Here is a 58,378-nt window from a genome sequence, read left to right as displayed (position 1 = left end):
ATGAAGCAAGAAGGGATGGGACCCTTTGTATCAGAGGGAGATAAATTGGTTGATGAGAGAAGGGAAAAAATGGAGATGCTGAATAGCTAATGATGGCTTCCTTTTTAATAGGCCCAGTTCTAATAATAGAACTACTGATGAATGGGTGACTAAGGAGGAAATTATTTTTGGATTCCTTGAGCAGTTGTGTTACTACTAGGGGAGCAGTGGGTGTAACAGCCCCCCCATAGAGCCCTCTGGATAACACTGCTGACAACAATCTGAAGGTAAGATCATGCATAGTGACAACAGATTGGCAAATTGTTAATATGATGACAATAACCCTTGCAGTTTACACCCCTACCATACTGAAGGGTGTACATATACATAATGAATCAATATTTGATACAGTAATCATAACTTTATAAATATTACATTCAAACATGGACTAAAAATGGAGGAATCTTGAACCATCATATTTCCCAACCATAGAAAATTAATTAACAATTAGACTAGTTAGAAAAATTCAAAAACAAAAAATTATTAATTAATTAGAAAAATAAATCAAAAATTGATGAATCAAAAAATGACAATTAATTGGAGAAAAAGGAGGAGATAAAAAGTCTAAAATTCATTGACAAGGAATTAATTACCTAGAAAAAACATGTAAATTCCCATTTCTGATTTAAACCCCCATGTGTTTCTATAGTTTTAGGGTTGGTATATCCAATATGCTTCCCTCTTAGATAGTATCTTATCCTTGTCACCCCATCTATTATATTTGGGGCTATCGATAATCTGGAAAATAATATTGAAGCAGTTGTTAAAACAAATAGCACAAGAAAAGTGGATTAAGTTGCAAAAATCGTACATTTGAGTTAATAAGGGAAACCTGCTCATGTAGTACGTGGGAGAGAATGGCACATGGAAAGAATGAGAAGTAAATAGCATAAAAAAGGATGGCAGAATAATCAAAAAGGATCAAGTGAAGAAGAACATTTAGAAGCAAGAAAGAATAGCAGAAACGAAAAACATTAAAGGAGAACTAAACCCTAAAAATGACATATTTTATATACTGAACTTGTTGCACCAGCCTATCTTAATAGCAGCAATGATCCAGGACTTCAAACTTGTCACAGGGGGGTCACCATCTTGGAAAGTGTCTGTGACACTCACATGCTCAGTGGGCTCTGAGCAGCTATTGAGACGCTAAGATTAGGGGTTTTCACAAATTATCACACAGAAAATGAGGTTGACCTGTAATATAAGATGATGCTACAGGGCTGATTATTAAATTCTGATGCTAGTTGCACTGGTTTCTGTGCTGCCATGCAGTAATTATCTGTGTTAATTACTAATCATCCTTAAAGAGCGACATTTATATTCTAGGAGTACTGTATATTTTCAGTTGGTATTGAGTCAAATACAAGGTACTGTTTTATTATTAAAGGGGTTGTTCGCCATGGCTTAACTTGATATCGAGAATGAAATTCAGAGCCTTTTTGTAATTGGTTTTCGTTTTTTATTACTAGTGTATTATGAGAGACTGGCATATGTATAGGAGAGGGTCTGACTAGAAATATGAGGAATAAAAAGTAACAATATCAATAAATGTGTAGCTTTACATAGCCTTTGTTTTTGTAGATGGGGTTAGTGAACCCTTTTTGAAAGCTGTAAAGAGTCAGAAGAAGAAGGCAAATAATTCAAGAACGATACAAAATAAATAATGAAGACCAATTGAAAAGTTTCTTAGAATTGGTCGCTATAACATACTAAAATTTAATTCAAAGGAAAAACTATACTCCCAAAATGAATACTTAAGCAGCATATAGTTTATATCAAATCAAGTGGCATATTAAATAAACTTACCAAACTGGTGTAGGGATCTGGTAAATCAGCCACCCCTAATAATATGGACAGGCAAGTCTTATAGATGCCTAAATGGGTCCTAACAGGGACCTATTTCATTATTCTGCCATAAGCTATGCCCTTGGTGTTTACAACAGTGTCCAGTAGATGCAACTGCGCTAAAGTTTAAAGGATGCAGTGATTCCCCTGGGTTCCGCTTAGGGAAAAGGCTGAAAGCTGGGTGTACCTTCATTGCTGCTGTGTATGTTCTCTTCCCTGTGGAGATTAATACTGACCAAAGGTGCTGTGAGTATATGCCTATCCACTGCTGATGCATGATCCTATTTGCTCTTATGTACACTCCATTGAGGATTGTATTGTTCAATAAATGTGTTCTTTGGTTAAGTTATAAGAACTACTGGCGCCCAATTATTGCACCCTGGATCAAGTTACAGTTAAACTACTCCCTGCCTCCACACTGTTTCCGAGGGCTTACTCCCTAAGAATTAAGGTCTCATCCAGAGCACAGTATTGGGAGTGGAACTCATGGTTAGAGAACAGTGCACTCAATTTACTATACCACTACATTTTGGTGCCCAACATGGGGCTCTGTACAGGGTAGAACTGTAATACCGCATCGCAGCCTAGTGTGACAGATGCTGCGGGGGGGGACTCTATAGGAAAAAGGCCAGAAGAAACCGGCGGGAGACTTCTGTGGTTCTTCTCTCCCGTGCAAAACATGCTGGCGTAGAAAGTATTATAGTACTGAGCATACAGGAAAAATGGCTCCATTGAAGCCCTGTGTGGTATGTGCCTGGGTTGCTGCTGTGGACTTCGGTAATGAGAAGTTAAAATGTTACTCCAGTCTGAAGGGTTCCCAGTTGTTTGCTAGGAGACCCTCTAGAGTTTACCTCGTTGGAGTGCCTGACGGCTGCCCAATTATTTATGTAAGCCTGTCCAGTCAGCCTCCCCTGGAGGGTATAGGATTAACTGAATCCACTGATACTGTGGACTGTTCGAAGAATCCGAGGTCCCCGCTGCTGAGCTACCGGCTGAGCCTGAGCGCCCGGTAATGCTATTAAAAGAAGAAAGCACTCCTACGAGTGTGATTCCCCTCTCCCTAGCTCATAATGGAGAAGAGGGTTATGTAGTGAACCTGCCCCAGGAAGCGCCTGAGGCAAGTGTTAATGTGCCCCCGTGTGTAGAAGTGGATTTGAGTGTTTTTCTGATGGAGGCTGAGATGTGTGCAGTGACTGTGTTAAACCCTCCTGCCATATAAGCTCCCAGTGTCAACACAATGCATGAACATTCCCCTGCTGAAAGTGTTCCACCAGGGGGAGCCCAAGGAGGAGTTGCTGCCGGCACGAGACTCCAGAGGATACCGCCAGACTCGCGATGGAAAGCCCTGACCTGGGTGAGATCACGCCCACCATTTTGAGGGTAGTGGCGACCACGTTGAAGGTGGACGTGTGCGATGAAAAGATGGTGGAGTTGGCTGCGGAGCCCGCCATTAGAGAGGCTATGGAGAAAGTGCTTTGTCTCCCTGCAGCTGCAGAGTCAGAGAGACATTATGTCTGGTAAGGGACTTTTACTTCCAGTGAGAGGGGCCCAATGATCCCGTTTTGTGGCCGGTGTTAGATGGAGATGCCTGAGATTTCCTTGGAGATAGACTGTTGAAGGTGTGGTGGAACGCGAGCCCTAGTGTACCAGGAGATCTATAACATGCTATGTGATGAAGGTAAACTTCCCCTTTAATTATATGCAGTGGTTCATATTGTTAAACAAACAGCCCATGAGACTGAATGGATGTGAGAAAGAGTTGCACAGATAGGAGGTGTCAGTATTGCCTATACCAGTGATCCCCAACCAGTAGCTCATGTTGCTCTCCAACCCCTTGGATGTTGCTCTCCGTGTCCTCAAAGCAGGTGATTATTTTTGAATTCCAGCCTTGGAGGCAAGTTTTAATTGCATAAAAACCAAGAATAGTGCCAAGTAGAGCCTCCTGTAGGCTATTTACACCATTTATTTAAATAATTTTTATAATTCATTCATTTATTCCAAACAAAAGAAACATGTTCATCTTTACCTATTTTTTAATCAGGATATATTTATATATAGAAAAAAACGAGTAATGGATGGTTTTTTATTTGATATTTAATAAATATGGTATTTTAAAATAATTTATATACAGTAAAAAAGTCCAATCCATTCAAGACCAATAGGTTAAAAATAATCGGTTCATTTCAAGAAGATAAGTTCCCCAGATGCCTTAAGAATACTGGCTGTGTTATCAGTGATTCATTATATATATACCAAATTGTAACAGTATCTGTATGATTCTTTGTTTCAAACGCTACACGAACGTTACATGGTATCCATGACAACCCATGGAAGCTAATCCTCGCGATAGATACACGGACCAGTACGAGTGGGGTTTAAGTCTCGCGATAGTTCCTCCAGTGACGCACCTTCAGGAAGTGATTTAAACCCGACGCTGGGGGTACGCTCTTACTACGCCTTGACAAAGCTATTAATGCGAAACGCGCGTCGGCGTTTGGATTCCTCTTTTAAACTTAATTTTAGAAGGATTTGAGTCTATTGGGTTAACGGAATAGAAGGGGTGGGGAAGATATTCACTTCAACCAGTGCTCGGTAATCTCTCTTTTCCTGTCCTTACACATGGCAGTGGGCAATAAGGGTTATATTCCCCTGACGTAGGAAGGCACAGGAAATAGAATAAAAGCACTTCCGGGTCCCCACCCGCGCCCATCTCAATTCTCCTGTCGAAGACTACCCCCATACCAGAGGAGCTACTCTCTCTCCTTCTGAAGCGCCTGGGGCCGAGGTTCTCACCTTGTGAGTGTCCCAGGGGAAGCCGGCGGGCTTCAGGCCTTTTGTTGCCTACGGCGCAATAAGTCGCAATGCTGCCGCGGGAGGTAGCGCATGCGCGATAAGACGCTGATCGCCCATCTTTACTATGGCGCTACTAAACATGGCGAAAACTCGCACACGCGAAAACACGCCGAGCGCCCATCTCCAATATGGCGCCTACGGAACGCGGCGAAAACACGCATGCGCATTAGCGCACAACTTAAAGGCGCGCGCCGGACGCAGGTAAGCACAGATTGGCGTTTTTTCAGTAAGGCTGCAAACCATACCAGAGGAGGAAATCTTTTCAGAAACACCAAAACCTCTGCTGTGCCCCTGTACTCACCGTCCAGCCCAGGTGTAAGTCAAGCTGGCTAACTAAAACGCAGGAGCCTTCCTACTATATATATATATACATTATATATCTTACAAGATTACCTTAACTATCTTGCAGACTGTCTACTATGAGCAGACACTCAGGCTCCAGGGGGTAAGTGCACCAAAGAGAGTCTTTTGTACAAAGGGATAGCAAAAGAAGGTGAGTAATTCTTGTAATATTTTTTCCAGAAGTCCCTCTCCAAGAGAAGAATCTCAAAGGAGAAAGACTCCCAGGAATGACTGTATGGCCTGCGGAGATGCAGCTCTACATGATAAAAGATTATGTGAAAGATGCCTACAGGAAGCAGCAGGCCCTTCTCCTGACTTACACAACCTTAAAGATTGGATGCAGAGACCCTGGAGGGCCAGAGGCATGGTCAATCAAGTCACTGAGAGGGTCTTGAATAACATAGGAGACAAATACAAACCAGCCTCCTCTACAGCGGGTAGCAGTAGCAGACCCCACAAAAGAAGGGAGCCCCCAAGCTACTCCAGCGTCTCCGAAGGGGAACTATCGCAGTCTGAAGAAGAAGAACATAGGTTCCTTCAACCTAGATTACCTGGATCCCCTGATCAAAGCCATGAGATCAGCCCTAGATCTTAATACTACCGAGGACACCCCTAAACATGACAGAATGTTTAAGTCGATAGCCAAAAAAGGTGCAAAATTCCCTTTACACAGAGTAATCAAAGATACCATCATGGAAGAATGGAAAACACCAGACAAAAAAATAGGCACCTCCAGAAGAATCAAAAAACTGTACCCCTTCGAGGAAAACGACTTCAAATTCTGGTATACTGCCCCAAAAGTCGACGCAGCTATAACCAGAGTAGCAAGACGCACTACTCTTCCTGTGGACGAAGGGGTATCACTGAAGGATGCTATGGAGAGGAGACAAGACATGACCCTTAAAAAGTCCTACTTAATAAATGGGACATCCAATCAAGCCTCAGTAGTGATTACCACACTAGCAAGAGCCATCCAAATCTGGATAGAAGACCTGGAACAATCCATCAAGAATGGAACTGAAAGAAAAAAACTGATAGAGATAGTCCAAGACATCAAAACTGTGAATGAATACATTACAGAGGCTTCCATGGACCTGGTCAAATTTTCTGCCAAAGCCATGGGGCTTAGCGTGGCGGCCCGCAGAGCTCTCTGGTTGCGCCACTGGCATGCCGACCCCCAGAGCAAGCACAATCTCTGCTCACTTCCCTTCGAAGGGTCCCTACTATTCGGGGAAAAACTTGATAATATTATATCTAAGGCATCAGCAGGGAAATCTGCTTTCCTCCCACAGGACAAAAGGGAAAAGAAACCCTTTCGGAAGCCTTTCCAGGATGCCAAACAATATAGACCAGGCAAACCCTCCTTCAAACAACCCTGGAGGGCCAGAGGCCAGGGTCAACCCTGGGCCAGAAGAAAGGATTTCAAATCCGATAAGAAGTCCGCATGAAGGTGCGCGAGCCCCCCTGTCTTGCCTTGGAGGAAAATTAAAACTATTCAAGACAGTGTGGGCTCAAAACATATCAGATTCTTGGGTACTGAAGATTCTCAGCGAACAGGGGCGTAACTATAGAGGAAGCAGACCCTGCGGCTGCAGGGGGGCCCAGGAGGTATAGAGGCCCCACGAGGCCCTAATTCATATACAATTTCAATAAATATTGGAGAAACAAGTCCACCTCTAAACATTTTGGGGGCCTGAAAAATAATTTGCTGTGGGGCCCAGTAATATCTAGTTACGCCACTGTCAGCGAAGGTTACAAGTTAGACCTCCACACCTATCCAACAAGTACCTTCGTATCCTCAGAGAAACCCAGATCCCTGGCATGATACTGGGCAAACACTACGAATATCAAGCCCTTCCATTCGGTCTTGCATCTGCCCCAAGGGTCTTCACAAAGATTCTAGCACCTATGATAGCCTTCCTGAGACTGAAAGGTATCCAAATCTTCGCATATCTCGACGACATGCTTATAAAGGCACCATCAAGGATTATCCTCCAACAACATATAAAGATTGTCCTGAATACCCTGGGGAAATGGGGATGGATTGTCAACAAAGGAAAATCCAACCTACAGCCTACACAAGAAATCTTATTCCTAGGAGTCCTCATCAACTCCAAAAAACTTCAAGTGAGACTCCCAGAGGAAAGAGTCTCAGACATAATCCACCAAGTACAACAGCTATCTCTCCACCCCATCACTACGGCAAGGATATGCCAACAAGTCTTGGGAAAACTCACGTCTACTATAGACTCTGTAAAATGGGCCAGAATCCATACGAGACCTCTCCAAGAAGAGTTCCTCAACCAATGGGACAGGAACCACGAGAGAGACTCCCAGCTGATACACATATCTCCCACCACAATATCCCAAATATCCTGGTGGCTCAAGAAAAGGAACCTGGAAACTCCAGTATCTTTAGCCTCCCAGAAATGGGAAATCGTCACGACGGACGCAAGCCACAAGGGCTGGGGAGCCCACTACAAACTAATCCAGATTCAGGGGAAATGGACTCTGTCAGAGAGCAAAAGATCCTCCAACTGGAGAGAACTGAGGGCAGTCCTTTCAGCCATACATCATCTCCAAAAGCACTTAAAGAACAAATCCATCCTGATCAAATCAGACAATCTTACAACAGTAAGTTACATAAACAATCAGGGAGGAACCAGGTCCAGGCAGCTGTCCTCCTTGACCACAGCTATTTTCGAATGGGCACAAAAGAACGTGACAACCATCAAAGCTTCCTACATCCCAGGTCCCTCAAACTCCTTAGCGGACCACCTCAGCAGGAAGTTTCCAGCAATTGGAGAATGGGAACTGAACCAGGATGTGTACAACTCAATCCGCAAGAAATGGGGCCACATGACCATCGACCTAATGGCGACCTTAGAACAAAAAGAACAAAGTGTTCTGCTCCTGGCAGAAGGACCCCAGAGCAACATACTGGGATGCGTTCTCCTTCCACCTAGCATACATCTTTCCTCCAATATCAATGATAGCAAGAACTATCAAGAAAATTCAGGAGGACAAAGCACATATAATCCTCATCACACCATGGTGGCCAAGGAGACCTTGGTTCCCTCTCCTCTTCCACCTATCTCACAAGAAGCCGTTCCGACTACCAGTAACTCCAAGCCTGCTCCACCAGGGAGCCACACTACACCCAGATCCCGGAAATTGGGCCCTGACTGCTTGGAACCTGAAAGGATAAAGCTGAGGGGAATGGGTCTCTCCGACGAAGCCATCAAGACCCTTACAGCATCTAGAAAAATATCCACATCCACCAAATACTACAAGATCTGGGAAAAATTCTCAAGCTGGGGCTCGGAAAAGTATGGAGCCTCCTTCTCCATATCCGAAATTTCCATCATAGAATTCCTACAATCAGGGGTAGAGGCTAACCTTAGCTCCTCCACTTTGAAAGGCCAGATATCTGCCATTTCTGCTTATACAGATAACCAATGGGCCGCCCTACCTCTGATTAAAAAATTCTTCAAGGCCCTTGCCAGAATCCGACCCCAAGTCAGAGATGTTGTCCCCCCATGGGACCTTTCTCTAGTTCTGGACGCCTTGACCAAGGCACCATTAGAACCTATAGAGGATATCCCTCTAAAGACCCTCACCCTAAAAACTGTGTTCCTACTGGCCATCTCCTCAGCCAAAAGAGTTGGTGAACTCCATGCTCTCTCCGCTCAGGAGAATAAGATAATCTTCCTCCACGATAAAGTCATCCTGAAAACCCAGGACAACTTCATCCCTAAGGTAGTATCCAAATTTCACATGTCCCAGGACATAGTACTTCCAATCTTCTTCGACAATCCAAAAAACGAAGAAGAAAACAGACTCCACCACTTAGACGTCACTAGATGTCTCAAAGTCTATATTCAAAGAGTATCAAGCTTCAGGAAGTCAGACAACCTCCTTCTTATTCATGGAGGCCCCAGAAAAGGCCATGAAGCCTCCAAAAAAGCTATCTCCCTATGGATCAGAGAATGCATCCAAACGGCATATTCCTCTCAGACAGTACCTGGGCCACCCTCCTTAAGAGCACACTCGACCAGAGGGATAGCGGCTTCCTGGGCCCTCCATGCCCAAGTATCTGCAGATGACATATGCAGAGCAGCCACCTGGAAAAACCTCCACACCTTTTCCAAACACTACTGCTTTGACATTTTCTCCAACAATATAGCTGAATTTGGGCGCAGTGTCCTTTCAGCAGCTACAATAAAAGCTCCTAATTAAGTCCTCCCTATGTGTTTTGCTTTTGTACATCCCTTATTGCCCACTGCCATGTGTAAGGACAGGAAAGCAGAAAATCTATACATACTTACCGTGATTTTCTTTTCCTGGACTGGAACATGGCAGTGGGCAGGGGTTCCCTCCCTAATTGGGGGTATTATCTCCAGTCATTGAGATGGGCGCGGGTGGGGACCCGGAAGTGCTTTTATTCTATTTCCTGTGCCTTCCTACATCAGGGGGATTTAACCCTTATTGCCCACTGCCATGTTCCAGTCCAGGAAAAGAAAATCACGGTAAGTATGTATAGATGTTCTGCTTTCTCTGCTACTAAAGTTCACAAGAGCCCGTGGATTTGTGGTTTTTTAGGGTTATTCAGCTCTTCTCAGAATAGGATTTAGATTAATATACGAGACCACAGTCCCGGATACTCTGCCTCCTTTGTCTTTGTGGTGTCCCAGGGATAGCAAACAATTAGGTAGTAGTTTTTGGGACAACTCCACCTCTTCTAATTTCCTTTTCTTGCTAAAAATTTTTAACCTGAGCATCATGTGTATTTTTTAAAAGCAATTTATCCCATTAATTGTGGTCCTCACTATATCAACTATTGTATTTTTACCTATTTATCAATATCAATTACTTAGCACTGTTAAGCACTTTACAATAAATTAACCTTGAAGCAATTATGAATTTATGGTAATTGCCATCTAACAGCAATCATATTAGCACTTGAAGCACTTTATTAACTTTAATTAATTCTTTGATCAGATTGATTGTGGATGCAAATCTAACGTACCAGATAACACCACCCTGCAGTCCTCTAGTTAACCAGTTCAGGTGCTTTCAGAAATACACAAGTAATTAAAATTCCATTTTTATTTCACTCATTTTAAAAAAGCAGACCACGCTGCCAACTACACACCACACAACACTGAAAATCCATTTCAGGGAAGCTGGACCATGTCCATAAAATACACACACTTAAAAACATAGAATGGACGTATGGGGATACTCCAGCAAAAGTAATGCATCAACCTCAGACTTCCAAAGTGAAGTACCAATAGGTCCAAATGACTGCCAGCCAAATTTAAATAAAAGAGTTCAAAGTCGCCTATTTTCAGCCATTCTTGTGGCTCTGAGATTGCTATAAACCCCTCACCTCCCTTCCGTAATTTTCCCAAGAACACTACCTGGCTACGTAGGGAGCGTGTAGGGGCTGGTCCCCTAACGTCCACCTATGCCTCCCGACGCGTTTCACCGGTTACCCGGCTTCTTCAGGGGCATAAGTGAGTTGCGCGTGTCCAAGTCTGGTTTAAATAGGGTTCCGGTTTCTTTACTCGGCTGGATGCGTCTCCGTTTCCGCGTACGTCACCAAGTGACGTTGAATCTCCGCCCACCGCATGAGTCAGCGCGGCTCCACATGAAATACGCATGCGCGGCGCTACATACAGATTAGCGTCGCTTCTATGCCAACTGCGCATGCGTTCAGACTTCTCTTTATGTGAAATCAAGTGAAATCAAGCTGGGATGCTACAGATGCGGACATTGTCTAGCATGCCCTTTTATATGCAAAAGCACCAAGGTCATTGGCAGACTTGATAATAATGAATATACCTTGAAACAATTTATGAACTGTAAGACCATGGGGGTCATATACATAATGGAATGTGTATGTGGTAAAAAATACGTTGGAAAGACAAAAAGAGAATTTAGGAGACGCATATTAGAACATGTGGGCGATGTACGTAACAAAAGAAACACATCGGTTGCTAACCACGTTAACTTATACCACAATGGAGATCAGGCAGCAATGAAATTCACTGCTGTAGAACATATTAAGTCCACCACCAGAGTTGGAGACTTGGATAACAAACTTCTTCAACGCGAAGCGGAATGGATCTATTGGTTGAATACCAAGGCACCGTCAGGCCTAAATGAGGGCTTCACATTTAGCCCCTTTCTATGACACTTCCTAATTCTTATTTTCAAAAAAATACCTTTTTCCCCAAAAAATGTTTCTTAAAAATTTGAAGAGTATTTTTAGATAAAAGTAATGCTGCTCTGACAAAAGAAAAATGGCATTTCTTTCCTTCTATTGTGTACACATAGACTTTGTTCCAAATAATAGCAGTGTTCAAAATAATAATAACTTGTTCCAAATAATAGCAGTGTGGAGTTCAATTAGTGAGATAATTAATTCTATGAAAAAACAGGTGTCAATTACGGCCCTTATTTAAAGAAGGAAGGAGCAAATGTTGTGCATGCTGGTTATAGTGCATTTCTCTCTGAAAATCAGTAAAATGGGTCATTCTAGACATTGTTCAGACAGATAGTATTTTGAATATTTTGATTAAAAAGTTGATTGGAGAGGTGAAAACATATAAAGAAGTGCATAAAATGATAGGCTGCTCAGCTAAAATGATCTCAAATGCTTTAAAATGGCAACCAAAACCTGAAAGACATGGAAGAAAACAGAAAACTACCATTGGAATGGATAGAAGACTAGCCAAAATGGCAAAGACTCAGCCAATGATCAGCTCCAGGAAGATCAGAGATGGTCTAAAGTTACCTGTGAGTATTGTTACAATTAGAAGACGACTATGTGAAGCCAAACTATCGGCAAGAAGTCCCATTGTTGAAAAAATTATGTGCTGAATTACAATTTGCCAAATAACATATTGACTGGCCTAAACAGAAATGGTGAAACATTTTGTGGACTGATGAATGTAAAATCCAGGATTATCACATACCAAGGATCATGGATTAGTTTCAATAAACAAAATACATGAAGAAGTCATGTTGCTCTTTTCCTTGAAATTGATCTTGCAACAAGACAACGACCCCAAACACACCAGTAAATGAGTAACATCTAGGTTCCAGACCAACAAGATTGACGTTATGGAGTGGCCAGCACAATCCCTGGACATTAATCCAATAGAAAACTTGTGGGGTGACATCAAAAATGCTGTTTCTGAGGAAAAAACAAGAAATACAGAAGAATTGTGGAATGTAACTGGTGCCAGAAGTTGGTGGACTCCATGTAACACAGATCTGCAGCAGTTCTCAGAAACACTGGTTATACAACTAAATGTTAGTTCAGTGATTCAAAGGAAAGCAAAATCTTGAAACATGTTTCAGTTTATACAGTGAATGTTTCAGTTTGCAGAGAAGAATGGAGACTGTAACAGCCTAATATACCATGTTCTTCACTTTCTGTAAAGGAATAACACAAATTTGATACATTTCTTTGTTTTGATTTGGAATAAAATGTGCAGTGTTCCAAATACATTAGTGTGTATGGAAATAAAAGCTGTTATAAGGATTTAGAGCTTTATTCACTGGTTTAAACACACTGCTATTATTCTGAACACAACTGTATCTCAGGCAGCTTAAATTCATTTAGGTCATTATCAATTAGAACACTTTTCAGTTCATCAGGTCAGGATATAACTATAGAGGTATTTGCACAATAGTTCATGGGAGATTTTAAAGTCTTAAATCATTCCAATAGAGGAAAATAAAATTCTTCATATGCGTGAACTACAGTGGGTCATACAAACCTCAAACTCGCTATTTTAACCCCATTTCACTGATTTGTTTAATTATGTCCCATATATAAACAGCACAGGATTATTGGGCATTTCAAGGGATGACCATTGTCCCTTCACCTTCCCTATCTTAAGCGCTTGTTCTCCCCAGTATGTGATAGCTTTCACCAGTCTGCACTGGGACTTAGTATCTCACTGTGCTGCTCTCCAACTGTGTCTGTCTCCTGTTTGATGAGTCCATACAGTAAGCAATGGAGAGCTAAAATGTCCATTACCATGTAAAAATAATGTTAGATACACTATGTATTAGCATCAGAAGTCTAATCAGTCTCAGTGTGTAACCCCACATGTTTATTATGTGCTGTTCCCTTACTAGAACACTGCGCCTGGTATACTAAGGCTATGGCACATCAGGAGATTGGTGCATGAGAAATACACAATCACTGGCTTTAAAACGTTTATTAGAAGTAGAAAAAAATACAAAATGTGGACAAATATCAAACAGATAAAATAAGCAGAGCTGGAAGGCTGCAGTATGGAAGTTGCTAAAGATACAGAGAGGATCCAATACCAGGACAGGCTGTTAGACCACTGGATCCAACCTTTGCTCAAATTAGCCATGAGGCATTGTGCAACATTGTGTCCCAGTAGGACATAAACAAACTGTAGGAAGTCTGTGCAGACACAATACATTCATAACTAGAAATGCAGCATCCCCTCAAGCAAAATATACTGCAATGCAAAACCAGTGCTCTTCCCTTCCTTCGGCATGTACATTACAAGCACTTACCAAAAAAGTGGAATATGTGGTGGTACTTTTTTTGTGTATTTCTAGGAGCAGAGTCATTAGTGAATGGTAATGGCAGTAGAGTCCTGTGGATCTGATCAGGTCTAGTGACCAGTTTGTATTGCTGGAAAAATGCAAGACTGACAGATATGCACTTGTCAGGAGCCGGCACATAGCAGCCATTCCTATCCACTTGTAAAATAGCAAATAGCTGCAGGTGTCTGAGCTATGAAGTGGACTGTACTTTGAGTCAAGTGCAATCTGCATTAGGCCGTGTTGTATAGAAATATCTTTAGTCAGTGTCTTCATTCTCACGCCATAGAAGAATCAGCATAGCTGTAAACTACACTGGCGCCATTCCTAGCATCATGTAATTCATTAACTGTCTCTCTTGCCTTTCCTACATCTCCTGCAAAAAGTCCGACTGTTTCTCACACCTCTATCAGTCTAAACGAACTCCCAGTCCTCCATTATTCATTGCTTGCCAATCACTTCCCAAGTTACACTGACTTGTCTCATCTTAGTATCAGCTTCCTGACTGTCGTTTGAAACAAAATCTTCTCCTCTGGGATTCTGTCAGCGACCATACCTGCGCTTCTGTCTGCCTGTAGAGCCAGCCCTGGGCAAAACTGCTGCAGAAAATAAAGGCCCTTGTGGGTTATATTCCGGCAGAAATTGACATGGAGAGTCTCCAAGTGACAAGCAAGTACAGGGATCATAGCCAGCATCTTGTCTGTCACCCCAGAGCAGTTCTCTAACTTTAGAATGTGAAGGTTGGAACAGCACGTAAGGATCTCAATAAGAATATCGTCCTGCACGTGGGCACAGCCAGACAGTGTCAGTGATTGCAGATTTGGGCACCTAAAACAGAGACAGTAACAATGTTTAGTTAGTGCTCCAGTCAATCCTACATGACAACAGTTTGCAAAATCCACAATGAAATACCTCTGCAGAATATGTATATACTGTAGTATAGATGCTGATTAATTATCAAGTCATTTAGGTTTCAGTTATACAGGTATGGGACCTGTTAACCAGAATGCTCGGGATCTGGGGTTTTCTGGACAATGGATCTTTCTGTAATTTGGATCTTCATACCTTAAGTCTACTACTAAATCATGTAAATATTAAATAAACCCAATAGGCTGGGTTTGCTTCCAATAAGGATTAATGATATCTTAGTTAGGATCATGTACAAGCTTCTGTTTTATTATTACAGAGAAAAAGGAAAACCTTGATAAAAATTTGGATAAAATGGAGAGACGGCCATTCCTTTATTTTGGAGCTTTTCTTATTCTGGGTTGCCGAATGACAAGTCCCATACCTGTATGTGAATCTAAATTAGTGCAGATTAAGAAATGCAGTCTGGGTACAAAGAACCTCCAGCTGTACTGCACATAAGACATGTATAGGTCTCTAGAATGTCAGGCACACTGCTGCCATGCATAGACCTGGGATGTTTTATTTTAAAGATATGTTTATTAAAAGGAAACAGGAAAACGTTTTTTCCATCAGTTAATTGTGCTGCTCCAACAGAAATCTGCACTAAAACATATTTTTTTAAAGGGAAAACTGATTTCTGATAACTGATGTTATATCTAATTTTGTAATTTGGCATGGGGCAAGACATGGTGTCCATTTCCCAGTTGCCCCAAACCATGTGACTTGTGTTATGATAAACTTAAGTCAGTCTTTACTGTTACACTGCAAGTTGGAGTAATTTCACCCCCTCCTCCCGCCCCCCCGGCAGCCCATCAGCAGCCTACATCAACAGAACAATTGGTAGCTAACCAGATAGCCGCTACCTGACACCTCTGCTGAAGGATTTGTATGCATTGCTAAAGGTGCTCCCTATATAGCTATGCTCATGTATACTTCTAGGTGAAGCTAGGGCAGGCCCGGATTTGTGGGCAGGCCACTTAGGGCAGCAAAATGCTAGGGGTGGCATGCCTCCTGCTGGCCACAACTGAACCCGCCCGCCACCTCATCTCAACCCAGCCTCCCAGTGTCGGCAATTGGGAGAATTGAGAAGTAGGTGAGCAGGTCAGGGGGTGAGCTGGTGGCGGTGGGGGGTAAGAGCAGTAGGGGCAGGGAGGTGTGCAGCCTAGGGGTGCACATTTTAGAAATCCAGCCCTGGGCTAGGGAGCACGACTTAGAAAAGGGGAAAAACAATAGCGGTCTAAAAGCAGTTTCATCCGGAAAGGGCCGGCTCCCTCTCAAAGCTCAGAATAAAACACAAAGAACTGAGATGGCTGCATCCAATTCCACACCAATATTACAGCTTAATAAAATGCATTTGTTGGTTCAAGAATAAAATGTTAAGTGGTAGAGTGAATTATTTGCAATTTAATTTAGAAAATAAAACGAAACATAAAAATGACAGAATACCTTTAGGTTTCAAATAAACAAGCATATTCAATATAGCAAAACTTCAATCAAAACCTCACTCTCTTCTCAAAATTGTAACAAAGTATATACAAAGGATAATTAAAATAACATATAAAGTGAATGGTACCAGATTTGTATGGCAGAGAAAATAGTTTAATAGGAATGTATTAGATCCTTTTATTTATCCTGCAATAAATTCAGATATATTCTTCATGAAGGGTTTTCTACTGTTGTGATCACTAATTCTATAAGACTAATTTAGTAATTCTTCAGCTTCTGGTTCCTAAAATCAAATGTGGTTTTGCATTTAAATACCTCTGCTTGCTGCCGATAGTCCCCCCTCCCAGTCATGGTTTAGGTGCAGAGATATTTGGAAACCACATATGGTTTTAGGAAACAAAATACTCGAGTCCAGAGGCTTGAACATTAATCGGCCCCATGTCTAATTGCTTCTTATCCCTGTGATGTATCTACTGGAAGTGAAGTTATACAAAGCTAAAACTCAGCATCATGAATTGATATGGGAAGTTACCTTTGTATTTCATGCACATTGGAAAGTCACAAATGGCACCTTGTAAAAAGTAGTGTCTCAGGCATAATGAATTACACTTTTCTACACTAGAACTATAATAAGCCCCCTGCTAAGCCAGTTTTAAGAATGCCTCAGGGATTGTTAAGGGAAATATAACCCTGAAAACAAATGAAGATTACATTGCTCAGAGCACACTTGTAAGCATTTTTAATTCAGAGTTTTGATAACGGCAGTATAATGAATTTTATAGAACTGCACCACCTGCTGGTCATTTTGGATAACTGCCTACTGTCACTAATTCAATTCATAGGGGGATAAAAAGAAGGTCTGGCTATTGCTCTGCTTTGAAATGACCAGATAAATGTTACCCTGCTCACTGACTTCATTTTCTAAGTAGGGCAACATCTCATGAAGCTTTTCATTCCAAAATGTCCAGCGCTGTTGTTTCAAAATCAGTATTTTATAAACTTTTCCCCTGACAGTAGCCTGTAGAGACTGGCACTCACCTTTCACTGACTGTCAGGAGGAAGTCGCTGACTATGTTCTGATGCTGGCTGCACATGGATTTCTGGAGGGCAGTTTTGCACCAGTCCTCAATGTTACAAATTTTCACACGACTGGAATACCAGCAAATAGACAAGGATCTCAGAGCTGCCCCCAGGATAAAATTCTTCTTGTTAAGTTCTGCTGGGCAGGTGAAATTGAGAACTGACCACAAAGATGGCTCCTGGTAAATGTCCATAAAGCTGTGGCAGGTCTGTGCCAAACATCTGCGGCTGTCCTTGTCCAGGAAGGAGAAGAGATGCAGGAGACACTCGCGGTTCATCTGAGTGATGTGCATGTTTGAATTCTGCTCATTCCACAAAATCCATACACTTCCTCATGGGATTCTCTGCTCTGGGACAGGGAAAACAATAGAAAGTGCAGCCCCATTAATGTAAATCAAAATAAATTCTAGGCTATATCATATACTGGAACATTTAAATGTGGGGGAGTGTCTGAAAAAACACAATTGTGCATATAAATGAATTCTGCATGTTGCCCATAGACCTAGAATCAGATTTCTGAAACAATATGTGTAATTAGATCTTTGCGCCAGAGCGAACCTTTGTTTTGCAGCCCTGGTGGGACCCCAATGCTCCAGTCAGACCCTGAGTGCAGATGGAGCCAGTTGAAATAGGGCTAAATGTCAGAGGTTATATAGTGGATAACAGATAAACTCTGTGCATTATAATGGTGTTTTACAGAGCTAATGTGCTATGTAAACTGAGCCTTTTCTGGTTACCCCCATGGCTACACGGCAGCTTGTTTATATAAACTATAGTAGAGTTTCTAAAGCAAACACACTAGTGCGGGGCAGCAATATATCATATTTTAATTACTTTAAAACAATTTTCTTTTTTTGGTGTTACTGTTCCTTTTACTGCCAGCCCAGGAAAGGGGGCAGCTGCTTCAGAGTTCTCTGCACAAAGTTAAACTTTGGGTAAAGTGTAAATCTGTCTCTGCACCCTGAATTTTTCTTTTCCCACGGTCAGAGACTTATGACCTTGATGTGAGGTGTTAAAGGGGGAGGAGTATATATTTTTGTATAATGAAAGAAAATATAATTCTAAGCATCTTCACAAGGCACAATTGTCGGTGGTTTGACAGTAAATATAAATGCGGGTGCTACTAAATTCAGTCATTGGATGGCTATGTCTGTTCCCTGTACTCTCCTAGTTGTGACTCCAGAAACAATGCAGCAGAAGTCAGCAGATTGACAGACCAGTTGTTTCAAGAGTCAGAAACACATGTGAGTGCAGAGATCTCAATGGGATACACAAACGTTGCTTTTGTTTGCAGTTGCATTTACAAATAACTGTTAAAGCCATACAGAATGGTTGACTGAATGTCTATGGGAAGCTGCTCAGAATGAGAGGAGCAATAGCACCAGCAGAATATCTGAACTCTGGGTGTGTGGGAGAAGAAACAAATAAAAGTGGTTTAAAATTACACTCTTTTGTCTTAGGACAACCCCATTAAATAACTGCCAATGTCAACCCTGACTGTCAGACTGGGACACCAGGGGCCCTCCCAAAAATCATAGAGCAGGGGCTCACTCTCAGTACTATTATTCCTTCTCTCCTCAGTCAACCTCTTTACTCTCCTAGTCTTTTATATCTACTTACTTTAAGTTATTCTTTCTTTATAAAGCCTCTTTTTTCCCCATAAAGAAATAGGGAATGGCTGTGAAACGGTTAGAAGAATGAGGGCCCACTGGGAGTTTTCCTGGTATCCCGATGGGCCAGTCCGACACTAAACCCTCATATATTAGAGGGTCCATTGTAACAAGAGACCCCAAAAGAGTGACTACAAAATATTTTCTGCTTACACCTAAAATGTCAAAAGTATATATACTTCCACCTCCTTTAAATCCAAATATATCACGTTAAAACAATCTGACAGATAAGTGGGGTTTAGAGACTCCTGATAAGTTTGGTTTGTTGTGGGACCAGGACATTGAACAAAAAGTTGCAGAGAGATGTTACCACTTTGCTGTAGAGCAAGGTGTTGAGCACTGCAAAGCTAACCCTTGTGGGCTAGAAGATTCTTACTACATTCTTATGATATACTGGTACCTTGCTTTTATACAGCTACGACCAGAAGCCTCATGTCAAGGTTCAGTCTGTGTTGCAGGGCTGCTTCCTCTGTGGCCACATATGTAAAGATCCACTTGTTTGGAGAGGCTGCCAAACAAGTGGATTTTCACCAATATCTCCACCTTAAGATCAGCAATATTGGGCTGATCCTTCTATAATGTAGGCCATCAGGACACAGGCTGCATCGACATACAGATGTGCTATTTGATCCAATGGGAAACTCAAACCTGCCTGATCAATATCTGACTGATTTTGGTTGGGTAGGCTGGTCAGGTGACACCACACACAGGCCAATTAGCTGCAGTCTCGGTACAAAAGCTTTTATCAACCTCTGTGCGCCCAGCTTTAAGTGAACACAGTGATCCAACAGCACTCTTGCATTTTCCCATTGTAAGGTGATGGATTTTGGGACTTTAAGTCCCTCCACTTTCCAGAGAATCTATGCACAAGCCACAATGGAAAGCAGAGGGACTTCAAATCCCAGAATCCATCACTTCACAATAGAACAAGGTGAGGGAAGGGTTGTATGATTAGGGATGTTGGGAAATGGATCACTTTATAGACTTTCCTGTGCAGTCAGGGATGTCTGATTGAAAGTTATCTGGAAGTCAAATAGAGTTTGTGCATCTTTTCTACATAAACCTACCTGAATGCGGGTGTTATTTTCCTTTTAAACATGGAAATTACATTTAAGTGTAAACACTTATTGACCCCACCCCCCCAAAAAAATACATAATAGTAACTCATTTGCTTGTACAGATTTATAACCTTATATTCATTAATGAGCCAGACAAGCAGTGAATACAGCTTGTACTAACTGGGCTCTTGTAGTTATTGGGAAGGCCAACAATAGTTTGGTACATGACACAGAGCAGGTTCCATGCTCTGTAACCAGAAGGTAAATCTCCCCCTGCACTCACTCCTCAAGGCAATTCTCTGTTGTGGATATTAAGGTTGAGATAAAGGAGTAAAGTAGAGGCAAAAATCACACCGTTCCCAATTGGGGATTAATGTTAGTGTAAAACTGTTACATTCTAGTATAATATGACTATGTGTGCAACACTTTTGAATGCCAAATAAAAGTGGAATAAGAGAGTTTGGATGTAATCTGCATAAATGCTCACTAAGAAGCCTTGGACTAATCCCAGTCAATGGAGTGTGGGGTTTACACACAAATCTCTGAGCAGCAGATCCTGCACAACATTAACTGTATAACACTATGGGGTAAATTTACTAAACGGTGAAAATTCACCAGTGATAGTTTTGCAGCCATCGCACCACTTCACCAGGCGAAAATTCGCTCAGGCAGCACTAATTTACTAAGATGCAAAGTTGCATCCAGGGAGCCGAATGCTGGTGAATTTTCTCTAGCGTTACTTCGGCAACGCGAGCAAATCCTAGAGCAACTTCGTTAGAGGTCTTTGTTCAGGCTAATTTGCATACGGCGGGAAATTTAAAGTTTAATGGACGTATATTTTGTAGCAAATACATTACATTACACAACCCCAGGGAACCTTAATAAAGCAAATAGAGTTGTTATAATGCCCTACACATGAGCCCACTGTATAGTTAATGTTCCATATGTTAGAAAATGTATGGGGGAATCCGGATACCCAAAAAAAATTTTAAGGACTTTTGTAGGTTATCACTCTGAAAAAAGAAGACACCAGTGTTTTTTGGACTCAGAACCTTTTTCCACTATGAAATATGATGTAAGTAACAAAGATTGAGGAAGATCTATGCACTTCGCATCTTAAGTGAATTTGCAGAGTAACGTCCATTCTCCAGAGCGAAATTTCACCTGGCAATAGAGTGTGAATGAGCGCTAGCGTCTGTCTCTTTCGCTAGCGAAGTTATGCCTGCGCCCATTATTAAATCGTGAAGTGCCTAAAAACGGTAACGATGGTGAATCTTCGCAAGCGTTAGTCACTTCGCCCTTTAGTAAATCTGCCCCATGTTGTGAACTTGCCATTCACTCAATGCTGCTGATTTGAATGCATCATGGTCAGTCCCTTTGTGCAGTCATTATTTGTCTATGAAAGGAAGAAAGAATAGACTTACCGGTTGGAGGGAATGCTCAGCTCCTGTGCCAAGGGAGTGTGCAAGCAACTGTGCAAGTGAGGAGAGTGTGCAAGCAGTTGTAGGTAGGAGGGTAGTGAAGCTCCTGTACATATAAGGCAGGGTGCTGGGGTCAGAGAGCAGCTGCCATGTCTAGTTATTTATAGACGGATTTATCAGGCCCTCTGAGCCCTGTCACAGTAGCACAAGTGCTTAGCCATTAAGGAAGACAACGCTAAGTCTATTAACTACAGTTGTAATTCACTGGGAATTTGGGCGACCTCATTTAGCTGAGCGGTTATGAATTCCCTTAGTATTAAAGGCACATCTTTACATGTAACTTAGTTTGTAGTATCAGTGGGCTCTGGAGTTGTGTATGAGGGTCTGTAGCAAAACATCAACAGCTGAACGAACAAATGCTGTGGGGCGTCAGACACCTGTTCCACCCCCAAACAACTGCCATCACCAATCAACTCATTCACTGGGAGGGACAAAGAGATCTTTCTCCATCTCCTGCAGTGTTCATGCAACTACAGAACCCTTAGCATCAAAGAATGAGGTCTTCTATGTGATAAATAACTGCAGTGTAACCATGCCAACCTAGGAAAAACCATTGAGCGGGTGATACATTATACAATGGTGTTGTAACATTTATAATAGTCAAATACAAATATAAAAACAAAACAATGCTATAATAGCTCTTTAATAGGAACTCTGTCCAGTTCATTGACATCATAACACAGGGAAGCAGCCCTAACCTTCTGGGTACCAAACCATATGGTGCCTTCCCCCTGAAACCTGCAGCACCTCCTTCTGGACTAGAGGGGAAAGTTAGACAGTCCAGTATTGGAATTTTAAAGCCACTTCCCAACAGCACCAAATGGATTTCATCCTTATTTTTTTTTAACCGTCTAGCAAAGGACTGTCCAGCTAGAAGTTGTGAGCTACAATGCTTGCCTTCGACATTCTCCATAGAAATACAAAAAAGCCGGTTATGTTTGGCAGTCAAGTATGTTGAACTTTTTTGTCTAAATGAAACCTCACTGCAAACTGAAAGCGTAACTGCCTCATAGAGGGGAAACCCCTTTCTAAAGGCAGTTAACTGGTTCCTTACTTTACTATTTGATTTGATGTAAATACTCTGGGTTGTCCAGTTATTTGTATGAGATTTTTTTTTTATCAAAGTAGAACGCTCAATTTCCCCTGTTCATAAATATGAATATACATGAGATACAATTGAAGAGAGAGCTATAGTGGACTGTAGTGAGCTCTGCTTTACTCTTTAAATACATGATGGAAGTGGCAGGCTTCACATACCAGTGCTGCTTTATCAGGAGCATCACACTATTAAATAAAACAAAATCATTTTCAGTACAATGATATACAAACGCAATGCTGAAGAAATCAAAGGTACACCAGATTGCAAATTAATTTATATAACTAACATGGAACAATAAAACTCAAAACACGCATCAAAGTCTCATAACAACTGCTAATATGAGCTGATAAGCTGAAATGTCCTTTTTGGCAGGGGTAGGGGTGGGACAAATTGGGAGCAATAATCCTGGGAATTAACATTTTACCTTTATTTTACTATCTGCTTACTATTCATGCTGCTGTCCCTCAAATAAGGTTTTGCAACCGGTTTCTCTGAAGCTTGAGGACTTAAAGGAACAGTTCAGTATAAAAATGAAAACTGTGTAAATAGATAGGCTGTGCAAAATAAAAAATGTTTCCAATATAGTTAGTCAAAAATGTAATGTATAAAGGCTGGAGTGACTGGATGTCTAACATAACATAACAGAACACTACTTCCTGCTTTTCAGCTCTCTAATTCTGAGTTAGTCAGCGACTTGAAGGGCCGTGAGTTTGCAATTCAGCTCAGAAGCAACAGTTATGACCCCTGTGGCCCCCGCTCAAGTCTCTGATTGGTTACGGCTTGGTCACCAGGGTAACCAGTCAGTGGAAACCAAGAGAGCTGAAAAGCAGGAAGTAGTGTTCTGTTCTGTTCTATTATACATCCAGTCACTCCAGCCTTTATACATTACATTTTTGGCTAACTAACTATATTAGAAACATTTTTTATTTTGCACAGCCTATCTATTTACCCAGTTTTTAATTTTATACTGAACAATTCCTTTAAAATTGCCAGTAGCACACAAGCTGGTGCAGTCAGTGAGATGCTGGGAGTTAATCTGTGGTATAAATGTCAATGACATTTGCAGAAAGCAGTGCACAGGCTCAGGATCTAACAAATCTCTAATCAGTGACATCAAGCCTCCTTTTCCCTCTCTTTATAGACTAATAGACTTTAACTTAGTTGGAGCTGACTCTTTCAAGCTACAGAGTTTTGAGGTAACTGGTCACATCTATCTGGACAAAAAAAAATGGGAGTGGAACAGACAGGCAAACCATGGAACTGGGAGCTCCCATGAAGAAATACATTGCTTTTGCTTTGTTAATCTGTGTGTCTCTCTGCCTATAATAAGGTGCCTAGTGTCAGGGTACAAAAGTAATGCTAATAGTCAGTATTGTGAATGTCATAATGTAATGGATTGTATCTCACTGGCAGTGTCAGCTAACATATCAGGTAATCAGACACATTTGCTTGAGTAGGTAAAGGTTAATAAGTTAAACAAGCAGCACAGCAACAAGAACATCAAAAACAAAAGGGCAAGTGACTGAAGCAGGTACTAAAAGAAAGAAGATTTACAGCATCACACACACACTTTGCATCTGCTGAGGTTTTTCTGACTGAGGAGATGCTCAGCATATACAGCTGCACATTGGAACTGCAGTTTGCAAAGGGGCAGCATACAATAAAATCGAGAAGAGATTAGGCACAGAACTGGTACCTTCAATGCACTCACTATGTCTATCACTGCCAGACTCGGTCATTCACACACAAAGAAGAATGCAGATTTTTTGATCCAAGCATTTGGAAAGTCAATTGTGCAATACACTGCTTCTTTAAATAGCCAGCAGAACATAAATGCCTGTAAAAACAATTGTCAGGGCCCCTTAATGCCTGGAATGAACATATCAGCTGTGCTGCTCTCACCCAAGAACAAGTCTCTCAGCTTCAAGTCTGTTTTGGCTCTGCAGTCCATGACCTGCATTTTCTGGTTTACTATATGGCTATACTGACAAGCAGTTATGGGGTACAAATAGCCCTGTCGGTTTCATTTATCAACCAAAAGTGAAATGGAATGTAAGGCAATATTCCTGATATAGTCCATACTTCTTGATAGAGGCAGAATTCTTTACAAACGGAATTAAAGTCTGTTATGCATTTCTCCATGTTATAGCAGCAATGTAGATACCCAGAGTCCTGATGAAGATACTCCATTTCAAAACCAAATGGGGTGGGAAGACCCCAAAACACCGCATTGAAAACAAGTCATTTTTTTTTTTAAGAGGTACCGATGTTTAAAAATACTTCAAATTCAAAAATGACTGAGAAAACACATACACTATATACGTGTGATAGCAACCGTGAAGTACTAATGTTTATATGTGGGAGTGCAATCATTAGGGAAATAAATACATACCTACCCTTATCATACACCTTAAAGTTAATGTCATGGCTGGCAGAATTTTACTAGCAGAAACATGTCCCATGTCACCGACAGTTGGCATTAAACTCAATGACAGGCATGAAGGGTGGTTTTGAAAATGTCTCCACCATTGGATGATGTATGGACACAAGCTATACAACTGCTATAGAAGTGACGTGTATGCTGACACGAATACATGTAGGAAACCTACACAAACTGTATTGATACTTTACTTGGTGAGGACAATTATTCCCTGTATTCACAGACAGTAGATTACTATAATGTAGAATAGAAATTGTATCTGATGAGATGTAAAAAAAGTGCACAAAAAATGTTGAATCAAGTATTAGCCAAGAAGTTGGAAAGCACCCTGGTGGGGCAGAGAGGGAGAAGTCTATGATTGTGGCAAGAGGTATTTATAGTTTCTCAGTTGTGGCAGAAACCTGACGCTCCATGTAAAAAAGAATATAGGCTTTTGCTTTTGACACGGTTTCTTCTTCTGTGAGTGTCACTGTGCTGTCATTGAAATGGAACCAGCGTCCTTCATGGGTAGCATAGGCAGTGTAGTGACCAGACCCAACACTGAAATGGAACAGAGAGATACACTGAGAATAAATGTATTCGACAAAATAGCCAGGAATAGAATAATGAAGCAATGAGAATGAGAATGAATAATAAGTTTATATATTCGTAAAATGATTACATTTTCCATCTAAACCTTCTTCTTCAACCGTAAAAGTAACTAATTATAGGAGATATAAAAATACAGTGCAAATGTGAATAAAAATACAGTGCAAATGTGAAGAATAATCTTTATCTTTGAAGAGAAACTCTACCTTAGGTCTAAGCATAGTCTAGCTCCCACTTATTTTTCCATTACAGGTATGGGACCTATTATCCAGGTTTTCCGGATCTTTCCGTAATTTAGATCTTCAAACCTTAAGTCTGCAACCAATCATCCAGCACTTTAGCAGTAGGTACTTACTTTTCAAGGGGTGCACATAGAACAATGTGTTCACCTTCACATCCTGTTATATGACATCCATAGAGAATGCAGCACTCCCTGCTGCAATTCTCTATGGATTTCATACCTTAAGTCAGGGGTCAGCAACCTTTACTATCAAAAGAGCCAATTTGCCCCCTCTTCCACTAAAGAAAAATAGTCTGGAGTCGCAAAACACAGCTTATAAACTTTTAAAAGTTTTAACCTTTTTTTTTATTTTAACTGTTACAACAACAGAATTGCAGTGTGTATGTGTAGGCCTACTTTGAAATAAATTAAACTAAATTAATAGCCCTATTAAATGCTAGTGTTCTCATCTTTTTAATGTGACTTCTGTTTCTGAAGCTCCATGCTGATCTTCCTTCTCTTGTCTTGAGTGTGTGACCACGGTAAGGACAATGATGAATCATCTTGCTGTGGCTCGGTTTGCCTTTCACTCCTGGGATGTCTATACAGCCCTCGCACCTGCTGGCCACTTCCTGAGCGACCACGATAAGCTAGCCGTTAGCTTACAGCAGTCACACATTCAAGAAGCTGCCAGCAAGTGCGAGGGCTATATAGACAACGTGACAGGCAAAGCCGCAAGACAGAGCCGCAGCAAGCAGAATGGAGAGCCGCATGAGGCTCCGGAGCCGCGGGTTGCCTACCCCTGCCTTAAGTCTACCAGAAAATCATGTAAAAATTAAATAAACCCAGTAGGCTGGTTCTGCTTCCAATAAGGACTAATTATATCTTAGTCTGGATCATGTACAAGGTACTGTTTTATTATTAAAGAGAAAAAGGAAGTCATTTAAAAAAAATTGTATTTGATTATAATGTAATCTATGGGAAGCAGGCTTTCCATAATTTGGAGCTTTCTGGATAACGGGTTTCCAGATAATATTTACCCACACTGATATGGGACTTATCCTCCAAATGCGATTAAACAATATTAGATAGCCAGGACCATGCAATTTAAATTAAAAAGCGATATTTATTAACACCATGCCAAAATTACTAAAACCATTTAAAATAAGCAGCGCTGCTTGGGGGGTGGGGTTCCCATTCCTCCTAAATATGTATTAATAAACAGTCCAATGTAGTATGAGAGGCTGCGTGCACGCTTTGAATCCGAGCCTCCACTGAGTATCAATTGTAACCCGCTTCTAGTCAAAAGCGCCCATCCATACGAGGACCGTGGTTAAACTTTCATATGCTGAGGAGAGCAATAGATCATCACAACAGATGAAATGAAACACCAATGAAGTGCTTAGTTCGATGGAGAAAAGGAGATTAGTCCAGTTCAAGTTGTGGATAACAAGTGTAGAGCGGCATGTGAGGCGGAACCGGTGTGGGGTTAACACATTGGTGCCCAAAATAGTACAGTTCTGAATAACAAAGACGTGGGCTCTAGAGAAGGGGATATCCCCTAAATACATCCGGTGGACATTTGGATTCCAATGGTGTGGTGGTATAACAATTACTATGTAGTTGTATGTGTCCCACCGCTCTGCAGCGATTGCTGCACCGAATAAGAAAATTACTGACCGTAGCAGATCACCTCCCACACCGGTTTGTGCAACAGTCCATACTCACATCCGTCTTCCGATATCATTTGTACCTCTGGTGCGCATCATCCCCACCGGGAAGGAGAGCAGAAGAATTCCCCTGGCAGCGCTGTACCTCGACAGCTGTTTCGCCGCTACCCGCGGCTTTGTCAAGAGGCCGACAGACCGGAAATGACATCCTTTTAAGGGTAACGTCACATGACTTCAATATTCGTGATTGCCACACTGTTGCGTGAAATCCTACAATGTCACTGATATCCAGATAATGACATTATTGCAGTAAGTTGCAGTCTAGAGACATCCTTTCCACAAAAGATGAATAGATGGAAAAATTATAGATGATTCAATGCAACCTTATTTGTATCGATAATTATATGGCCAGTCATTATATTTATGTACCCCTAAGGCATGGTGATAAAGTACAATTAAAAGATTAATTGACACATAGGCCCTGGACCTATACAGTACACTCAATTATAGATATAGATATATATATAAGTTTAAATCTCAAAGGGTCGCAGAAAATTAGTTAGTTCAATAGCATATAAGCAAATAAAATAAATAAAGAAAGAAAGAAGCAAGAAAAGTAAAGGATATTGATACATACACCACATTATTCCAATCCAAAACAAAATTATAGACAAACAAAATTATAAACAAAAATTGATACATGGATTATGGTCAATAAACTTGCCAATGTGGGCAACCAACTATTCTGCCCATATAGTAAGTAATTAAGTATCCTATTCCGTCATTTATTTACAAAGGCCTGGAAGTTTAAGTGGCCATTGAGACCAAATTCGGATTTATAGGCATTGAGTCTAAAAATCCATGTTGTTTCCAACTGTAATAATTTGTTGTCCAAATCACCCCCCCTGATATCCCCATGTATGCGGTCAATGCCCTGGAAATAGGAGCCTGCATAATGTCCATTATGCATGCAAACAATGTGTTTGGCAATTGCTGATAGCAAATTACAATTTCTGATATCACGCATATGCTCATATATGCGTCTCCTAAAGGGTCTTTTTGTTTTGCCCACATATTTGCTGCCACAGTGGCAAGTGAACAAATAAATAACATGTGTGGTCGTGCAGCACGTATAATGGTACATATCATAGTTTACTCTCCCATTTCCAAAACTAGTAGACACTGATATATTGGCACTGTTCACAGGCCCCACATTTATAGCTGCCCAATGTTTTGCAGCATGTCAATCTGGATTGTGGTTGAAAATGACTACGAGTAAGTGAGTCGCCAATACTCGTGTTCCTCCTGTAACTAAACTGAGGATAGGGGGACACCAATTTGCCCACAACGGGGTCCTTTGCTAGTATGTTCCAATGTTTGTGTATTGAGGAACGAATTTCATTATCATTGGTGTTATAGGTCAGTACCAATCGTGTTACTTCCTGTGTTTTGGGGGGGGGATATTTGGGTGTTGGGGTTCCGACGTTTATAAAGTAAGTCGTCCCTGTTAAGGGACAGAGCATATTGATAAGCCCTGCGAAGGCAACGTGTTTTATAGCCCCGTAATTTGAATCTCTGATAGAGGGAGTAGGCCTCTCGTTTAAAGTCCTCATCTGTCGAACATATTCGCCTCAATCTTATGTATTGACCCTTAGGGATACCCTCAATGCATCTATAGGGGTGCATTGATTGGGCATGTAGAAGGCTATTGCCAGCTGTTTTCTTACGATAAAGATTGGTGGATACGTAACCATCCTGACCTACTTTTATTTCCGTATCCAAAAATTCCAATCTGGTACTATGGTAATTTAAAGTTAAAGTTAGGTTAAATCTGTTGACATTGAGTTTCGCTACGAAGTCCTGTAGTAGTTTCTCTGGGCCCTGCCATATTAGCATGATGTCATCGATATATCTGTGCCAACGTAGCACATGAGGTAAGTATATCTCATATTCCTCAGCCATGAAGACGTAATGCTCCCATTCGCCTAAAAATAAATTGGCGTAGCTGGGGGCACATTTAGCGCCCATAGCCACGCCTTGGCGTTGTAAGTAGTAAATGCCGTTAAAAAGAAAAACGTTATGGTGCAAAACGAAGTCTAGTGCTTTCAAAATAAACCTATGTTGGTCAGAAATTGGTTTATGACTGCGTTCAAAGATCGATTGTATAGCATCAAGACCCAGGGAGTGTGGTATACTCATATATAAAGCCTCTACAACCAACCCCACTAGAATACAGTCCGGCTCCAAAATTAAACCATTGATTTCCCTCAATAGATGAGTGGTATCTAGTATGAATGAGTCTAATTGTGACACCAAAGGTTGTAACACCATATCGATGTATCCACTAATTGGTTCAGTGAGTGATCCACAACCAGATACAATGGGTCTTCCCGGCGGTTCACTGAGGGACTTGTGAACCTTCGGCAAGGCATAAAAAGTGGGAGTTCGTGGATGTGGGACTTTAAGATATTCGAGTGTGTGTTGGTCAATTATACCATCCCGATACGCTTGATCGATCAGGTCAAATAGTTGGTCTCTATGTTCTTGTACATGTGGTAAAAGAATAGGCTTGTACCATTGTTTATTGTTCAAAATTTTGGTACACATAGTGGTATATTGGGAGGAGTCCATAATTACAATGTTGGAACCCTTGTCTGAGGGCTTTATCACAATGTTGGAATTGCCCTTCAACTCCTTGAGGGCCTGGATTTCTTCCTTGGTAAGATTTGGTTTTTTTATATTTTTAGTCAATTGTAAGATGTCCTCCGTAACCCTACGTACAAAAGTGTCAATAGCACCATTTTCTGAAACGTTAGGGTAACGGCAGGATCTTTTCTTACATGAAGGTAGTTTGATTTGGTCGGAGGAATTTTCAGACCATAAATCCTCAATATCTTGCAATAATAAATGCTCTTCCTCCATTCTGGGGTCATCCCATAGCTCCATAAGAATTTTAAGCGTTTTGAAATCATTCAAATTAAACTGACTGAAGTCAGCAGTGGTCTGTCTATTTTTAGTCCATTGTAATTTTAGGAGTAATTTACGTGCAAATAAGTGAACATCCTTAACTAAGGAAAAGTGATCTAGTGACTTAGAAGGTACAAAAGAAAGTCCCTTTTGTAAAAGACCTGTGACCGTGGGTGTGAAGAGAGTGCTAGATAGATTGATTATTTGTAGGTCATTCTGGGGTGATGGTAAAGCAACATTACCTGTGACATTCACAGGTTGAGTGACTGTAAAAAACTAGTGCCTGCTGGTGATGGTGTGTCTTGAGACAAGTTGAACAGGAATGGCGCTTGGACGCTTTTCTCCTGGACAACTTGTGACGTGACATTTTCCTTGTGAAATACCGTGTTAAACTTACGTTTTTTACGATCCATGTGCTTACGTGTGAGTGAAAAAGTGTCAGACCCACTTGTTTCGCTCTCTGAATTTGTGTCCCGATCCGAATTTACTTTGATATTTTTGTTCTGGTGCCTCCCTTGAAAACCCTTTGTGCTCCCATTTCGGTCAAATGTATTTTGAAAATTACGTCTTTTCTTATTCCATTGATAAATTCAGAGAGCGAAACAAGTGGGTCTGACACTTTTTCACTCACACGTAAGCACATGGATCGTAAAAAACGTAAGTTTAACACGGTATTTCACAAGGAAAATGTCACGTCACAAGTTGTCCAGGAGAAAAGCGTCCAAGCGCCATTCCTGTTCAACTTGTCTCAAGACACACCATCACCAGCAGGCACTAGTTTTTTACAGTCACTCAACCTGTGAATGTCACAGGTAATGTTGCTTTACCATCACCCCAGAATGACCTACAAATAATCAATCTATCTAGCACTCTCTTCACACCCACGGTCACAGGTCTTTTACAAAAGGGACTTTCTTTTGTACCTTCTAAGTCACTAGATCACTTTTCCTTAGTTAAGGATGTTCACTTATTTGCACGTAAATTACTCCTAAAATTACAATGGACTAAAAATAGACAGACCACTGCTGACTTCAGTCAGTTTAATTTGAATGATTTCAAAACGCTTAAAATTCTTATGGAGCTATGGGATGACCCCAGAATGGAGGAAGAGCATTTATTATTGCAAGATATTGAGGATTTATGGTCTGAAAATTCCTCCGACCAAATCAAACTACCTTCATGTAAGAAAAGATCCTGCCGTTACCCTAACGTTTCAGAAAATGGTGCTATTGACACTTTTGTACGTAGGGTTACGGAGGACATCTTACAATTGACTAAAAATATAAAAAAACCAAATCTTACCAAGGAAGAAATCCAGGCCCTCAAGGAGTTGAAGGGCAATTCCAACATTGTGATAAAGCCCTCAGACAAGGGTTCCAACATTGTAATTATGGACTCCTCCCAATATACCACTATGTGTACCAAAATTTTGAACAATAAACAATGGTACAAGCCTATTCTTTTACCACATGTACAAGAACATAGAGACCAACTATTTGACCTGATCGATCAAGCGTATCGGGATGGTATAATTGACCAACACACACTCGAATATCTTAAAGTCCCACATCCACGAACTCCCACTTTTTATGCCCTGCCGAAGGTTCACAAGTCCCTCAGTGAACCGCCGGGAAGACCCATTGTATCTGGTTGTGGATCACTCACTGAACCAATTAGTGGATACATCGATATGGTGTTACAACCTTTGGTGTCACAATTAGACTCATTCATACTAGATACCACTCATCTATTGAGGGAAATCAATGGTTTAATTTTGGAGCCGGACTGTATTCTAGTGGGGTTGGATGTAGAGGCTTTATATATGAGTATACCACACTCCCTGGGTCTTGATGCTATACAATCGATCTTTGAACGCAGTCATAAACCAATTTCTGACCAACATAGGTTTATTTTGAAAGCACTAGACTTCGTTTTGCACCATAACGTTTTTCTTTTTAACGGCATTTACTACTTACAACGCCAAGGCGTGGCTATGGGCGCTAAATGTGCCCCCAGCTACGCCAATTTATTTTTAGGCGAATGGGAGCATTACGTCTTCATGGCTGAGGAATATGAGATATACTTACCTCATGTGCTACGTTGGCACAGATATATCGATGACATCATGCTAATATGGCAGGGCCCAGAGAAACTACTACAGGACTTCGTAGCGAAACTCAATGTCAACAGATTTAACCTAACTTTAACTTTAAATTACCATAGTACCAGATTGGAATTTTTGGATACGGAAATAAAAGTAGGTCAGGATGGTTACGTATCCACCAATCTTTATCGTAAGAAAACAGCTGGCAATAGCCTTCTACATGCCCAATCAATGCACCCCTATAGATGCATTGAGGGTATCCCTAAGGGTCAATACATAAGATTGAGGCGAATATGTTCGACAGATGAGGACTTTAAACGAGAGGCCTACTCCCTCTATCAGAGATTCAAATTACGGGGCTATAAAACACGTTGCCTTCGCAGGGCTTATCAATATGCTCTGTCCCTTAACAGGGACGACTTACTTTATAAACGTCGGAACCCCAACACCCAAATATCCCCCCCCAAAACACAGGAAGTAACACGATTGGTACTGACCTATAACACCAATGATAATGAAATTCGTTCCTCAATACACAAACATTGGAACATACTAGCAAAGGACCCCGTTGTGGGCAAATTGGTGTCCCCCTATCCTCAGTTTAGTTACAGGAGGAACACGAGTATTGGCGACTCACTTACTCGTAGTCATTTTCAACCACAATCCAGATTGACATGCTGCAAAACATTGGGCAGCTATAAATGTGGGGCCTGTGAACAGTGCCAATATATCAAAGTGTCTACTAGTTTTGGAAATGGGAGAGTAAACTATGATATGTACCATTATACGTGCTGCACGACCACACGTTATTTATTTGTTCACTTGCCATTGTGGCAGCAAATATGTGGGCAAAACAAAAAGACCCTTTAGGAGACGCATATATGAGCATATGCGTGATATCAGGAATTGTAATTTGCTATCAGCAATTGCCAAACACATTGTTTGCATGCATAATGGACATTATGCAGGCTCCTATTTCCAGGGCATTGACCGCATACATGGGGATATCAGGGGGGGTGATTTGGACAACAAATTATTACAGTTGGAAACAACATGGATTTTTAGACTCAATGCCTATAAATCCGAATTTGGTCTCAATGGCCACTTAAACTTCCAGGCCTTTGTAAATAAATGACGGAATAGGATACTTAATTACTTACTATATGGGCAGAATAGTTGGTTGCCCACATTGGCAAGTTTATTGACCATAATCCATGTATCAATTTTTGTTTATAATTTTGTTTGTCTATAATTTTGTTTTGGATTGGAATAATGTGGTGTATGTTTCAATATCCTTTTCTTTTCTTGCTTCTTTCTTTCTTTTTTTCTTTATTTATTTTATTTGCTTATATGCTATTGAACTAACTAATTTTCTGCGACCCTTTGAGATTTAAACTTATATATATATCTATATCTATAATTGAGTGTACTGTATAGGTCCAGGGCCTATGTGTCAATTAATCTTTTAATTGTACTTTATCACCATGCCTTAGGGGTACATAAATATAATGACTGGCCATATAATTATCGATACAAATAAGGTTGCATTGAATCATCTATAATTTTTCCATCTATTCATCTTTTGTGGAAAGGATGTCTCTAGACTGCAACTTACTGCAATAATGTCATTATCTGGATATCAGTGACATTGTAGGATTTCACGCAACAGTGTGGCAATCACGAATATTGAAGTCATGTGACGTTACCCTTAAAAGGATGTCATTTCCGGTCTGTCGGCCTCTTGACAAAGCCGCGGGTAGCGGCGAAACAGCTGTCGAGGTACAGCGCTGCCAGGGGAATTCTTCTGCTCTCCTTCCCGGTGGGGATGATGCGCACCAGAGGTACAAATGATATCGGAAGACGGATGTGAGTATGGACTGTTGCACAAACCGGTGTGGGAGGTGATCTGCTACGGTCAGTAATTTTCTTATTCGGTGCAGCAATCGCTGCAGAGCGGTGGGACACATACAACTACATAGTAATTGTTATACCACCACACCATTGGAATCCAAATGTCCACCGGATGTATTTAGGGGATATCCCCTTCTCTAGAGCCCACGTCTTTGTTATTCAGAACTGTACTATTTTGGGCACCAATGTGTTAACCCCACACCGGTTCCGCCTCACATGCCGCTCTACACTTGTTATCCACAACTTGAACTGGACTAATCTCCTTTTCTCCATCGAACTAAGCACTTCATTGGTGTTTCATTTCATCTGTTGTGATGATCTATTGCTCTCCTCAGCATATGAAAGTTTAACCACGGTCCTCGTATGGATGGGCGCTTTTGACTAGATACTCAGTGGAGGCTCGGATTCAAAGCGTGCACGCAGCCTCTCATACTACATTGGACTGTTTATTAATACATATTTAGGAGGAATGGGAACCCCACCCCCCAAGCAGCGCTGCTTATTTTAAATGGTTTTAGTAATTTTGGCATGGTGTTAATAAATATCGCTTTTTAATTTAAATTGCATGGTCCTGGCTATCTAATATTGTTTAATCGCATTTGGAGGATAAGTCCCATATCAGTGTGGGTAAATATGTCAATATAAATTAAATGTGGACACCTCCTTTATGCGGGCCGTTATTTGGCCATTACCAATTGTAGGTACCTTGCTTGGGCTATATGGATATTTGGGTTTCCAGATAACATACCTGTACTATAGAGTAGCTGTACAAACATTCATATACGTATAAAGTAGCATATTAGCTATGAGATGAAAAACCTGTCACAGGAACCTGACTTTAAGCTTACCTTGAGACGCTATACTGACTTTTTACTTTTATAAACCTGAGATGAAGTGAATGTGGAAGGGGGAATCTCTCTAAACAATAACCGTATCATCCAATGGTACTAAACACACACAGTGACAATGACTTGCTCTGACTCATAAAACAATGTTGCAAAAGTCAATTCTCCTCCAGGTCAGTTACATTGTTTTGAGAGTAAGAACCAGTAGTTCAGACAATACAAACAGACTCCCCACACCAAATTCACTTTATTGGCTTTGAAACGATTTTCAAAGATTTGTGAAACAGTGTCCAGTTTTTCTACATATTCCCTTATATGAGGTTTATTTGTGTAGAATCCAACATTAAAGCTACAGATAGAGGTCCAGGAGGATTTAAGCTTAGTCAAAAAGCCGCTGACTTACCCTGAACCATGATGAACGACTACAGCTTCAAGATCATAAAGACAGCTTTCTGGACCAATATTTTCTGGCTGTATTTGTGTGGGAAACAAGCATGTTATTTAATTAGTATTAACACATTTTTTTTTAAATATCCAACATCCTCCACAGTACTGTTATACAAAAAAAAAATAAAAAAATATGATATATCTATCAATATATCACTTTGATAAAGGCTAGAGCGCTAACTGAAATGTTAGTTGTTTCTTATTTTCTTTATAAGACCTGTAAGTGCAAGCCTCTGTCATGCATAAAAAAAAATATATATATATATATATATATATATATATATATATATATATATATATATATATATATATATATATATATATATATATATATATATATATATATATTATATATATATTTTTTTTTTTTTTATATTTATTTATTTTATTTTTTAAAAGATAAATGAACACTAAAATGCATTCATAAGCTTGCACATTTGCTGTAAACTGGAGCTCCTGAATATTAAAAACCAAAATCCTAAGGGTGGTGGCACATGGGGAGATTAGTCGCCAAGCAATAAATATTGGCTACTGCAGGCAACTTATTATCTCCCTGAAATTATTTCCCACTGGCAAGAATGTGAATCGCCGGTGGGATGGCATGCTCATCGTTTTATTTTCCAAAATCACCCAAAGTTTCCTTGTGAGGCAACTTCAGAAAACGGAAGTAATGCTTATGCCATCCCACCGGTGATTCACATTCTTGCTGGTGGGAAGGCATTTCAGGGATATTAGTTACCCACAGTAGCCAAGATTTATCGATTGATGACTAATCTTCCTGTGTGCCACCACCATAACACATAGTAGTGCATTAACATGTGCAGTCACATATCTTTGGTACATACATCAGTCTGCACAGATGTTGTTGCCTTATACAATAGTCTGCATATGAATTAAAATCCCAATAAATGATTTTGTCTCAATCCAGAGTACTTTGAACCAAGAGTGAAATGGTTTAGCATATGCCTCCAACAGACATTACTGGCTGTTTCCTTTGGTGCCCTACATTAACTCCCTACCATGGCACTACCTGCAAAAAGCTTTTAGATTTGTCCTAGCACATTATGATTAAGATAAAGAAAGGAAAAGCAAAAGCATTTAACTTCATAGAAACTCCACAGTAAACAACAACGAAAACTGCATAGAGTTTAATCTGTGAGCATAAAAGGTAATGGGTAAGAAACACAATTTTTTTTTTTACACATAAATATACATAATTGCTCTGAAGAACAAAACAATGCAAATGATTCAGCTCAATCCTCTTCATTGAACTTATGTTGAAGGATAGTTATATTGCCCCTTAAGCAACGGATTGCTTTAAATGTTCTTCAAATTCATGTAAGAAAAATCAATACACTAAGATTGCTAAGAATGAAAGAGGGAGAATCATTAAACAAAAGGTTAAGAATAACAGAATGAGACATTTAGATAATCACAGAGACACAGAAGAACATATATTATGTACATTACCTCTAACAAAAAGGTCTTCATATCCAATCCTTTTAGAGGAAAATCTACATATGTGTCCACTTTGTTCCTCAAGTAGGCTGTCCAATGGAACCTCTTCAAGTGAAGGCAAAGCACCTGATTGTTGGGAATATTGAGGAACATAAGTAGTTTCATACTAAACCTATATTATCTGTAAGTAAGCTGCTTTGTAACAGTTCCGTGAGTTAAAGGGCACTTTTCATGCCTAAATGGTAAGTATAGTGCACAAAATAGAAAATCTCCCCAGCCTGCAGCCAGATACTTGTAGCTAAATCCAGTGGCAGAGCTGAAAGAGGGTATATATCTCTGCTGTGATCAGTGCATGTACAGGACCACAAGACAAGTAAATGTTTAGTGTACCATCCTTAAAATGTCCGATTTGCTACTTTTCTATAGTTCTTTCACACCGAAATAGTAAAATACCAAGAGGCTGGGGCTGACCTTTGGTAATTTCTGGATCCAGAACTTTTTGGTGGACTTCTGTTTCTTTTTGCACTTTAGACATGTGTACAGTTCGGTCTCATCTAGTTCCTCCAAGTCTGTAAAGCTGCGAAGACAGTCTTAAAGGGAATAAATAGTGGTGTCAAAATCCCCAACTACAAACTTGAACAAGAAGTCATTTGCATGTTCTTTTTATAAATATATAGAAAAACTATGCAAAATTAACATTTTTACACAGTAATGCACAGCTAATAGAACAGATACTAACACCAAAATTAAAGTGGCAACAGGCCTGAAACTTAATTCAATAAAGTGCTGTACAATAACGCATATATGGTAGCTCTTTGCAGCACAAGGAATAAGAACACAATAGGAGTGAATTATTTCTGCAATGTGCACACACACAGACTGTACCTTATAAATATTAACTAGCATCAAACACACCAATCTATTCATGCATCTGATATTATAAAGGGGTGGGGACAGATGCCCCTGGTCCGGTTAGTATCTTATACATATAAAAAAATATTCAGCTTAATTCTGGATGTGATCTTAAAAAAAAATATCAGCAAGCTAAAAAGCCAGTTAGATGAATACACAAAAACGGATGATCGTCTGAAGCGACAAAACTGCAGGAAAGCAACAATATTTGCTGCCCTGTGCATATCATAGCTTCATCAAACGTGATGAGCACAATAGGATTTCTAATATACAGAGGATGCAGAATTTACAAAGTTGGATAATTAATAACAACTGTATGCAGCAACAGTAGTAGGAATGTTTCAATTCACAACCTTTAGCTACTGTAAAAAATGTAATTATAAAAATGATACATGTTTGTGGCCCAGAATTTGTACATGCCACCCCTTTCACACATAGCAAGGTGACAGATAAAGGAAATTATCATTGATAAGGTCACACCCTGATGTTTTTCAGCAATTTCTTAGAAAGCCTTAACCCTCTGATTTACCACCTCACTAGCCTTCATGCTTCCTCCAGACCCAGTACAGTGGTTATACAGGTATTCTGGGAATACCTGCTGTAGAGAAAGTGTGCAATAGTTTGTCTACATTGAGAACCTAAAATCTGCTCAGTTACTTACTTAGTCCTCCATTTTTAATGGCATAAAAAGGAGTACAATATTACCAAAGATGTAAGACAGGTTCTTTTGGCACTCTTTCTATCTATATGAGCAATGTCAACTAAAGAATGCTGGCTATATTGATGCAAATTTAATACTGGCAGTTCTGATCGCTGACAAATATAAAAGTTTTTTTTTTTTAAAAAATAACTTGCTTTCTGGAAAATGCTGTATGGATAAAAAAAAAGTAATCTTTTATATTAAAATAGCTTTGTATATTTACTTAGTCCCTGTTGCATCATGTGTCACCAGAACGTAAAGGTAATGGAACCTAATGTTTAGAGGGCAAGGGATTATTATTTTTTTGTTCATACCTCTCAGGGTACAGGTTGGTCCATTTTCTTGGTTCTTACAACGCTTGTTTCGGAATTGGCTTGGAATATCTAAAGAGAGGTCTGAAACAGAAAGCAGTAACACAGGTGAATGTCTGTAATTATGCACATTTACTTTTTCCCTAGTGAATACATCAATCTTTTCTTGTAACCCATATTTGGTAATAAACATTTTAAGGCAGTTTAGATATTACATTAATGCAATACAGGCTTACACCAAGATATACTGCAGTCTGGCTTCAAATAGCAAACGGGTTTCTTACATTAATCTGCAAAGTTTGTGAAAACCCAGGCCAAATAATGGTGATGTAAACACAAAAATAATTTTTCTGTTTATATAGAAACGATTTTCAGAATCCATCAAGTTCAACCTTTTGTCCTAGCAAAACCTACTTAACTGTTAGCCGATCGTTTGTGTAGTGCATACAAGGGACATGGCCAAAAATAATGGCACTAAGCGCTTGTGTCCATGGGGGCCCAAGACATGGGACCCCAAAATTTCTGCTGGTGGCCCTGATCAGTCAGAATGTAGTTGGTAGGTTTCATCATATTTTTACACTAGTGCCTGGTGATTTTTCAGTGCAAAATAGAAAAAAACGTGAACAGATGATGTAGCAGAACAGATATGATAGATAAGAGGATGCAACAAAAAAAAGAAACCAGCATAGTAACAGATTATTATACAGAGCCTAAAAGTGGAGAGAGAAAAAAAATATCGAAAACAGTCTTGTCCTGTCCTGCTACCACAACAGCTGACTGGGAAATCTGGGACAACTGTTAAGAGGGCATTGTACAGTGTGAATATATTGAATTTTTTTTCACCATGTATACAGTCCTGTAGGAAATACAATAGCATTTTATCTTATACCTAGGAATGGATCAAATTTTCTTGATTCTGTTCCACAAATTAGGCAGTTAACTTCATTCTGTAGAACTCCCCCAAATATTGAGGTTACCACAGTGGATGCACCATTTCTACATAAAAGAATAAAGAGTAAAGATTTATGGTTACAGTTTGTCACTTAAAGGAACAGCATAAGGAAACTTTCACATATAGCAGTCAGTGACAATGCAGCTCCATACAGTGCAAATATTGATAGTGATGATCTTAAATAGATGGGAACCATGTACAGGTATGTATTTAAACATCCCCTAGGCCCCCACCCATAAACTATTCCTTATTTTTAAATCTTATAATACAAGTATGAGGGATATATTAGCTCCTTAATTCCACAGATTCCATACCTGCCTTTTTTCCCCGAACAGACCTATAGACAACAACAACAACAACAATCCAGGAAATAATGGATCAAGTAATGAACAGTTCAAGAATAAGATGTTGTGCTATAGGTACTCACGTACAACATTTGTTACTGACAGAGCGACTACAGTTTGCCTGTGATAAGACAAAGTGAGAAGAGCCATCAAATTTGCCTTGTAGTTCAAGATGGATGTGGTCTAAGAGATAACGCATAAACTCATGGGCATCTTGCTGCTGATATCCCCTGGAAAAGTAGTAGTATTTGGGTGAGGCTACAAGTTTAACAAGAATGGAAAATTTTAAAAAAAATGTATATATAAAAAAAATGTACAATAGCAAATTTGTAAAGTAGAACATAGAAGTAATCCTTTATGTAAGCAATACATTGAAAAATCCAAAAACCAATATATTGAGTTTGTTTAATGTTTTTATGATTTTCTAACACACATGGGGCAGATTCATTAAGGTTTAAATGGTAAATTCGAATTTTCGGTCAAAACTTACAAATTCAAATTATAAATCACAACTCGTATTTGAATGTGAGATTTATCACACCTTAACCCTGGAAGCAGTTCTAATTGGAACTTTCGCCACCTAAAACCTGCAGGGTTCGTGTACAAGTCAGAGGTTTGTTGAACCATTTGAAGATGTTAATCACCTTTCTGACATTCCATTTCATTTTTGGAGGAAAACTCGATTAGAATTATATTCTAATTTTAGGGTCGTTTCTATTCAATCAAATATTAGACGTTTGAGTTTTTTCATAAATAACCTTCAATTGGAGTTCTGAGTACATTTGAATTTATTAGAGTTAAAAAAAAAAATTCACATAACTTAGAAATTCGACCTTTGATAAATCTGCCCCTAAAGGTATGAAGATCTGAATTCCATTATCCGGAAAACCCCAGGTCCTGAGAATTTTGGAAAATAGGTCCCATACCTGTAAACTCTTATCAATTGTATATGATCTATTTATAAAATGAAATACAGCAGACTGGTCATGAGGGCAGAATGCTGCAGAAACATGTGACTTAAGCCCCAGACAACACATACTCCATGAGCCAAAAATGATTCTAAAATTCATATAAATGCCGCAGATATAAGTGCAAGCATTTCAGACAGGTTCTCCCATAGGTTGTAATACCAAATATCACGTTTTGCATAAGAAAAGCTAATGTTATTCTAACCAATTTTTTAATATACAGTATCTGGATCCTATATCATTTACACATGGCCCAAAATAGAAATTACCTGAAATTTGGCATTATTTTCCATACTACATAGAACAATGACTCTGGACTAAAGGCAGTCTGGCTACCCTGCCATAGCGCACACAAGGTCTTTCTAAATTCTTCGACCAGTGACCTGCAAAAAGTACAAACCTTATATATAATAATGTAATTAACTTTCATTCAACTACTTAAAATGCACTTGTCAAATTTTGCCTGCTATAAACTGCTATATTACTTTTCTAAAGGCACAAAACACTTGCACTTCTAGTTTAGGTGGGTAAGAAAAATCAGAGCAACACAGATAAGAGCGAATCATAGCTGGGTGATTAGATATATATAGGCCCATTTAATCAAAATGTGTATTGGTGAGGTTTTTGAAACCACGTAAAAACTAATTTTATCTAAAACCACGAATGTCATGTCATTTCTAAAAACATCCGATCATAAAAAACTCGATTGAAAAAAATATGCGAAGTGACCGAATAGTATGATTGGAAATGAAAGGATGTCCGATATAAGAATAATATGATTTTTAGCACTAAAAAGTATTTTTCGGAATGAAAAAAAAGGAATGTTTATATATTGTCTATATTTAGTGTCTTATAGTTGCTGTATCTTTGAGCAGGTGTCATGGAAAATAGGTTACCTATTTATAATACACAAACGCTATGAATATATATATATATATATATATGTGTGTGTATGTAAATTATATCCTTATAAACGGTGAGTTCTGATGTCATTTCTGTCACATTTTGTGACAGAAATGACATCAGTTGTAAAATATGAGGATATTAGAAGTTACCTCGGAGTTCCATGACTTCGGAACTCCGTCGTGTTTTTATATGGTCATGAAACTCCTCGGTAACTTATAATATCCTAATATTGTACAAGAGGTGTACTTTATTCACTATATATTAACAATTAGCAATGGCAATAGTGTTCATATTTTTATAACATATGTGATTATAGATAATATTATTGAACTACAGAAAGATACTTTTTTCCACTGAGGCCATATATGCCGTACACAACTATTATAAATATTGGTGTTCAGAACATCTGCAATGATTTAAAATGACAGAATAACAAAAAAACTGAGTTATAGTGAGAAGCTATTCTCACAAAAAACAAACCTAGAAAAATCACCTCACTTTTAGAGGAAGCTTTCTGTATTTTATTACTTACACATTAACATCCCCTTGGCTTCGTGTATGGTAGGTTCGTCGGCCTGCCGTTTTACCATTCCGAAGTTCCACAGCAGGCAGTTCCTTGAAGTAACAGCAAAACTGCTGAATGTTGCTATACAGGAACAAATTGACAACACAATTTAAAGTAAAAACTATGCTTATACATGAACTGCCCAAAATATACATTTTGGAAAAGCTTAATACACAAAGAGATTAATCTCTACAATAAATAATGTAATTTGTTTTTAATAAAGTAAATGAATTCTAAAATCACATAGAATTGATGCTTTATGTATCTTCTATTCCACTTGATGTGCTTTATTAGCAACATTGACAAGATTTAAGATTGTTCAGTATCTGGTTTTCCATCCAGATCTGAGAAATAAAGTGTCAGAAACCAAGCAGGTCCAAGGCTATTTTGAAGCATGTTTTAGGGTGGATTACAGCCAGAAAAAAAAACACTTGAAACATTATACCACTGCAACATGGGGCAAAACATATCAAACTTTAATTGGCTTTAAATATTTAAAAGCTATTCCAAGATATCAGGCAAGAAATTCTCTGCCTACCTGAGTGACTGAAGAATTGCATTCATAAAGCAGGTATTTCCAAGATTCCGAAGGCCAGTAGCACATAGAGCAGTTGTGTTTCCCTGAAAAAAAAATCAAAAACTCAATTACGATTTTCACATTTAAATGGGGGAAAATACACTGAAAATATTAAACCCTCAAAAATGGATTTAATTAGAGGTACCTTTACTGACATTTGTCAGTGTTTTATCTATCTATATGAACGTTTTATTTTCTGTGTCACACAAAGCCCTTTGTATTCAACACAATTCTTCTATTTTCAAATCAAGTGCACCAACCTTTTGTGGTTTGGTGCATGGTAAAAGAAAGTTGTATCAAGCAAGCTATACTTCAGAGAGGTGGGAATAAAAGGACAAGGAACGTAATAAAAAGTAAGTGCACACTGTAAACTCCTTTGTCCGCATTTCAGGTTAACTAATCTCCTTATTAGTCAACACGATTTGCAAACTACAGTATGTAGTAGCATCAAGTCTAAAGCAACTGGACTATGAGTTAACACCATTCATCCGAGGGGTTTCTTCAGTTCAGGGAATTCCCAGGTATTTAAAACCTTAAAAGCAATAAAGTCACAATCACAATGGTTCCACTGAAACAATTACTGTAGGGATATAACTCTACAATAGAGGCATTTTAAAATGCACCAAGCTGCAATTTCTATCCTTATAAATGGTGTAACCCAACACCAGAATGGGTTATTTATACTTTAAAGATAAAGACGCAATGCTAACTTGTGGCTTGTCATTCAACTGCACACCCAAATAGGTGTCTCTTAGCACTGCTATCCTCACTAACGTGTGCATTATAATTTAATGAAGAATTTGGGATCACAAAGAGGAACTATCAGAGAAGACTGGTCTCACCACTGTTCTGTGCTTATATGGATAAACAGCCATGACAATCGATCCACCATACCTTAGTGTTTCAGAAATGTCAACTGTACATTCTAATGTGGCACTGCTCTACCTTAAGACAGGAAGAGGAAGTGGTTGCACATTAAACAAGAACAGCTTACTAATGGGCTGGAGTGAATGTGGATGAGGACTGTCTCCCAGTATCTCTATGCTTTACTTTAAATTATTTGACCAAATTACTTAAGTTTTTGCTTGTTAGATAAAGCAAAAAAAAAAACATAACCATAGTGTTTGTTGTGGATTTTTAGTATTTATCAAAGTTATTTGATTAATTCAGGAATATTATATTAATTGAAATAATACTGGGGGTTTGTGTGTTTTTCCTTGGGGAGTGCAGGGAGTTGATAATGGAAACTTTGTTTAGAATGGAAACGAAAGCAAGGACAACAGACTCTGAAATCTGTACAGTTGTTGAATCAAGTCCTTGGTGCTAGCATGTGTCCATAATAAATTGCTGAAAGTTATGCATGGCAATGAGAGTGTACCCAATTCTAAAAGACTCATGATTTTTTTGATTAATAAACATATTAAGCCTTGTAGATTATAAAGGATATTGGACATTCTACTAAAAATATGGAAAATACAATGATCTTTTCATAAAAGCACGCTACATGTGGTCACAGAACACCTCAGAGACTTCTGTTAGCCTTATGAATTACAGAAGGGGCGACATTATCCTCTATACAGTATAACCGACAGTTTCCTTCTGACAAATTCTGGACTCCTTTATATTAGGTCTTCTTTTACCATTAGAAAGGTAAAATGCAACCGGTCCTTGAACAATTGGAGGAAAACAGAAACTTAATTCCTAAAAAGAAACTTAGTTTCTTCAGTGTATCCCATTCAATGTATTTGCAGTGATCTGACCTTCAGAAAAAAAAAAAACACCACTTTGCCTTTATATCCGTAATATATGGTGCCCCAAACGCTTTCTAAAAACAAACAGTACTTACATTTACTTTCAACAATTTTTTGCTCAGTGAAGCACTATCCAGGAATTTTCTTTTCCTATGCAGTTCAGCAGTAAAAGCAGAGCTGCAAAGAGAAATGAGGCATAATCGGAACCCATATTTTACCTTTCTATGTTATCACTCCGTAAACCTGAGGTATTTAGTTTGGAAACATAGTTATCAGTCAGCCTGCTCTAGTGTCATGAGGCAGCCAAGAAAAACACGTTTACTCTAAACTCCAAATTAACAACCCTTATTGTTTTATGCTCTTTGAGGAAAGCATGCCCCAAAAACATAAAATGATGCCCCTAACATTACATTTAAATGGAACATCGTACAACCAGAAAGCAGATGTACTATTGCAATTTTTCAGTCTGTTCTCCAAGTCATTGCTTGGTTAAGTGCATTTGTGGTACCAAGTAACAAAGATTAAATTCTAAACATGGTTTTAAAAAATTAATGGAAACTGCAAATTGTCTTGGAAGATTATGTTCTACAACATAAATTGGTCTAAAACACTTGAGAGCCTCTCCTCAATTATAGGATGTTCTATACCAAGAGACACAATGCTTTGCCTTATACGTATTATCCCCTCACTTGATATTTCTCCACACAAAATTATTTTCTCCATAAAGTGCTATTGATTGCAAGAAAATGGGTAACAAAGTCCATGATCCTTCTACTTTCAGCACAATAGCAAAACTCGGTTAAAAACTCTAACACTGAAAAATACCTTGCCAACTGGAGCCATTACAACTGTCACATGTAAAACACTATTTTTTTTTTTCCTACAGTTACCCGGGATCACTTTTTTTGTTAAACTGTGCTTCTAATGGATCTGGATGGCAAGTCATTTCAGGAAATTGTTGTCAACAGGTAGTTGCCAACAGGTAGTTGCCATCCCCTTACTCAGTTTTAACTCCCAACAGCCTATATCTGCTTTGTGACTCCTTGAAATGAAAAATACCTCAGGAAAGACAAAATGGATGTACACACTTCTGCAATACTCACTTTTCCAAATTCTGCAAATGCTCCCGTACCTTCTGTACTAAGCACAATTTTGTATCATTTACCACAAAATCATCACATTGGTAACTGTAGGGCACAATGATTAGAAAGATCAGGAAACAATGAAAAGCAAGAGTTTTTAAACCACATGACATTAAAGGAACCACTGTTTCTTAGATCTACAAGTATTCTGTAATGACTCACCAATATGTACTGTAACTGCTGCAGTCCATACATACTGTATGCTGTGTTTCTGTCTTTTCCTGACGTTTTTGGCTACTGAGTGGAGCCTGGGTGTCCTCATAATGCTTTTTCGCATGACCATTTACATATCTTCAACAATAAGATAGGGGGAAAAGTCTATTTTAAACTCATACTAGAAAGATTAAATGATTAGAATTAAAAGCATTTAATTTGTTGCATCTGTGTTTTTACAGTTGAGCTGTTCATTTGGCAGCAAACAAACCACATTCAGCCTGCTGCATACCTTGTTTGGCTTCTCTGGTTCCTCCTTTGGGGGTCCTTCCCGCCCTGCTCAAAAACTTGGGAGTGGGCAGGCTGTCCCTTTATGGAGCAAAGTAAGCACAGTGGAGCTCGTGGGCGCAATCTTGCGGCTCATCTGTATTCTTTGGGAAGTGGACGCTGTATTGGCGCATGTGCAGTTGGAGCAGTCTCCCAGTTCATAGCAACTGCGCATATGCCAAAAGTGACAAAATTGTCGAAGGGAAGAGGACCCGAAGAATACCAAAGAATCGGAAGATGTCGCCCATGAGTTCCGCTGTGCTTAGTCTGCACCTATACGCAAGTAATGAATTAAGGCACTTTCAGGGGTAATCACTTATGCGGGAGGGGGAAGCAGGGAGGTGGGACTATGTGAAAGTAGGGAGGGGTGTGTGTTTGGATGCTGGGTTTTCATTTGGAGGGGTTGAACTTGATGGACTGTCTTTTTTCAACCCAATTTAATGATGCAACTATGTAAGGTCGTGGGTAGGGGTTGTTATTATTGGGGGTTTAATTCTCCTTTAATACTGTCATGGGAAACTTTTTTTTTTTTAATTAATAGTTAATAATGAATTAATTATTAGTTAATAGTGCTGCTCTGGCAGACTTCTCAAAAGAGCAAACACATTGGGCTAGGAATTAAATTGTACATGGTAAAGTGAATTATTTGCAGTGTAAACAGTGTAATTTAGAAGTAAACACTCCACCATAAAAATCATGACAGAATCCATTTAAAAGCACAATCATTTGTAGTGACCACTCACCTTCCACAGTGGACACTGGAACATGTCAAACAGACCCATGGGCTCTTATTTGAGCGACAAACTGTAGGGAAAAAAATATCAATCTTGAGTTTAACAGATGGTCTGTAATATTGCAATTTAAAGAAGGAAATCCTAATTTGAGATGTGACACGTGTAGCTCTGGAAGGTTTATTTAGACCCCTATACCTAAAACTTGCTACACATTTAAGCAGTCGCTGGTGGATTCAATTGTAACACTAGTAAGCTGAACAGTTAGCCCATATGTAATCTGGCTATATCAATGGCTGAATTGCACAACTTAGATCACAAAATGGGTGGCTTAATCTTCTTTGTTGGATGGATATATATTTGTATTTAAATAATGCTAGCATGTACGCAGTGCTGAACAGTAAAGTAACAAATAGGGGTCATTACAATAATAAATACAAATAAACACAAAAGTGCTAAGTGTCAGAAAGACAAGAGAATATGGATCCCTACCCAGTAGAGCTTAAAATGTTTGGTTTGGTATTTCTTGCACTAAAAAAAAGGCACATTAAAATTTAATCTAAAGTCACATACACTTAGATGCCCGTTTATCAAAAGTTGAATTTCTAATTCATGTGATTTATATCAATTCGAATATACTCACAATTCAACTGGGAGGTTATTTAAGACAAAATTTGAATGTCTAACATTAGATAAAATGGTTCCAACCCGAAAATTCTAATAATATTCAATTCGTACGAATCGAGTTTTTCTCGGCTATGAACATCTCCAAATGGCTCAACGGACCTCTTCCATTGACTTGTACATGAACTCGGCAGGTTTTAGGTGGTGAATATTAGAACTAGGACTGTTTCCATGGTCGAGGTGATAAATCTCACATTCAAAATGAATCTACACCAGAAATTGAAATCGGCATCTGTAAAACCAACACATCGCTTTGGAGACTTGAGGTAAAGTCTATTCCAGTGGCTAGACATTTTCAGGATATTTATCGCCCGCAGTCATGCAAATATAATCTCGGGCAGCTAATTTCTACGTCGGCCACTGCCCTAACTTCTACTCCTTTCTGTTAGAGTTCCTGGAGGCTCTGGAGGTCTTAGGCCCTCTGCTGTTCTCACTCTATACTATTTCGCTAGGAAAACGTATTCGTCGTTTGGACTTCAGTATCAACTTTCTGCTGATGACACCCAACTCTGCTTGTCTACTATAGACTCAAAAAGGCGTTTTTGAGTACAATAAAAAAAATCTCATCAATCAGTATAGTGCCAAGTACATTGATTTCCATGGGATCAAAGCACTAAACAATGCATTTTATTATTATTTACATTGGTTTCTGCCTCAGTGGGGTTTATGAGCTATGGTCTCTATCACACCAGAGTTCCCACAGGAAACCCATGAGGACAAAGGGAAAACTCCATGCAGATAGTAGCCCCAATAACAAAGACGTACTACCTACCGTAATTTATCTATGTTATAACAAGACAGTATCTTGTAGTTTATGATACCGAAGCTAGCATAAATCCATGTTGGCTCAAAAACTAAAGGACCACACCTACAAAGTATATATAAAAAAATTCACCTTTATTAATGACCATTATAAAAGTCCAAGACGAGAACAGGTTGACGCATCATCGTTTTGGACCCCTCTGGTCCTTAGTCATAGGGTGGTGGCTGAAAAATCCTATTGGTTATTTTTAATGTACTAGCAGTCCTAAGGCATGGTGCTCTAAACAATACAAAAACCACTGATAGAGAAAACTCAAAGATTAACTTCTCCTATACACGAGTAAACATATAATAAACAATTTAAGGAAATATACATTCTATAAAAAATATAACTATAAATTGCAATTAAAAAAAATAATCACCAGCTGACATACAGGTTAGAAGACATATACAGTCCATATCATGGCACTAAAGTTTAATAAGGAAGCTAGCAAAAAGCAGCCTCACCCAAGGAAATCAGGATCCAAGAACAGTAATCATAGCAGTGAGAATCACTCTCCTCGACAATAAGAGCCTCCTTCCTACACTATGTAGCCGTCCACCCAGGGATTTCCTCTCTCTCGTCTTTATCAAACAAAAACACATTGCATTGACCACACAAAACTGGAGTTACAAAGTGAAAAATATTCTAAAATAAAAGACTAACACTGCCACTCCATACAAAGGTTTATGAAAGTGGGACAACAGAATGGCAACACATGTTCAGCGGAATAAAAAAGCCATGCTTTTAAAATCATTTATAACAAAGAAAAGGGCAAACTAATCTCTAAAATGCTCTCATTCAGTAACAAATACTGCTAAGAAAATAAAGAGACAGATTACATGGATGTTATTCACTTAAATAAACGGACAAGAGAGACATGACTTTTATAGGATGTCAACCTACAGATAAAAGACTAATGCAGCTATTACAGGGGTTGTTCACATTCTAAACCCTTTTTCAGCCGAGTTGTTTTCAGGTAGTTTTATCAGTTGCTCTCTATTTTATGTTTTTTTCTGAAATTTAAGTTTAAAGGAGAAACAAAACCTTAATTAAAAAAAAACCCTCCCCCAGCCTAGTTGCCCCCCAGACAAATGCCCCTAACTCTTTACTTATCCCTCTGTGCAAATTCTGTCCAGCGGAGTTCACTGGCGCCATCTTCAGCCGATTTTGTAATCTTCGGAATGAGACAAGCGCTTCGGCAATATTCATGAGTTTCGCCGCACGCGCGGTTGTTGCAAAATAGAAAATTGCTCCAACTGTGCATGTGCCGGTTTCATTCTGAAGAATACCGAAGAGAAGAAGATGGCTGCCGTGAACTCTGCTGAACAGAATCTGCACAGAGGGGTAAGTAAAGAGTTAGGGGCTGCTAGGCTGGAGGGGGGTCTATGTAAGGTAGGGTTTTTTTTATTAAGGGTTTATTTCTCCTTTAAATAGTTCCTGTCTCTGGTGTTTGAGTCTGGCAGCTCAGTAATTCAGGCAGACTCTAAACTGTTACAATGTTGCAATATTTAATTGATACATTTCTCAGCAATATCTCTGGAGTATTAGCAACTATTGTATCAATTCTAACAGCTGCCTGTAATGAAACCCAGAGATACTGACTTACACTTCAATATTACAAAAACTGTCACAAATAGAAAGCGATTGGAAAAAGTCTTTATTTCTGGTGAACTATCCGAAACCAACTGAACAGAGAAAAGTGTTGGAAGGTGAAAACCCCTTTTAATGCAGCTATTATTAATGGGGTGATTTTTTAACGCAAAAAAGGCAAATCACTAGATTGCATTTATGTAACCTGCAAAGTGAAATAGTGAAGTGCTCAGAGAAAAAAATAAGTTTTGTATAAATGCTGCCAATGTAATCCTTTGCCCCCAGCCTCCCCCCACATCTGCTATTTACAAACACTTTATTAAACATATAAATATTTCATCCCACAGTGTTGAGCACACCTTTGTTAGGTCACATCCACATTTGAAGGCTGGGACAGCTGTACATTGTATGCAAAAGCGCCACACATACCTTGAAAAATAGACACAATGGGGCTCATTTATCAACACTGGGCAATGTTACCTATAGCAACCAATCAGTGATTAGCTTTTTAAAGACAGCTGCAAGTAGAACAATGAAAAGCAGCAATCTGATTGGTTGCTATGGGTTACTGCCCATGATCAAATTTGCCCAGTGTTAAATAAATACATATACAACCGGTTCAATTTTTTTAAAAGTTGACACAGCTACGTTAAAACTTATGATTACACACAGTGTATACACTACACAATACATCCCATCATCCCCGGCTATCCCTGCTCTCTGCACAATAACAAACCCGCACTAGGCCGCGCCAAGAGCCAGGGACTTTCCTGGGAACCGCAACCAGGCAGTGCTGCACCTCCCCCGACCGGGCAAAGTTCTGGGAGGAGGGGCCAAACTCACCGCTGCAGCACCACGAGGAAGGACAGCCGTTGGGGAAAACGGCGGAGTCCGGGGCAATACAAACACTGATGGTCAGGTGCGGGCACTCCATAGCGAGGTGGAGGGACACAACGACGCAAGCCGTACAACTGAGAACCGGGACTATTTTCTTTCAGCTATAGAAAAGGATGGTGCGATTGACTAACGCCCACGACTTTCCGGTATCACTCCACCCACTGTGTCTCTTGAGTGTTCTCCATGGTAACTGCTTTTAAGCCGTCACATAGCAAGAAAATGGCGTCACTGGCATCACAACCAGGACAGAAATCTTTACTCCTTACCAATGATCTTTTTGTCACGTGTATAGGAGTTGTTATTCCAGTACATCGTGTACATTTGAGTATATGGGGTCTGATTAAGTTGCAGTTGTAACTTTTTTCTTTTTACTTTAAGGTCTGATTTCAGTTTAACTAGTCAAAGTTTAGTGATTTAAGGCATGCATGGACTGCTTTAAGCAACGTTCTTATAATTTTTTTTAATGATTTGCCTTTTTCTTCTGACTCTTTGAAGCAAAGATACATATGCTCTGACAGACTACTTTTAATTGCTCTTTTTTTTATTCAGTCCCTTTTTATTCATATCCCAGTCTCTCATTCAAATCAATGACTGGTTGCTATATTAATTTGGCCCCTAGCAACAGATAGCTGCTGAAATTCCAAACTGGCTACGGAATAAAAACGAAATAGCTTAAAGGAGAAACAAACCCCTTAATAAAAAAAACCTCTACCCACATAGACCCCTTCTCTCCTCACCCCGTAGCCTAGCTGCTAACCCAGGCAAATGCGCCAAACTTTTTACTTACCCCTCAGTGCAGATTCAGGGATCAGAGTTCACGGCAGCCATCTTCCGGGTCTTCGTGTATTCTTCCGGCACTTTGGCAATTTCGGGGCATGCGCAGTTATTGCAAACCGGAAATTGCTCCAACTGCCCATGCACCGCTCCGCCTGTCTCGTCAGATTACCGAAGACCCGAAAGATGGCTGCCCTGAACTCCGATCCCTGAATCTGCACAGAGGGGTAAGTAAAAGGTTAGGAGCATTTGCCCAGGGTAGCAGCTAGACTGGGGGGGGGAGGAGAGAGGGGATCTATGTAGGGTGGGGGTAGGGTTTTTTTTAACAAGGGGTTTGTTTCTCCTTTAAAGGAGAATTCAATCCGTAGTTTAAAAAACCCTCCCGCCCTACCCTGGGAAGACCCCCTGCCCCCCAGCCTACCTGCCCCCCCAGGCAAATGCCCTTAAGTATTTACTAACCCCTCGCGGCAGATTCTGGGCTCGGAGTTCACGGCAGCCATCTTCTTCTTATCCAGTAATCTATTGACTGCATTTTTGGCGCATGCACAGTTGGAGTAAATTTCTGGTCCCGAACAACTGCACATGCGCCCAAAGTCACGAAAATTTCCAAAAATTATCCGGAAATTTTCGTGAGTTTCGGCGCATGCACAGTGGTTCAGAACCACAAGTTTACTCCAACTGCGCATGCGCTGAAACTTCAGACAAAGACCGAAGAAAGATGATGGCGCCCGTGAACTTGCATGGCCAGAATCTGCACGGAGGGGTAAGTAATAAAATAACGGGCATTTGCCCGGGGAGCAGGTTGGCTGCAGAGGAGGAGGGTCTACCCTGGGAAGGGGAGGGGTTTTTTAAACTACATGTTGAATTCTTCTTATATTAACTTTAAGTATGATGTAGAGATTGATATTCTGAGACAGTTTGCTGCTGTTATTCATTTTCTATTATTTGCACTATTTGGGTTATTTTGTTTTTTATTCAGCAGCTCTCCGGTCTGCTTTTTTCAGCAATCTTGTTGCTAGGGTTTCCCTAGCAACCACAGTGATATGAATAATAGACTGAAATATGGATAAGAGAGGGCCTGAACAGAAAAATGAGTCATAAAAAGTAGCAATAACAATAAATGTATAGCATTACAGAGCATTTGTTTTTTAGATGTGGTAAGTGACTCATTTGAAAGTTGGAAGGCAAATAGAAGGCCAGTTGAAAAGTTGCTTAGCTACTGTAGAACATACTAAAAGTTAACTTTAAAACCACCCTTTAACAGCTACAAATAAAAAAAAATGAATACCAGCTTCAAATTTTGTCAGAATATCTCTTCATCACAGGAATTTCAAACATGCCAGTCAGGTGAACCTCATACATGGCTAATAAATTGCTGAATTGGTCTGAAGGGTTCAAATTAGCATCTTAAATCTGCCCCCTTAACTCATCCTTTTGATAGGAAAAGTACAAAATTAAAAACAAATTAGAGACGGTAGATTTCTCACTTAAGTGTATTCAAGAATGTCTCTCTAACTTTGAAAAAACTGCCCCCTACTCTCCTATATCTTATATCTATACCTATATCTTATATCTAGGGACACCTGGTGGGCGATAACTGCACTGTGGTTACAGATTATTTGCTGAATGAGAAATCCTGATCCATGGTTATGTTTATCTTATAAAAACTGTGTGATATCTGTAAATCATAGAAGATAAACATATGGTATGGTAAAAGAAACAAACTTGCGTTTATTTGTCACTGTGACAAATACGGCGCTTACTTTACAAAGATTACCAAAGCGACGAAAATGGCACCCGTGAGCTGAAGTATAGGTGGGGAGCTTTGTGAGCCATTTGTGTAGGATGGCTTTTCTGAGTGCAGTGCTAATCGTGCAGCCATGGTGTGTTTGAAGGAAATTTGCTAAATATGTTCGGGTTTTTTTGGATTGGCTTCAGGTATTTTCGGAGCGGTTTTGGGTATTTGGCATGGCTTCAGGTATTCGGCGCTGCAGTAACTTTGGAGCACAGGCGGGCCCTCTTTTAGCCCCAGGCCCGGTACGGTTTACCCCCTGATGTCGGCCCTGCGATTGGAATAAAGGAGGTTCAGTCTATATATTCAGAAGGGTTTCTTTTTACAGTGGGAGCTGTGAAGATTCTCTCCCTGAATCAGTCGTATTGGCTGATACATTAGATAGCTTAAGCACTGTTGGACTGGGCCAGCAGCGTGACACCAGGAAAAAAACCTGGTGGGCCCCAGCTCTTGTGGGCCCAGCCACCCCAGTCCTGGTCCTTGCACGAAAGCAGCTTCCAACTTCCCTCCCTGGCCCCCAATAAGGTAGGCACGGGGGGCCAGTTGGATGCTATGGCTCGGGCAGAGGGGCCAAAAGACGCTTTGCTTCTGGGGTGGTGGGCCCGAAGCAGCTTCCCAGGGCCCCCCTCGTTGAGTTCAAAAAACGCTGGCAACTTTTCCTTTTTTGAAGCAGGATTGCCTGCAAAAGTCCCAACAAACTTTTTTTGGGTAACCGGTTTTCTCCACACATTTTATAACATATGGAACATTCATTTTACAGTGGGCTCATATGTAGGGCATTATATAAACTCTCTTGGCTTGATTAAGGTTCCCTGGACATTTGTAATAAAAAGTGGTAGCTTCAAGCATTTGCATCAACATTTATAATAAAGACGTTCATACAACTTAAAATTACCCTCCCTACGCAAATTGACCTAAGTGCAAGATTACTAGCGAATGCTCGCTAGGCACAAACAAACGATAGCGCATCTTCACTAAGAAATGCTCGCACTGCCAAAGTAACAATAGCAAAAAGTCGCCAGCGTTCGGTGCCTAGGACATAACTCCACATATTGGTATATTGGCGTAGTTGTAGCGCATTTGCGCCAGGCGAACTGGTGCCAGCTGTTTGAAGCCGACTCTGGCGAAAATTCGCCCGTTAATGAATCTTCCCCTTTTGCTAATTTGAATGCATGTAACTGCTCAACACTGATTACTGGCAATACCAAATTGGTTGGATTAGCTTGTTAAGTCTTGAACTTCATAGGCAGGTGTGTCCAATCATGAGAAAAGGTATTTAAGGTGGCCAATTGCAAGTTGTGCTTCTGTTTGACTCTCCTCTGAAGAGTGACAGCAAGGAATCATCAAAGCAACTCTCAAAAGATCTGAAAACAAAGATTGTTCAGTATCATGGTTGAGGGGAAGGATACAAAAACGCTATCTCAGTTGTTTAAACTGTCAGTTTCAACTGTAAGGAATATAATCAGGAAATGGAAGGCCACAGGCACAGTTGCTGTAAAACCCAGGTCTGGCAGGCCAAGAAAAATACAGGAGCGGCATATGCGGAGGATTGTGAGAATGGTAACAGACAACCCAAAGATCACCTCCAAAGACCTGCAAGAACATCTTGCTGCAGATGATGTACATCGTTCTACAATTCAGCGCAATTTGTACAAAGAACATCTGTATGGCAGGGTGATGAGAAAGAAGCCCTTTCTGCACTCACGCCACAAACAGAGTTGCTTGTTGTATGGAAAAGCTCACTTTGACAAGCCACAGTCATTTTGGAACTACCCTGATTCTATTATACCGCATTTAATCAAGGTTTTCAAGATATATTCGTATTTTTTACAGCATCGTCCAGTGCTTTTTTCTGTTCATACGTTTAACATTCGGATCTTTTAATAAGTTCATTGAAAATCGTGGTTTTAGAGTTTGCTTGTTTATTCATGATTTCAAAAACCTCTAAAACCACTCAAATCTGACCTTCAATAAATAAGCCTCCATGTCTCTTAACACTGATAAAATGAAAGAGATGATCCTTGATTTAAGGAAGTCTTGTCCAATTCAGGGGGCTCTCATTATAAATGGGTCTGTTGTTGAGAACATCCTTAATAATAGGTTCCTTAGAATACATTTTTTACGCTTTATCAGAAAAGCGCAAAAATGTCTTTCTTGATGAAGCTGAGGAAAGCAAGACTCCTAGCCTCCATTCTGTTTACGGAGTCAGATATTTGGGGAGATATTTTCAATCATTTTGAAGATGTGTTATAAATAACTTTACTTGTTTTTAGCTATATATATTGTAGATGTAAAACAGAATTTGTTAAATTTGTGCTAATCTTGCATCTTTTCCTTTTTTTTTAAAAAAAAAAAATTATAATGTTTGCCTGTAAGGAAATATAGGCATAAATATAGTGAGCAAAATTAGGATTTATTTAGACTTTTCTAAAAACGTTATTGCAGGTAAGGTTGAAATAGGCAAAAACTCCAATATCATATTATATAGTGAATAAAGTACCCCCTCTTGTAAAATATAGGGATATTATAAGTTACCGAGGAGTTTCATGACCATATAAAAACACGAGGCCGAAGGCCGAGTGTTTTTATATTGGTCATGGAACTCTGAGGTAACTTATAATTTCCTCATATTTTGCAACTGGGGGTACTTTATTTATTATAATACACAAGTTCCAATGAGTCATGTGACAGAAATGACATCAGAACTCACCGTTTATAACTGATGACATCAGAACTCACCGTTTATAAGGATATAATTTACAGGATATTCATGGCTTTTGTGTATTATATAATATATAATATATATCCAATTTGTCATTTGACAATAATAATAATAATTACCTATAATACACCACTGCCAGTCCCAGCCAAAATGGCAGCTTTACATTCTCACATTTACTATTTTATCAGCTAGAGAAGGACTGTATAAAGAAGTCATTTATGTCACAGTTCGCAGAAAATTTATTTAATAAAAAGACATTGATTTTACATGATAAACTGACATCACCATCATTGGTCACAGAATATGGCAATACCAAACAAAACCAGAAGATGCAATATTGATATTTTAAAAGCAAATTAAAACAAAACCATATCATTTTAAAATAACCGGTCAACTTTGGAGCCACAAAATCAAGTCTGGAAGCCATATGAATTTCCCTCTGTAAGACATCTTGGTTTATGAAAAAAATCCCAATTAGTAATATTAATAAAGTCTGCAATCAAACGTTTTAGTTCTGTGGACAGGATTAGAAATGAAGTCCATTATCAAAGCTTTATAAACACAAATCAGGCATGCAGCGGCTCTGCCTCTTTGGAATTTAAATGTCTATACAATCATGAGAAAAGCATGTTTATGGTTAGTTTTCAAGGCACCAGCCCAGTTATTGGCAGAAACACACATCTGGCTCTTCCAATTGGTGATTATTGGTGATCTGTGATTATCCTTTATTCATATTCCGCTGCATAAGAACATACAGTAAGAGATAACTGCTCTGCCAACTGATGGGAGTGCATGTTTAAGCTTAATGTAGATGAAACTGGACATGCTCAATTTTATCTGCATTTGGTGTTTACATGTGCTCCCATTGGTACAGTCCCCATGAGGAAGACTTGGATCAGTTAAAGGACAATTAAAGTCATAATCACAGGAGGTTATCAAATGTTGGGTACCACCCAGTGATTGTGAAACCTTAACTTACACCATGGGCCCCGTGCTAGAGTTAAAGGAAAACTTCACAGACAGGGGGTATTTCTGTAGAAGTTCTTCACTCTGCTCTCTTCCTTGCTCTAGGCACGAGCATGTGCACTAGAGTAAATAAGCCAGCTCCTGTTACGTAAGTTAGGCTTTGATGCTACTGTGTATGTGCCTGCCTGAACAGGAACGAAATGAAGATGGCACAGATCTTCTGCAGAAATGGGTCATTGGCCAAACTGGGCCGTTGCAGTTTTTAGTGACCAGCCAAGGATATCAGGTAAGCATTTTAATCACTGGGGGCATAACATTTTGGCACCCCTCTGTGATTTAAACTTTAGTTGTCCTTTAAGTGCTGCACTCCCAGGAGAGGAAATGTGCAAAAAGCCATCACACAGCAGTACAGGTTAAATCGCATACATACAAGAGCCTTAAAATGAAAAAAAAAAGGATCAATATTCAAGTTAATTTCTCTCCACCGCTAGTGTAAAGAGTTACAAAAGGAAGCAGGCAGGGGTGACAAGTTTATTCCAATGATGGAACATAAATTTGGAATTTTAGCAAAGAAAAAAAAAGCAAAATGAATCATTTCAAGTTAGAAAATAAAACAATACACTATATAAACGATATTTAAATGATAAAGTTAAATATTTTGTTTGTTAGCATGCATGAATGGGAGATTTCTGTACAATGCAAATGCTATTGCATCAAGAAGCACTTACCACAA

The 58,378-nt window shown here is 39.6% G+C and overlaps 2 protein-coding genes across 5 annotated transcripts; both read right to left on the bottom strand.

The window, feature by feature from the left end:
- Positions 1–13,307: 13,307 nt before the first annotated feature.
- fbxl22.S (F-box and leucine-rich repeat protein 22 S homeolog) lies at positions 13,308–23,053 on the bottom strand. 2 transcript variants are annotated; one of them, XM_018254482.2, is made up of 3 exons: positions 21,271–23,053; positions 17,077–17,467; positions 13,308–14,511 (listed from the first exon to the last, which is right to left on the bottom strand). In XM_018254482.2, exons 2-3 carry the CDS (start codon positions 17,409–17,411, stop codon positions 14,166–14,168), a joined length of 681 nt encoding a protein of 226 aa, XP_018109971.1. In that variant the 5' UTR covers positions 17,412–17,467; positions 21,271–23,053; the 3' UTR covers positions 13,308–14,165. The 2 variants fall into 2 exon arrangements, with proteins under 2 accessions (XP_018109971.1, NP_001090359.1); NM_001096890.1 differs by having other exon boundaries at positions 17,077–17,462; positions 21,271–21,338.
- A 485-nt stretch (positions 23,054–23,538) lies between these two features.
- usp3.S (ubiquitin specific peptidase 3 S homeolog) lies at positions 23,539–51,597 on the bottom strand. Of its 3 annotated transcripts, XM_018255617.2 has the most exons (17): positions 51,338–51,453; positions 49,369–49,485; positions 48,995–49,086; positions 47,428–47,488; positions 46,367–46,495; positions 46,166–46,249; positions 45,158–45,239; positions 43,273–43,355; positions 42,702–42,815; positions 41,533–41,646; positions 40,379–40,525; positions 39,889–39,995; positions 39,003–39,083; positions 37,548–37,666; positions 37,089–37,202; positions 35,575–35,642; positions 23,539–25,406 (listed from the first exon to the last, which is right to left on the bottom strand). In XM_018255617.2, the coding sequence occupies exons 3-17, from the start codon at positions 49,008–49,010 to the stop codon at positions 25,241–25,243; spliced, it is 1,485 nt and encodes a 494-aa protein (XP_018111106.1). In that variant the 5' UTR covers positions 49,011–49,086; positions 49,369–49,485; positions 51,338–51,453; the 3' UTR covers positions 23,539–25,240. The 3 variants fall into 3 exon arrangements, with proteins under 3 accessions (XP_018111106.1, XP_018111105.1, XP_018111107.1); XM_018255616.2 differs by lacking the exons at positions 48,995–49,086; positions 49,369–49,485 and having other exon boundaries at positions 51,338–51,597; XM_018255618.2 differs by lacking the exons at positions 49,369–49,485; positions 51,338–51,453 and having other exon boundaries at positions 48,995–49,285.
- Positions 51,598–58,378: the final 6,781 nt, after the last annotated feature.

This window comes from Xenopus laevis, chromosome 3S (genome assembly GCF_017654675.1).
Source record: "Xenopus laevis strain J_2021 chromosome 3S, Xenopus_laevis_v10.1, whole genome shotgun sequence".
NCBI classification, from domain to species: Eukaryota; Metazoa; Chordata; class Amphibia; order Anura; family Pipidae; genus Xenopus; species Xenopus laevis.
This window is presented reverse-complemented; position numbering and strand designations above follow the sequence as displayed.

What these genes read in the sequence shown, in the direction of transcription:
- fbxl22.S (XM_018254482.2), bottom strand. Translation starts at nt 17,411, where the DNA reads ATGCACATCACTCAGATGAACCGCGAGTGTCTCCTGCATCTCTTCTCC. An exon ending in CTCCTGACAGTCAGTGAAAG is followed by an intron (nt 14,512 to 17,076) that starts GTGAGTGCCAGT and finishes TCTCTGTTTTAG; the next exon opens with GTGCCCAAATCTGCAATCAC.
- usp3.S (XM_018255616.2), bottom strand. Translation starts at nt 51,428, where the DNA reads ATGGAGTGCCCGCACCTGACCATCAGTGTTTGTATTGCCCCGGACTCC. An exon ending in TGAAGACCTTTTTGTTAGAG is followed by an intron (nt 35,643 to 37,088) that starts GTAATGTACATA and finishes ACACAAATACAG; the next exon opens with CCAGAAAATATTGGTCCAGA. An exon ending in GTCGTTCATCATGGTTCAGG is followed by an intron (nt 25,407 to 35,574) that starts GTAAGTCAGCGG and finishes GTTCCATTTCAG; the next exon opens with TGTTGGGTCTGGTCACTACA.